Raw genomic sequence first — 70489 nt, forward strand, 5'->3', positions numbered from 1 at the left:
CTTCCCTGGTATGCACCTGGATGACAACTACGATCCTCAGAGGAGGCCCTGCCAGCCATTCCAAAACAAACAGGATGCCGCCATGAAGAACCTCGGTGGCAGCAAAGCCTTCTCAGTGGCGGCACCCACCCTCCGGAAAACCCTCCCTCATGCGGTTTGGGTGGCGGAAAACGTAACATCTTTTAAACGCCTCCTGAAAACTTAGCTGGTTTTATATTGCCTTTTTAACTTTTAACATTTTAAATTTATTTGTGCACTGCCCAGAGAGCTTCAGCTGATGGGCAGTATAAACATGTAATAAATATATTAAATAAATAAATAAATAAATAAATAAACTACACGCATTCCTGTATAGGGCTAGCCTAGCCACGGTCATCCATCCACTGGTAACCTCACAATTAGACTACTGCAATGTGCTCTCTGAGGGGCTACCCTGGTCTGCGGTCCAGCAGCTGCAGCTAGTGCAGAAGGCCTCAGCTAGGGTGCTCACTGGGACACCCAGCTATGCTCACATGACGCCTGCGTTAAAAGAACCGCACTGGATGCCAGTTAGTAGGCATGTCCTCCGCTCCGATTAGAAGCGCAGAAGCAGGAGAGAAGTGGTGTCCGGGAAAGCTGCCAAATGGCTTGACAAAGACAAAACGAGCACAGTTGGTATCTTAGCAACAAGGAATTTATTGTAGTTACAGACTTGAAAGGAAGTGCAGGGAAAATGGGCTTGCAAAGGGAAAAGACAGACGTCGTCAGACGAGGTGCAGGCTTACAGAGAGGTCGATGTCCGGTCCGAGGTCCAAGGAGCGTGGCAAGGCAGAGGTACCGTGATTCAGTCCGAAGTCAAGCACAGCCAACAGTCAGCAAAGTCCAGAGATGCAGTCCAAAGGTCACAGGAGTAGGCACGGGCAAAACGTCGTCAAAGGCAGTCCAAGGTCACAATAGGATTCCAGAAGTCATCAGGCGTGGTCACGGGGTCCGGGAGTCAAGGCTGGGTTCAGGAACTCGGTATCTGGAGCAAGGTGCGTAGTCAAGAGGTCTGAGAGCCAAAGCTTCCGCTGAAGAGCTCAGATAATCTCTGACAATTTGGCAGGGCTCCCGGCTGCTCTTTTATCCCCAGTCAGAGTGCTGAGTCAGCGTTCCGCAGCTGATCTCTGATTGCTTGGCGTTTCTGTTGGAGACGGCTAGACCGGCATTGTAGTATCCCTCAGGCATAGGGACCATACGGGTGAGCTTACCTGCTCAGCCTGCCACTTGCCTTTAGACTACCAGGCAATAACATCAGAGTCTTTTCATTGCTGGATTCTTTTATTACTAAAACTTCTTAGAACAGTGACACCAAACTCCCTCAGCAAGGCCCACAACACCAACTGACAGAAAACAGAGGCTCCGCCCAGGCCTTCGATGAGGACCTGGAGACTAGCAGCTACAGGCCTCTTAAAGGTATATACATCCACATATCACATCCCCCCTTCTCCATAAAAACAATAACTTTTGTTCAATTAAATCTTAACTTGTCAATCTCAGCTCTTCACCACTATCCCATAACATAGTCCTTAAACTTTGCTGGTAGTCTCACTTCTCGCCCACTCCGTGTCCGTTTGATTCCATCTGCTGTTACATCTGACGATAGCTCCAGTGGACTCTCCCCTTCAGAAATCCACTTGAAGAGGGGTTTTAGTGCCCGCCGCCATATTGGAATAACCTATTCATAAACATGAATATAATTAATCAGTTTCAGATGTATCATAACACATGTATACAGTGCTCTAATAAAGAATAACATATGCCACCAAGTGGGGTTGGTGGGTGGGTTGTGTGAATGCATAGATGACCACTCGAAGAACTACAGTTACAGGTAAGCAACTTTATCGACGCTGCTGAGAGCTATTCCAAGGTAAAATGGAACACTGAATGGGGCTGGATGAAGGTTTAAAATAGTGATGGGAGCCTGTAGCCCTCAGCTCCCATCAGCCCCAGCCAGCATGGGAATAGATGCTGGGAGTGGTAGTCCAACAGGTTTCAATTTAAAGGGGAGCTGTGAAGTGTTTGCTCCATGTGTTCTGTGGTGTGATTGTTCTTGCATCAGGTACGTGAAAAGGGCTGTGTTCTGAAGGCACTCCTCTGGAAAGGAGAGAGCAGGGTGATTGTATGACCACGGTGGGCAGCGATGCCGCCTGCTCTGTGTCAGGGGACCTACTCTGTGTCAGGGGACACACGCTCCCCCACCCCCACCCACACCCCCTCAAACCCACCCCCACGGCACCTCCTCCTCCTCCACCTGAGATCGAACACCTCAGACATCCCACCGTTTCCAGGTCCGGGTGGCTCCCGCCCGGGGCTCCCCGGGACGAGCGGCAATTTACCCCAAGGCTGGGATTCAATGAGCTTCAGCTGGACATTGGCTGCCGCCTCGTGGTTCTCCGCAATCTCCCGGCACATGCTGAAGCAGAGGGCGATCATGTTGTGCTTCTCGCTGTCTCCTGGGCGGCAGCGCTTGATGTAGTCCAGCAGCGCTGTCTTGAGGGTCCCGCTCTGCCAAAGAGGGAGGGGCGGAGAGTGAAGGCAGCGCGTGGCTTGGGACCTGGCCAGCGCCAATCCTCAGGGCAAGTGAGCTCTGGCGCTGAGCAGAGCCCTCCAACAGCAACGCCAGGCCTCACAGTCGCTTGTGAAGGAGCGTAAAGGTGGCAAGAAAAACCTGCCCTTAAGACGGGGGTGGGGCAACTTGTGGTCCTCCAGCAGATATCCAGGTCTCCAAGTCCTGCCGTCCCTCATCACTGGCTCTGCTGGCTAAGGCGGAGGGAGGGGAACTGTAGGCCAAATACACCTGGAGGGCCAGAGGTTGCCCACCCCTGCCTTCAAGGGTGAGGGCATGGGCAAGTGATGGAGAGTTCGGTAGCACGGGGCAACATGTCGTGGGAATGCAGGGACTGGGGCGGTTATTTTGGAAGAGGGAAACAAGCAGAACAAAGGCACTGGAGGTTCTACAATTTGGAACTCTTGGACTGGGAAGGGTGGATTCTGTTGTTTGTACCCACCGGGTCCAACTTCTTTCTCATTAGCACCTCAAAGTGGTGCTTCTCTTGCAGCAAGTCAAAGATGTAGGTCATCTCGTTGTACCTGCCGATGCCAGTGAGAAGTCGAACCTTTGGGGAGAGAAAAGAGCTTGAGCTTCAGAACCCACAAAACGTCACCCCACACGTTGCCGTTGGAGCAGTGCTGTGTCATGACAGCCCCACTCTTCCACTTGGGACAGAGTCCCTGCCTGTGGAATGCCACTGACCAGCCACTTCCCCCATTTCAGTGGGGTTCCAGACACTATGGACACCTCCCAGCTGCAGGCAAGAACTCCCCAGCTGAGAGACTGAGCAACGGAAGAAACGAACGCAAGGCCAGGAGGAAGCAATGGCTGCTCTCTCACCAGACCAGTGGAGAGCCACTCGCTTCCACACACAAGGCCCGACTCCTGGCACTGCTTCTCACGAGAGACACTGCAGGACGCTTGCTGGCGTAAGTCAACGTGCAGCACAACAGAACAAGACCTGTGTCGGAGCACAGGCCACCCTGCACAGGCGCGGGCAGGCGAGCGTCTGCCTTGCCACGGCCTTCCCTGCTCAGTGAGGGAGACAGCGGAGCTCCGGGAATCAGTGGGAGCCACAACAGCCTGCCGCTCTAAAACCCCAAAGACCAGGGGGAGGAAGGGGCACCGCAGCCGCTCAACATCCTCCACGGGGTGCTTTTGGGGCTGCCGCCACCGCCGCCGTGTCTACATCCCACAAGGCCGTATTCTTCACTGGGTGCTAAGTGTTCGTCTGTGAGCGTTCGGGCAGCTTGGAGAACGCGAATAATCCCTTCCATATGACACGTGAGGCTGAAGCAATTATGGGCGAGGATCAGGAGCTCTGAAGCTAAGGGAGGGAGGAATGGGGGCTCCCATCAGTAAGCATTTTGCTTAAAACAGAGTTCTTGTGGCCCAAAAGCCAAAGAGCGGGATTTAAGTCCCTGCCTTGTTACTGTCTGCTGAATGGGACCCCCAGCAGCCAACCTCTCAGCTGTGGGAGACCCAGAGACCCAGTTCCCAGGCTTGAGTCATGAAGGTCAGAGATGGAGACCACCGCTTTCCCCTTCTGGGAATGTTCGCACATTCTCAAAGGGCTCAAGCGGTAAACCTGCACTGCTCCCTAGACACACGTGCAGCCTGGGGAACTGCAGCAGCATGTGAACCGAGGCCTCCACGAATGCAGCTCCTGGCATCGCATTTCCCAGATGTCCACCATGCCAAGAGAGCAAAAGGACAGGACACGAGGTCGCCCCTACAGCACAGTCGTATCTATGTGTACTCGGACATGACGTCCCAGGGACTGCGACGAGATCTGTGACCAAGTGCGCATGTTTGGGGTAGCCGTCTTAGTCACAAGACCCAAGTCCTCGTAAGCGTGACATTACTGGAAGTCCAGAGATAAACACTTACTGCAGGCAAGCTCCCCGTGAGGGACAGATGAAATTTTATCCAATAGCTTCACGCCAACCAGGGTGGGGTCCTGGCACAGTTTGGCCAACTGCAGGAACGCCTCGCTCTCCTCTGCTGGATTTAAGACTTGCTTTTCCCCTGTACAGACAGCAGGCCCAGAATGACATAGCGGCCACAGCACATTCCTCCGCTGAGCACCTGGGCCACGAAGGCAGCCTCTCCTCTCGCAAGTTTCGGAGTTCTTCCCCCATAAGTTGCACGAGCTCTGCCCTTGGCCCAAGAAAGCCATTTAAATGCCACGGCCATGGCAGAAGCAGTGACTTATTATTTTAATTTTTAAAAGTATTTTCATTCTTGTTGTAAGATGCTTTGGGTCTGAGAAAGATGTCCAGTAATAAATAATTGGATGATGGTGGTGGTGATTATGATGTAAAGAGGGTGGGATGGGGTGCAGGCAGTCACAGATCCCTCCTCCTCCTCCCTCCCAATCCCCTTTCCTTTTGTGTCATGTCTTTTAGATTGTAAGCCTGTGGGCAGGGACTGTCAGGAAATACTTTTGTAAGCCGCCATGAGAGCCTTTTTTGGCTGAATGGCGGCATAAAAATGCTTAAATAAATAAATAAATAAATAAACGTGAGCTGACAACGTAACGCAGCATCGAGAAAGGGCCACTACAATGTTTTGGTTGGTATCAAGAGGCACAATGTCAGCCAAACTCCCAGAGTTTGGAGATCAACTGTGTGGAACGGAGCAAACAGACCAACAGCAGTGAGAACCCTCTGCCAGAGATGCTTTAAGGTGGGCTCCTGCATTGAGCAGGGGGTTGGACTTGATGACCTTACAGGCCCCTTCCAACTCGACTATTCTATGGGCCTATGAACTGGAGCCCCCACTCGCCCGTACACACCTTTTCCTTGCAAAGGCGCCAGCACTTCTCGGGTGACTTCCTCAGCCACGAGCTCCGCCACCATCTCTGGCTCCAGCCCCTGGGTGGTGAGGAAGGCCTGGGCCTTCTTGCCCCTGTCTGGCTGCTGGGAGGACAGGATCACCCGAAGCAGCTTCTCAGAATCATGGGCGGAGATCTCACCGAAGGAACAGCCCAGCTCCTGCAGAGCACCACGGAGAAGGACGGGGGAGGCCAATCCTGAAGCACCTGCCGCCTGGGAGAACCCCCACCCCACCCTGACCCCATGCCAAACGGACAGGCAAGATGCTCGGGGAAATTCCTATGCTTTCTGGAGCGCCCGCCCCAGGCGGCTCCAAACATGTGTCCAGACATTCCTTGGACCCACACGGACTACAGCACACCTCTTGGATAACAACGTTGTCCACAGGCAACTCTGCAAGTTCTGCCACTCCCCGTGCCACGGAAAAAGCGCGTCTCTCCTGCAGCTGTTCCAGAATTCTTCTGCGCTCATTCTGGAAATTCTCAACAGTGTAACTGCTTAAAATGGCACCATCAATTAAGACAGAAGAATCCTTCAAGGCAGAGCTGAGGGCACTTAGCTTCTTCAAATCTGGCCCAATGTACAAAAGGAGCACAAAAAACAGTAACGAAAAAAGACAGGGCCGTTGCTGAAGACGTGGCGCCATCAGCCCTTCAGAGGCGAGAGCCTTGGGGAAGGAGCAAACGGGGACTCAGAGGTCAGCCGCATCGACCTGCCACCCAGGCCCCTCCTCCTCCTCCTCCTCCTCCTCCTCCTGCTCCTCCTCTGAGCGCCACCCTGGCCAGAAGCACATTGGGCAGCGAGGACAGAGACGGCCACTTCAGTGGCTGTGCCCAAGCAGTGTGGCAACGAGGGACAGGGCCTTTTCGGTGGTGGCCCCCAGACTGTGGAATGATCTCCCTGATGAGGCTCGCCTGGCACCAACGCTGCTCTCTTTAAAGCGCCAGGTTAAGACTTTCCTCTTTGCCCAGGCATATGGCGGCACATCCTAATGACCCACATGTTTAGTTTTAATCGGTTTTTAATGCTTTATGTGTGTATGTACTGTGCTTTAGAGTTTTAAATTTTGTATACTTGTTTTTACCTCAATTTTAGAATTTCTATAAACCGCCCAGAGAGCCCTGGCTATGGGAGCGGTATATAAGTGTAATAAATAAATAAATAAATAAATAAAATGTACCACTGGCATCCATGCTGCTTTCCTTTCAGATGCCAGGTGTAAACCTCTTCATGTACCCAAGAGCTAACTTGCCCAAGTGTGCTCCTTTTCATGTGCCAGTTTATTTAAGCACTTCACTGTTTTAATGCATTCCTAATTTCTAAAAATTTGTAAACCATCTTGGAATCAGTCTAGAGCAAATGTTTTAAACAAATAAACCACGTCAGGCTGATCAGCAACTGGTGGCCCCAGTCCCTTCCCTTCCCCAAGTGATGAACACAGAGGACAGGGACTGCAGAGGTAGAAGGCTTGGCCTTCTATCGAAAGGCACGGGCCTTTCAATGCACTTGCAAACTACTTACTGCTCTGCCAAATTTCTGTTGGTTTCCTATCCCATTTCTGTGCCACAGTCTGTTATGATGATGATGGTGATGATGATGTTCTATTACACTTAAAAGGAGCCCAAATTTGGCAGCTAAAGACTTCTTTAACCCTAGCTTGCCTTTAAGGGCCGCCTGAGGCCAGGCACTGAAAACGACACCCTGGCTGAAGTTAAGCTCCAGTTAAAATCCACAAATGTCAATCCAGCGACTAGGCTACGTGGGCAACACCCACCCACAGGAAACACACACACAAAATGGTCCTTGCCGTGAGGAAGAGCAATGTTGGGAGCTGCAAAAAGCTGAAGGCGTTTTCCTAACTCCTCCTGGGTCCTGCATTGCGGCAGCATCACTTCCAGGAGACATGAAGCCTGTGACTCCACCCAGGGCCTGGGGAGGATGGGAGGCGGCACATCACGTGTGGCTGGAAGCTGTGGAAAGACCACCTGGAGTAAGCGAGGCGGGCTGCAGAACACGCCTGCCCACCACCCGGACTTTAGGCCAGGGACATATTGAGGCAACTTGCACGAACAGCCACCCTCCGCAACAGAGGTTTAGGAAATGAGGAGTTGTACACACCAGGAAAGGTGTGGTGTGTGGGTGTTAACTGTTCTTCATCTGGTGAAATTAAACTCACGATCAAAAGAACACAACTAAGGAAACAGGCTCAGTAGACTTCGGGCCTGTTCAGAGGACATGCGAAGCCACGGTTAGGCCGTCGACCCTCTTGCAGCAAGTGGTGAGTGCGTGTTTAAACCGTGGTTACATAGCCACCATGGTTAGGAATGGTTCACACAACATGCTAAGCCATGATGTTTACCTCAAAATGCTTAACCACCGTGGTTTAGCATGCCGGCGAAACAGGGTCAATGCCTCTCCCTTTAGGAATCCCTCCACTGGATCCCAAAGAATAGGATCGTGGCCCATGTTTTACCCCATGTAATGTATGCAGGACCTCCTCCTGGTGGATGTATCTGTCGGGAACAAAGATTGCGCCAATGCACGCCTCTTGTCCTGCCTACCTCATTCCTCTCCCTAAGCGCAGGACAAACATGCGACTCAGCAGCAGCAGCAGCAGCTTCGCCTAACTGGTTGATTCTCCCCCCCCCCCCCATCCCAGACAGGGCTGGAATTGGAGTAACGAAAGGCCTAAGAGGCTAAGAAGAGGAATGGGCCTGTTGCAAAAAATAAATATGATAAAATCAAACCAATTATCGAACATTAACAAATGTATCTGAATCAAACACAAAAATCTTCACCATAACTCATTTACTACACATTTCTTCAAACAAACTTCTATATATGCTTTCTTCTTTCTCCCACTTCCTCATCTTAAACCTTAATAAACCTTTTATAAATTGGACTCATAGTTTGATCACTCAAGGAATATTCTGCCATGTGCCAGATCGCTTGGTTTCTCCTACAGGCTTTCATTCATTGAAGAAGAAAGGGGAAACGGGTGAGGTTCACTCTGGGGTGTCTCTTCTCCCACTGAGAGGCAGCATAGTGTAGTGGTTACAGTGTTAGACTGGGACTAGGGAGAATCAGGTTCAAGTCCGCATTTGGCCATGAAGCTTACAGGGTGGCGCTGGGCCTGGCGCGGACTCTCAGCCTAACCTGCCTCATGGGTGGGATCGGGAGGGGCACCGACAGCGGGGTATCAATGCGACCAATCATTATTTAAAAAGCAACCATCTGTAGTTTCGAGGATCCTCTCACCACAGAAGCCAAATTGTCTTAGAGCGCTGGTAGAATTTAAGAGAGAAGCAGCATGGCACTCAGCCCATCGAACACCTGCAGCTTTCACAACAATATACAAAGCAGAGGCACCAGAATCTGCCTCAGCTGTTAAAGACTTGGGTATTTTTGAAAGCTTCATCAAGTGAATTAAGCTTCTGCTTACTTCTGAAATGCTGGCTTGGAATGCAAGGAGCCTGGCTTGGGCTTCGTGGTAGATTTTGTAGTCCATGCACAATTTGTACACCTCCAGCAGCAGCAGCAGAGGGGAATCCTTCATACAGTAAACATACATACCTTCAAGGAAGTTGCTGGTCTGGAGGTCAATTATGACAAATCTGATTTGCTCTGTGTTTAATATCCCTTTGGCTGAACAGAAAAATATTCATAACTTTATTGCTTGTTAGCCAATCAGGCCATTCGCAATATTCAACGAATTTCCAAAGTCACTTTAAGATTTGGCAGTTTAAAATACTTAGGCATTCAGATCACTAAGGAAATCAAACAACTGCGTATACGCAATTTTGATCCTTTATGGAAGGCTCTAAGAAAAGATATGACACTGTGGAAGAAACTTAAATTATCTTGGGTAGGGAGGAATTCAGCCCTGAAAATGACTTTGTTGCCTAAACTGTCTTTTTTATTTCATACCCTGCCAGTAGAGATTCCTGGAAATGAATTCAAACGTTGGCAACAAGCTCTATCCACAGTCAGTGGAGGGGGCAAACGCATCCGGGTCAATCAAGCGACACTATTCCGACCAACTAAACTAGGGGGGGTTGGTGTCCCAAATCTTAGGCTGTACCATGATGCTTTTCAATTGAGGCAACTACTCAAAATAATTAGAAATGAGACAGCAATCCCGTGGGTGTCAATTGAAAGCGCCCCCTGCATCCCTACGATCAGGGCGATCCCATTCCTTCCAATATTGAAAAAACATATTCAAATAATTAATAACCCCTTTTTGAAAGCAAATTTAAAGGTATGGGCAAAGTGGGCAAAATGGTTTGCACCATCCCCTTCTCCCCTAACCCCGATTTTAGACCACCCCCGATTCAGAGATCAATTTAAGTACAGACAATTTGCAGGTTGGGAAGAAAAAGTTTTTTTCCATATTCCTGATCTCTTTATACAAGGAAAAATCATATCAATGCAACAATTAGAGGCAAAACTGAGCCCACTCCCTTGTCCCTGGCTCCAAAAACTACAAATAGTCTCTTTTGCAAATGCTCTATATCAATTCCATAACATTCCACGCTCGCTTACTATATTTGAGAAAGCTTGCCTGACTTATTCTAGAAAGGTTAAAGGGGGAGCTTCTGATATATATCACATGATATTGAATTGTTAATTCCCAGATAAGGGAGGGTTAAAAATGTTTTGGGAACATGACCTGTGCACCAGTTTCACTGAAGGTGAATGGAAAAGCTTGTGGCAATCAGCACCCTATAAAACAATATCAGCAAAAGTTAAAGAGCTCACTCTGAAAATCACTCACAGGTGGTATATCACCCCTGTTAGACTGCACCATATTAGTGCTAATATATCCCCGCACTGTTGGCGGGGTTGCTCCGTTCCCATTCATCTTTGGTGGGAATGTCAACAGGTCAAAACTTTTTGGTCAAGGGTTTTCCAAACCATTACAAACATTATTCATGTTGAAGTAGAAACTGACCCAGCACTGGCTCTACTTTCTATTTTTAGGAATGCCAATAGAAAAATTATTCCCAAAGCCTTGGTCACCCATTTGCTGGTTGCAGCCAGGTGGGAAATTGCCCAATTCTGGAAAAGCGACAGACCTTTTGACCATCAACGCTGGTTTGATAAGATTTGGAAGCTAGCTTTAAATGATAAATTGACACAACATAGCAGGTTAGCAAGAGGAGAAATAACAGCAGACACATTTGTGGAAAACTGGCTGGACTTTTTCACATTTATTAATATGAATCCTGGCGAACCTAGACCCCCAATGACTCAGGAATCCTTTTGGACAGAGGTTCTAACTTAACCTGCATCTTTTTCTGTACCAAGTGCTTATTGAAGGAATGAACACCCGTGCTTTTTTATAGTGGTGCTGTGGGAACATCTATATTGTTGTTGAGTGTTTTCTTTTACTCTGTGTGTTTATTGTATTTGCCCTTACTTGAAAATCAATAAAAATAGTATTAAAAAAAAGGGAATATAAAATCAATACAATATTAAAATAACCATCGCTGCATCTTAAAATACTCAGCCAGCCACCATTTTCAGTTAACCAGTTATCCAGGCCCCTCCTAGATATGATAAAGCCAGTGACACATGTAGAAAAATGTTCCATGTCCTCTCTTTTCAGGGGAATATCTTGTGTTTGTAGACTCTCGATCAGCATTTTTACCGAAAAAAAAATAGAAGAGATTCTGCCAAAATATATAATCCCATCGGAAAATTCTTCATTCATAACTATTGTAAAAGTTTGGATAGCCTCAGTCAAAGAACGGATTTGTAATGCGTTGATTAGTGGTGTAATTTTATTTTTCATAGGTTCTTGAATTTTAGAGGTTGCTTTCTGTGTAATCGCGAGGGTCTGAACCAATCAGATGCACCTTTGGGTATGACTCAGCCAATTAGGGCCCAGGGATGATATAACAAACACTCTGTACCCTCATTGGCCAAGTCTGCCCTAAAGGCAGTGTCTGATTGGTTCAGATCAGTGCTATTCAAAATGTCTTACAATCCTTTGAAATGTGGTACCGTGGGGCCTGCAGGTTGAGCCACATGGGACTCCCTAGGGCTGCCCAGGTGGGTGCAGAGGAGGAGAAGGAAGATGGCAGCAGCTGCAACAGCAGGCTTAGGGTCAAGGACTGGCCCCTCTGAGCCTCTGGACACTCAGCAGCAGCTGCCTGCCTAGACCAGGCCTGCTTAAGGCATATGGTAAAATGATTTTAAGTTTTCTACCCAATAATAATAATGATAATTTCAGACACACACACACACACACACACACACACACACACACACACACACACCCCTATTTAATAAACATGAGCATAGCCGGGGGAATCTGTGCCATCTCAGGAAGCAGGGGAACTGCATTTTCCCACGCCTCTCCTTCCTCTCTCGCCCATTGGGGCTGAAAGGGCCTCTTCTTAACCTCAGGCTTTGCCCTCAAACTCCTTATTGGGGCTGTCCTCACAGGGTTTTATCTGCAGCTTGGCTAATAAATATGAACTCACTTAAATCGAAGGTTGTGTCTGCTGCCCGGAGGGCTTTGGCCACAAGTTCCAGGCCGAGCTGCACGGCTCCCAACACGTCAGTCCCGGTTCACACCTCAACTTCCTCCTTGGGACCAGATATGCCCCTTATGTGCCCAGGGATGCACTGGTCTGACGGGTCATGTCATTTCAATGGGCAGAGGGCACTGAGATCAATTTGAGAGAGGAAGGAGCCGTAGTGTGTGGGTTGAGAGCGGGACTAATAAAGAGGGAGTGAGAGCAGCAAGAAGAGCAGAGGAGGGGCATTAAAGAGGGGCTGTGGCTCAGTGGTGGAGCACCTGCTTCCCGTGCAGAAGGATCCAGGTTGAATTCCTGTCATTTCCAGGAAGGGCAGGAGAAATCCATGCCTTAAACCCTGGAGAGATGCTGCCAGCCAGTGTCAACAATGCTGGGCCAGATGGTCGGATTCAGTATAAGGCAAGTTCCTATGTTCTTATGAAAAACAGGGGGAGGCTCTGGAGACAAGATGAGGGAAGGGAAGCCTTCCGACCAGTGGCTCACCCCTATTTGCCCTCTTGTTGCTGTACCCCTCTGGTTACTTGAAGGAGAAGCACTTTTCACATGCTCTGATGGCCTATCTATCCACCCATCCATCCCTCCCTCCCTCCCTCCCTCCCTCCCAATAGAAGGGACAGCAGCATGCCAGGGAATCCTGGCTGTTATCTCTGATCTCAGACTGGAGATAACAGGGGGAACCCTCCAGGGGGCTCAATGGGCCAGGGGTTCTGCACTCCTGTGGCTGGAGTGACACCGTGTGTCAAATCTTTTTGCATGTGGAATGAAAAGCAGGAAATAACACTATGAAAGCGGTCTATGGAATGTGGATTTTGCCCCAACAGTTATCAGTCCACTTCAATACTCCTATAAAGCAGTAGTGTAGATCTAGGGTTTTAGAGCCATTACTTATTACTGCTTCTCAGTTACTGTTTGTTCCATTATATAAACCAACACCTGTTCATTCTTTTAAACACCAATGTTCTGGTCCAGCTGGATTAGAAGGTTGGCAACTCTGGCCTGCTTCTAAAATGCAAATGTTGAATCATGGCAATTTCAAATTTGGGGAGGCTGAAAGAGGCATCACTGTGTACTGGATTGCTACCAGTCTGTAAGCCTCCATGGTTCCTATCTTTTAAAACTGTAAGCTGAAAAACTAATGTTGCTAAATATGTCTTTACGGAGGTTTCACATCAAGAAATATTTGCATATGTATAAATTCTCTATGCATAAATATGTATAAATTCCAGGCAGGTGGCTACTAGGAAGAGGGCTTTCTCTGCTGTGGCCCCCCGGTTGTGGAATGAACTCCCCAGAGAGGTTCGCTTGGCACCTACATTGTTTTCCTTCCGTCGCCAACTGAAGACCTTTTTATTTTCTCTGCATTTTAACACCTAATTTAACTTAAATTTAAGCTGTTTTCATCTGATATTTTAACCTATATTAATTTTGCTGTGTGGTTTTATTCTGGTTGTGCTTTTTATACTGTATTTTGTATTTGTGTTTTAAATTTGTTGATTGTTTTTATGCTCTTCATGGTTTTAATTTTTGTGAACCTCCCAGAGAGCTTAGGCTTTTGGGCAGTATAAAAATGAAATAAATCAATAAATCAATCAATCAATAAATCCTAAACTCCAAACAGAGAGGTGCCAAGGCTCAAGGTTATCTGAAAGTCATTATTATTTCTTCTGCAAGCCCTAATGACTCTTTCCAGACATTTAGAGTTGCTTGATGGTGGTGGAAATGCAGAGGCTTAAAGGAATTCTTCACATGCTCCATTGCATGGGCCTGGAAGCTGAGCCACGACTCAGATGTGTTCTATCCCATCAGGAGCTTTGTGTAAAATATTTAACTTCAGGCTACCACCTCCATATTGCACAGCTGGCGGTTATGTTCACGAATGCTTTCAGAGCACCCAAGAGATATGGTCCTACAGAACATGGATGGAATAGCTAAGTCCTACTGAAGTCAATGGAACCAACTGACAACTAAACTTGCACAGGTTTGCATGTTTATGGAGAAAGATCATACAGCTTGAGATATTCATAATTTAACCCAATGCTGAATATTTTGGTCTTATCTGGTGCTACGTTCCTGAATTATCTGGAGTTCAGCTGAAGTTACAAGTAGGGTTTAGGAAGGCTACAACTGTGAAGAGCAAGATCTCCCCAGCCCCTCTGGTTTTCTAGCCTGGATTGAGAAATTCATACATGCATCATTCTGGTTTCTTGCCACAATCTTGCCTCTACGGTTTCCTAAACCCAAACTGATGCATGCCCCACAGTCATAGATGTTGCACAACAGTGAAACTGGAGACGACTCTGGAGACTTGCCAAAGCCAAACTATTTACTCTGGAACCCTCAAAGGTGGCTCGATGACTCTAGTAAACGCCCTTGACAATGCACAGCTACGGAGAATTTAGGTATTGCTCTTTGACATCTCTCAGTTCAGAGAGGGTGCTGACCTATGTGGACAATGTAACCTAGAATATGTCCCTGAAATCTCTACAACATTCAGGGATTCTGTGACAGCCACAGAGAGGTTCTTTTGCAGATGCCAAAACAGAGAATATGCTCAGAGGGCTTCCAGGAACTGTACTGACCATTTTTTTGCTTGTGGTGAACCACATAACTGCAGCATCCTGGTGGTGAAGAACCTTCTGGCTCTGGATTGACCGAGCCTTCTTAGGTTTGCTATTGGCTCCTCCTTGGCAGGAAGGAGTATAAGAGGGCTTTGGTCTTGGTGGAGCTTTACTCGGTCTACTTGAGCTCTGATGGTCTTCGTATGTTTGGATGGGAGAGGGATGATTCCCCCCCCCCCGGTGGACCCGTTCTTTACATAAGTTCCCCAGCAGAAAAGAATTTCTGATAGACTGCCACCAGTCAGGATGAACCTCCTGACCCACCAGAGTCTGTCCAGCTGCTAGGGGAGTTTCTGAGCCCTGTTGCCAAGGGCCCCTTCCTTCAGCTCTGACCTTGGGAAAAGTAACAAGGAAGGCACTTTGGCTTTTCTTTCTCAAAGCCAAAAAACCACAGACCTTAACAAAACACCTTGTAAAATAAAATAGGAATTAAAAACCCACCCCAAAAGCGGTAGTGAAGGGCTTAGTGAGTTCCGGAGCATATCCAGGGAAGTGTTGTACTAACTAGATTATACTAGCCAACAGTAAAGGGATGTTTTGTACATTAGTGCCCAGAAGGGGAGGTCTCCCCCCCCCCACACACAAAAAGGTTTCCTTGTGATCGGATTCCATGCAGAGGAGCATAACATTGCCAATGCGCTGAGCACATGAGTCAGTTTCAGTCTCTTGGATGTCTCTATCCCAGTGATGGTGAAGGGCAATTGGGAGTGTAAAATTCTACACAGCAATGAAAGGCATGGGAACCCTGCCCCCTTTCTTTCTAGATAGCCTCCAGACATGGTAACCCTGCCCCCCTTTCTTTCTAGATAGCCTCCAGACATGGTAACCCTGCCCCCTTTCTTTCTAGATAGCCTCCAGACATGGTAACCCTGCCCCCTTTCTTTCTAGATAGCCTCCAGACATGGGAACCCTGCCCCCTTTCTTTCTAGATAGCCTCCAGACATGGTAACCCTGCCCCCCTTTCTTTCTAGATAGCCTCCAGACATGGTAACCCTGCCCCCCTTTCTTTCTAGATAGCCTCCAGACATGGTAACCCTGCCCCCTTTCTTTCTAGATAGCCTCCAGACATGGTAACCCTGCCCCCTTTCTTTCTAGATAGCCTCCAGACATGGTAACCCTGCCCCCTTTCTTTCTAGATACCCTCCAGACATGGTAACCCTGCCCCCTTTCTTTCTAGATAGCCTCCAGACATGGGAACCCTGCCCCCCTTTCTTTCTAGATAGCCTCCAGACACCAGATTTTTTAAAAAAAATATTTTATTTTATTTAAAGTGTTACAGAAAAGAAAATGAATACAAACAATCCCCTAACACTAAATATCAAACCGACAATTATATGGATATGTATAATATACCCCCCCAAAAAAAAGGAAAAAGGAAAAAAAGGTTGATTGATTACTAGGGAATCGAAGCTTAATCGAATTAGGAAAAAACCCACAGTCAACTGATAACATGTGATGGAGCATTTGTCAGTTGTTTTATTGGGTCTGGTATCTTATTGTAACTGTTTTCTAGCTCTCTTAGAGCCATTAATGATTGTGTAGTATATTTTTATTTATGCTTTACTTGTGGCTTGCAATTTTTGTGAAGCACCCAGAAAACTTTGGCTATTGAGCTGTGTAGAAATGAAATAAATAAATAGGTTCTATGAGAAAGTTCATTTTTTGGTGTGTTAACTACGAGCCCCCGCTTGAAGTATCAAAACAGAGCTGTCGGTGGTGGCACAAAACTCGGGGTTTGGAGCACAAACCGGCACAAAACTTTGGCACTGGTTTGGAAAAGGTTCTAGGTTGGGGGGTTCCAAGTTAACAGAGCCGATCCAGTCGCAAGTCCATGGAAACAAATACATGGTATATATCAGGCCAATAAAAACACAATATTGTAGTATTGAAAACCTCGCTTTACCTACAAACACTTTACTAATACCAAACGCGTTTTGACCTATGGTCTTCTTCAGTGGTAAAATGAACATTCACAATTATACAAACATATATCAACCATACAGACAACACAAGTATCACTAGGCCCTACTGCAGCGTTAAGACCTGTAAATACAAAGGCAGTATTCTATTTAAAAATATTATTTATTAAAAATTCCTACTTAAAATCCAAGTAAAAGGTATCCAAAAATAGGTTTTTCTAAAATAAAATAAATTTCAACTTCCCAATTCAAGGCTCTTGCCAATCCTTCCTGTAATACATGAAGCCTACAGAACGATACATTTTATAAAACGTATATAAATGGCTCCACCAAGGAGGATTGTTTTCCGTTTGGCAAAGGACTGCAGTGGTCCCAGAAGGGAATAAATAAACAGATCTATAGATAAAACAGGTAATGTACCAATTGTAAAAAGTAAAATATGCTAAGAATGTAGATATATGAAACGACACACTCACATACAAATGTCAAATAATAGTAAAATAACTCAGGATGCTGCCCGAACAGAAACTTTCCAGCTCCTGGCACAACTTATAACTGCTTAAGGCTCCCATTAAATTCTTAAAACAATTAGAACACTCCTAATTAAGGAGCTGAATACAACTTGAAGGACATTCATCCTAGGCTAGCTGATAACACTAAAATACTTCAAAACATCAGCAGTGAAACTACAAATCAAACACATAATGGCCTAACGCACCCACACACCCACATATATTTGCTCTTCCTAGTGCAGGACCATCCAGTTCATCTCCTCAACCAAGGCAGCTGGGGACTTAGTCTTTCGAGTGGAAGTCCAGACACCCACCTCATTGCTCTCACGGGTGGGCAAATGAGAAGGACCTCTCTTCCTGATCTTAAAATTAAGGCAGGCCCTGCCCTCAGGCATACACTCTAACAAGCCATGAGATGCAACGAAAGGGCTTAGGAGGGAGATGGAGAAAAACCTGATGGTGATGCTAGACTCTGTTGCCCAGAAGAAGAGGAATGTGGCTATTCTGGAACCAGTTCTGGGTGCAGTTCCACCATATATGGAGAAGCTTCTAACTTGGTGAGAAGAATGAAGAGTCTCTGACCCTCTGTCTTCCTTCTCGACCAGAACTCTGTTTAAATCCCCTCCAAGGAGCCCTGCACCCTGCCTAGGTTTATCCCGCTTGTTCAGGGTGTTGCTCAGGAAGTCCTACTGGCCCTTGTCTGGGCTGGAGAGAGAGCAAAGAAGAACTATATCCTTCCCACGTGCCCCAGTGAGCAGAGAAATTTGCCTTTTGAGGACCTGTGGGCTTTGGAGAGGGGGGAAGGGGCCCCTCTTGCCCAGAATGAGAGAAACCCCTCTTGTTTTCTTGGAGCCAGATGCTGCTACACGGTAGAGGGGGGGCACATCCATTGTCTGCTTCTTATGTGACACACTGGGGGCCTCTCGTGTGTGTCTTGGGAGGAATAGAAAGGTTTGGGGTTTTCTCAGGGCAGCAGTGATCCTATTCTGACTTGCTTAGTTCAATGAGCCTAATCCTTTCTCATTTCGGGAAATCACTTGCAGGTTTTCAGAAGGATGCAAAGTGTACCTCTTCTATTAATGATATACTTCCTTTAGTTCTTAGCTTGTGCAACGTCTGGGATGACTCCGGGTTATTCTCCCTCTGATCTCTGAGAGACTTGCACCTCGGTGTCGTGATAGCACAGCCCTCGAGAGTTTCTCAGCACCTGGAAAACGTTCTCTTTAAATTGGGAACAGTCAAAGCAGGGGAGGATGTCACATGGTCTTCCACCATCCCAAGGTTTCTGCCCAAAGGATCAGTGCACGGATTCAAAATAGTTTGCAAGAGTCCTCCTTGGTTCAACTTGCTCTGCAGCTTGTTCAGTGCAATGGGTTGTTAGTCAAGTCAGTAGAATTTACATGCTTTGCACCTCTTTTCGCCATAGCAGCAGCCTCAGTTTTTGCTCCGTCAGAGGCGTGAGACCGATGTTTACCATGCAAGAAAGGTTGGGAGAATTTGGTTGGCTCCGTTTGTATTCTTGGTTCATCCCTTTGATGGCTGAAATCCTCTCTCCTCACCATAGAGGACTTTGTTGTTTTCGATGGCTCAACAGCTTCAGCTATTGTGCTGTTCGGAAAAGTAGTAATGGAAAGGACAGGGCAGGACAGGGAGAGAGACAGGGAGAGCAAGAACAAGGCTGAGGCCTCAGCTGCTGTGAATGACGCTGCTGCCTGAGATGTGGAGCGGATGAAGGAGAAGCTGCAACTTCCCTTCTGGACCTCACATTAACCTGCGCTCTCCTTCTGCTGGCCCTTGGAAAGGGACTTGGTGGGATTCGGATCAACACTCCGCTGTCCTTTGGAAATGACACTCTTCAATTAAACAGTGTCATCAATAAAGCAACAGAAGAGACTGGGAGCGGAAAGAAAAGAAAAGAAAATGTGGTTGCTGTTTGTAGCCTAGAAGTCACAACTAAGAAGGTACAACCCCAATTAATCTATGGGGACTTGGGAATAAACTTGCAAGGACATGAGTACTGACTAGAAGTGTCGTTCATCTGTAATTGCTGGCGTTGGAAGAGACTTTACGGAATGGTGCTCTCCAGAAGGGGATATAGGACCCTGGGAATTACACCTTCTCCAGAGACTATCCCCCCCCCCAATGGATGGGCAAATCAAAGCAAAATCACACTATTTTCTTTGCAGCAAGAAAGAATGTGGGAAAGGAGGGAGTAGCTGAGCCATCTCAGTTCCTGAATTCTATCCAAAGATTGATCTTTGCACCTTAAAGGAAACTGTAATATATGTTATGTGTTGGCACCTAGGGGCAATGTAGCAAAAGTGTTTGTCTTAGAGTAGTTGGAACTGAGCTTCCTCCAAGCCTGATTTCCTGGGCGTGGTTTCGAGATGGACTCCAAATGGCAATGTACGAAGAAGTAAGCCAGTTATTCTTTCTTTTTACCGGTGTAAGCTACCTCTATTACACTGGTGACAAGGATAAACAGGATACATCACTCCTTTGATTCTTCATACATTGTGAGGAGGAGCAGTGTGGCTGAAGATGGCTGTTTATGGATTTATGAAGGAGTTTGATCCTGACCAGGAGGCCTGGGTACACTATGCAGAGAGACATTCCCAGTATTTCATTGCTCATGGCCTTGATGATGATAGCCAGAAGCGTGCCTTTTGACTGACTCTTTGTGGAGCAAAGACATATGGACTCAAAAGAAGTTTAGTAGCTCCTGATCAGCCCAGTGACAAATCATTTGAGGAATTGATTGGGATTGTCTCAAATCATCGCAACCCCAGGCCATCAGAGATTGTGGAGATGCAGAAATGGCAACTCAAAGGAGTAGACCTATTTTTCAGAAAGGCACAAGTCCTTCTCAAGAATAGATATGACCTTGAAAACTAAGGAATTTTTCACAAAAGTGGGCAAAATAGAAATCTTACCTAAATCTTTCTCAGATCACAATCTTATATCTATGGTCTAGAGGAGAAAAGGTAAAACATTTAGATGGAGATTAAATGAAACTTTGCTGCAAGATAAAGATATGGTGGACATCAGTAAAAGAAAATTGAAAGAGTATTTTGAAATGAATCTGAACAAAGGAACAGATCTCCAAATGGTCTGGGACGCAAGTAAGGCCTATACGAGAGGACATTTTGATCAACAAAATAGTCAACTTAAGGAAAAAAGGGAAGAGAAAAGACAAAATATTCTGAATGAGATCAAAAAAAGAGAAGAAGAATTAAGGAAAACGTCTGGAAAGACAAGTGCACTTCAACAAATTAAAATGCTTCCACAACAATTATCAATGTTAACAATATGGGATATGGGAAAAAAGTTAAGTTATATGAAACAAGGAAGTTTTGAATCCGCAAACAAGCCAGGAAAATGCCTGGCTTATAAATTGAAGAAAGAAAGAGAACAGAGAACAATATTTAAAATAAAGGAAAATGGAGCGGAATTCAGAGATGATACGGTCGGCCATACAAAGCGTCTTCCATCAATATTATTCAAATTTATCTAAGAGACAGGATATATCAACAGATTTAATGGATAAATACATTGAAAAACAAAAATTACCCAAAATTTAAAAGGAAGAACTATTAATGATGAATGGTCCCATAACAACAGCTGAGATGGTGGCAGCGAAAAGAATGATTAGTTGGGGAAATCCCTAGGACTGGATGGACTGTCAGGTTGATACTACAAGATACTTGAGGATGATCTCCTACAACCACTACAGTCTACAATGAACTCTATTTTGAATAGTGGGGAGATACCTGGTACTTGGAAGATGGCTTATAGAACACTTATACAGAAAGAAGGACAGGACTTGACCTTGACCAAGAATTATAGGCCGATATCATTACTAAATAATGATTATAAGCTATTTATGGCAATTTTGGCAGAAAGAGTTAAGGAAGTCCTACAAGAATTCATACATGAGGATCAAAGTGGCTTCTTACCTAAGAGGCAGTTGAGAGACAATGTAAGAACGGTCATAGATGCTGTGGAATATTTGGAAAAACACCCAGAGAAACAGGCTGCTTTGATTTTTCTCGATGCAGAGAAAGCGCTTAATAATCTTAATTGGCCCTTTTTATTTAGAACTCTAGAGGACCTGGATTTTGGAGTAAACTTCATAAAATGGGTGAAATCTATTGATACCTCTCAGAAAGCGCAAGGAATTATCAATGGAAATGTGACCAAATCCTGTGAAATACAAAGGGGGACGGGACAGGGTTGTCCCCTGTCCCCGTTATTGTTTATTTTGGAGTTAGAACTGCTGAACCATGATATTCAGACAAGATGAGCGAATCAGAGGAATAAAGAGAAAAAAAGAGTCATACAAGCTGAGGGCATTTGCGGATGATTTGGTTTTTGCCTTGGAAGGTCCTTGAAAGGGCATTGAAATCTTGGTGAGAAAATTGAAAGCGTTTGGGGCAGTAGCAGGTTTCAAAGTTAACAAGCAAAAGGCAAAGTTGTTAACAAAGAATATGAGCTCCCAAGAACAATCAGAATTGATAGAAAAGATAGGCTTCCAAATTGAAAAGAAGGTAAAATATTTGGGAATTGTACTAACAAATATGAATCGTATGTTATTTCATCATAACTATGTTAAGGTGTGGAATGAAGTTTAAAAGATGGAAAAAGCTCCAACTGTCTTTTCTGGGGAGAATTGCAACAATTTAAATGAATTTGCCGAGAATGTTATTTTTGTTTCAAACAATACCCATTGTAACCTCGGACGTATCATTTAAGCAGTGGCAGAGATATGTATCTAAATTTATCTGGCAAGCAAAAAACCAAGAGTTAAAATTAAAATATTGCAGGATGCCAAAGAAAGAGGAGGACTAGGTTTACCAGACCTCCAGGCATATTTCTCTGCCTGCTGCTTAGTGTGGATGGAAGATTGGATGTGGTTGAAAAATAGGAGCCTGTTGGAACTGGAAGGACATGAATTGAGATATGGATGGCATGGCTATTTGTGGTATGACAAAGCTAAAGTTAACATAGAATTTAATAATCATTATGTGAGACGTGCTATCCTAAGAGGATGGAATAAATATAAACCTAGGTTCGGACAGAAAATACCACTTTGGGTATCTGCCCAGGAGGCTATTCATAGGAGGGAATGGTCATCTATGCATACATAGTTAACATACAATGATGTATTAGAAATGTTAAAAGATGAATGTAAATTCAAATCAAGGGAGGAGTTGTTGAAAGAAGGTCATATATGTCAATGGTTTTTGTATGTACAAATTATGGAAAGGTTTAAAATAGATAAAAAGAATTGTGGGTTTGAGCAATCGAAATCTGAGTTTGAAATGGCACTGTGTACAAAAGATGAGCATGTGATTTCAAAGATGTATATAATCTTTGATTAAGGTATGAAACAGAGGATGAGCAGGTAAAAGATGGTATGATAAAATGGGCTTAACATTTTGGATATAACATTTCAGTGGAACAGTGGGAGAATATGTGGGGAAAGGGTTTGAAATTTACATTACGTTCAAGAGTTAAAGAGAATCTTTATAAGAAGATGTATTGATGGCATACAGTACGTTACCTAAGAAGTTGGCCAAAATGTATAAGGGTAAATGTTGGAAATGTGAGGAAGAAGGAACCTTCCATCACCTTTGGTGGACCTGCAAAAAAGCTAAGGCATTGTGGATGCAAATACACCTTTTAATTCAGAAAATATTAAAGACTAATATACAAATGAAACCAGAAGCCTTTCTATTGGGGCTAATGGACAATCATCTGAAAGAGAAGGGGGGAACTTTGCTTTTGTATATGACAACGGCAGGGAGATTATTATATGCACAGAAGTGGGAAGATGAAACAACGTCAACAATGCAAGAACGCATATTGAGGATGTTCGAGTTGGCAGAAACGGCAAAACTAACAGCGATAATGAAGGATCAATCAACCGCCACATTTATATCAGAATTTATTTATTTATTTTTATACCGCCCAATAGCCGAAGCTCTCTGGGCGGTTCACAAATGGAATGGAATGGAAACCACTGATAGGATTTCTGCAAGAGACATAGAAAAACAACGTATTTGTCTGTGGATTCAATGTATGAGATTTAGTTAACTTAGAAGAAAGAAAAGAATTTGATTATTATGTTAAATGTATTGAACAAAGAGAGCATATAATTCACATTTTTGATGTGTAGAGAGCCGAAAACATACCTTAACCTTGATGTGTGTTTTCCTTTCCTTTCTCTCTCCCCCTTTTCTTCTCCCTTTTTTATAGCTTTATGTAATACTTTTAGGCTACATGTGTTTATGAAATAATAATAAAAAATGATTACAAAAAGAGAGATTGTGCAGCGATTTCAGTTTAACAGTCCCTCACGCTCCCCTGGGATGTCTGTGGCAGACTATGTGGCAGACCTGTGTCGCCTGTCAGAGCATTATGAGTTTGGAGATACCTTGAATGCCCTGCGGAGGGAGCGGCTAGTCTGTGGCATCAATGAGGACAGGATGCAGAGGCCTTTATTGGCAGAATCCAATTTAGACTTCAAGAAAGCCCTGGAGATTGTGCAAGCCGTGGAGGTGGCAACTCAGAAGGCTTTCGATTTGCAGAGGGTCTCTACAACCCCAGAGATGCTCAGATAGTCTCTGCTACTGTGCCTAAGTTGGCTGAAAAGGGCTCTCCGGGGAAGACAGAATCCACAAAGGTAGCCGAAGTCCCTGTTTTCGATGTGGAGGGAAACCTGATGGTCACCCATGCCCCCACAGGAATAGTGAGTGCTGGTTGTGCTTAAATCGAGGCCATTTCGCTAAAATGTTTCGTACAAGAAGGACACAGAAAAAGGACCAGGAAGCTCACAACAGCAAGCAGATACACCACATTACAGGTGCAGGAGAGAATGCTGAGAGCACAGATGTGGTGTACACCACGTATGACATGGCTAGAGAAAATGTTGATACACACATGTACTGGTGAATATGCCCCAGTGAGAGGCAGTATCCATGTTGAATAGATACTGTTGTTTTTATACTGCTGTTTTTATGTTTCTGATGATTTTCAAATTTTGTATCCTTTTTAAGTGTTTACTGTTTATAACTTTTGTGAACCGCCCAGACAGCTTCGGGTGTGGGGCAGTATACAAATGTAATAAATAAATAAATAAATTGAGGTGATATATGCGAATGAGACCTTACAATTGCCCTTAGTTGCAGGGAAAGGGAAAGGACCTAGTCTAATGGGCCAGGACTGGATAAGGCTGCTGAACCTTAACTGGGCAAACATGAATAATGCCAGTTATTCCGGAGAGACTGAAAGGACCACAATCCCTGCTTCAGATCATGCCACTGCTTTCGGCGTCTCTCCTGATGAAGTAACTTCAGAGCTAGAACATCCAGTGACACCCATTGGGTGAGCCGGGAGAACGGGCAGTTACCCTGCGCCATTGAAGGTGACATCCCAAGGCCAGGGAGAGGCTGAACTTGTCAATACAAAGGACCTTGTGGGTTAAGACCAATGTATCTGGAAACTAGTTCAGTATACTCAAGATATCAATTGATTTTCTGTATCTTCATTTTCGGTTTGTCTATATGCTGATAGTAGAAACTAAAGGGAGAGGAGTGTACTTTGGTTCAGTTTAATTTCTGCCTTGACAAATGTGAGGCAAAACCTCCGAATTTTAAAAGAGACACTGTCCTAGTTACAACTAGGTCTGTGCAAGCCTCGGGCCTCAGAATTTGAAATCCAAATTACGATGGTCATTTCGTAAGGGATCTGCCATTTTATGATGGAAAACCACCTTTTTAATGCACAGCTCTAGGCTGTAAAGAAGAAACAGCCTACGACTTTTGTATATCTGTACAGATATTTTGTACTCTGTACAGCACCATGTACATTGATGGTGCTATATAAATAAATAAATAAATAAATAAATAAATAAATAATAATATATCGCCCAGAGAGCTTCGGCTATGGGGCAGGATATAAATGTAATAAATGAAATAAATAAATAAAATAAATAAATAAAACTCCCAGCATGCATTGCCTGGGAGAGCTGAGCCTATCAGAGCCCAGGATCAGTGGGCACTCACGTCCTCCCTGCTGCCACTGCAACCGCCCACTCACAAGCGTGATCGCCCACTCCCTGACGTGGTCCAGAACACTCCAGTTCCTGGAGGAGTTCTCGTGTGTTCTGCAGGCGCCCCACAGCCGACTGCATCTCCCAAAAGCCGAAGCAGGCATCTGCGTGGTGCCCGTGGAACACATGAGGACCCCTCCAGGGACCAGAGTATCCTGGACCACATCAGGGAGTGGACGATCACGCTTGCGCGTGGGTGATCGCCGCGGCAGCAGGGAGGACACGAGTGCCCACTGACCCCGGGCTCTGGTAGGTTCAGCCCTCCCAGGCGATGCATGCTGTATAGGTTGTAAATGTTTTTCATTAAAAAAGGGAAAAAAAGGAAAAAGGGAATAAGAAAGAGAGAGATGAAAAAGAAGGAAAGAAAAATGAGAGAGAGAGAGAGAGAGAGAGAGAGAGAGAGAGAGAGAGAGAGAAAGAGAGAGAGGGGAAAAGGGAGGAAGGAAGGAAAAGGGGGCAGGAGCACTACCAGAACCAGTATCTTTCCATTCTCATCCTGCAAAAACAGAGACGTTAGAGGAATGAGTCCAAGTGGTTTCTATGGGGTGTGGCAGCGGTGCCGCCGCCAGGTGAGCCCCCCTCCCCCTTACTTACCTGCGTTTGGAGCTCCAGATGGAGGTGAACCGTTTCACCTCCATCCACAGCTCCCCCTGACCCGATTCGAATCCGCCTTTGGTGAAGACGGATCGGGTCGCTATGCCCCGGATTCACGATCCGAATCGGAGTGGAGCACAGCCCTAGTTCCTACTCATCTCTATGCATGACCAGGGCATGGTGCCACACCACAAAACCCCATCCCCAATGTCACATTTCCCACCAGCATTTCTGAAACATCGAAGCAAAAGAAAATTCCAAACCTTTTCCTTTCGGGCCCTTCATTTTTTGGCTTCCTAATCTGAAAGTGAGTGAGAGAGAGAGAGAGACGTTTGTAATGGCTGATGAGGGCCTCCGTGGTTTTCTGACTCTTAGGGACCCCCGTGGGAGAGGAGGCTGAGGGGCCAACAATCCCCCTTCCCAAGGGACAACACAATTTCAGCCTCCATGTGTTTTTCAATTTTGTGGGAGAAGCTGGGTGGCTGCTGAAAAGGGCAGCAGCATTGCATCTTGTCCCTTCAAAACCCCTTGACGCACTTTGTCGCAGTGGCTCTACAGGCAGTGACCAACACAAGCTCTCGCAGAAGGACACCACACTGTGAGTTTCCCTCCCCCATCCCCTGAAATGGCAGCCAGTTCTACTGGGGTCCCAGGGTCATCCTCAGGGGCTTCCACCAACTCATGTGGTGAGTTTTTAAAGAGCCAAATAGCTCTGTGAGCAGAGAGTGCAGTGTAATGGATTGCCTTACCTCTTCCTCTGACGGCTCCAATGGAGCTCCACTCCTCTTCCTCCATGCCCGCTTTCTGCTTGGGGGGAGGTTCCCTTCGGCCTAAATAGAAGGAAAGAATGCCATCAGGCGGGTGGTCTGCATTCTTTTGGACTATCCCTACATGCTATTTCCCATCTTTGTACCTCCCTTTCTACTGTGCAGGGAAGGACCGGTCTTTCAGCAGGGCTGGTGGAATGGCCCTGCTTCCCAGTAAAAATGGAGTCAATGGGTTGACTGCAGAACCACTGTTGCCTCTCATTTCAAGATGCTGTGGATGATGGAGGAGGAAAAGGAGAGGGCGGAGAAGGTGATCTTACCTGTGTAGATGGTTGCCCTGTTGTTGTTGTAGGAGGTGTAGCAGATGCTGATGTTGCAGGAGGTGGAGGAGAAGGTGAAGCTGCGGATGATGTTTCTGACTCCTGTGAAAATACCAGTACATAAACTCTATTTTGGGCTATAGCGTAATTGATAACTTCCCCCTTTCACCACTCAAGCTCCCCTACGTTTACGTTCCTTTGGCCTGAGGGCTGCCCTGAGGGGCTGCCCTTGGGAAAGTCAGGGAATTCTGATTGGCCAACACATTCATCAAGCTATTTTTATGAATCTATTATTTACCCAAGGATTACCTCAGCTTCTTTCTGAACCATTTTGACCAGGGAGAGGGGAGGAAACACCCAGATATCAGGCAGCTTACGCCGGAGTACATATTCCCCTCATCCCACATTGTCAGACAGTGATCCTGGTTGCACCCCCAGAAGTAGAACATCCTATGCTACCATGCCCCATTCATGGCCTTGCTCCTTCGCTGACTCCCGCCCTCCACCATCCACCAGCCATGTTCGCTCTGGAGAAGACTTACTTCCAAAGTTAGGAGGGCTGCATTCACTGCCTGGGCCCAGGCATTCCACGGTACAGATGTTTCCTGGAACAATTCAGTGAATTATTATTATTATCGAATGGAATTTTAAGATATTTCTAAAACGTTTGCACGATGTTTTTTAGGATGTTTTTAAGAATGTAAATTATGTTTTAATGGAGTATTATGTATTTTATCGTTTATTGTTGTTCCCTGCCTCGATCAAAATGGAGGGGTGGGTAAGAAATAAATATATTATTAAATTATTATTAATATGATTATTATTATTATTTAACCCCCTCTCTTAAATAACCCATGTTGGGTTCTGGTGATGTCCGAATCCATGCCCCAGCCGCCTGGCGAAGGCTGCATCACATGATGCTTCCCTGATGTCCAGGAGAGGGCCAACTCTGTCACCTTGCTGGGTTCACCTTGCCTGAGAGAGGGGGAGAGAGGCTGCCTGGCTCCCTGCCCAGGCTAGCTGGTTGAAATCAAGCAGGGCTGGACTGGGAAAGGTGGAGAGCATGAGATGAGCAGAAGGGGCAGCCTTGGCCTCCAAAATAGCGGAGAACGTGGAGGAGCGGGCAGAGAAGGGCGGAGGAAGATTGTGAAGAGGAGCACTGAAAGAAACCCTTGGAAAGTTGCAGGATGGGAATCCAGCTTCCTAGTCCGTCTCCCCGAGGAGAGATGCCCAGCAGGCCCATTGAACATCCTGCATGCTGACAAAGCCACGCAAGTGAAATCACAAAAAGGGGGGCGGCTATAACTCCAGGGACGCTTGCAGGAGCGGGACAAAACTTCAGGCGCAGCATCCACTGGCAGGGATGCACACCGGGCGAATCGCAGCCCCAGGCAGCTGCTGCCTCCCCACCAAGATGGTGTTTGACACCTGGGGGGGTTGCACAGGGCCAACGTCGGGGGAGGGGACAGGGTCCTGGAAACAGAGATCTGCCGGCTGGAGGAGAGTGGTGGGAGCGGTTTTGGCCGCTCTTCCCAGACAACCCGGAGTGCGACCCAAGGTAGCCCACTGTGACCACCCCATGACACGATAACTGATGTTGTATTATTTGGGCCAAATAAGCCATCGTGGGCTAAAATAGCTCCTGACAGATGACACGATAACCCACGAAGGGTTAATCAATCCACTCTCTTAAATAACCCATGGTGGGTTATTGTGACGTCAGAATGCAGTCAAAGTCTAAACCATGGTTTAATTTGTTTTTAACTGTGCATATTTATTGTTTTTATACTGTATGTTTTTAGCTGTACGCTGCTCTGAGATATTAATGATATAGGGCGGGATAGAATTGTTTTAAATAAATAAATAAATAACCACAGGCAGTAATAGGTTGATTGTTCAGTTATGATTTTGGAACGGAAACTGCCTTGGTCGCCCTGTGGGATGACCTTTGCCGGGAGAGGGACAGGGGGAGTGCGACCCTGTTGATTCTCTTGGACCTTTCAGTGGCCTTAGATACCATCGACCTTGGTATCCTTCTGGAAAGGTTGCCTGGGTTGGGAGTTGGAGGCACTGTGTTGCAGTGGCTCTGCTCCTACTTGGAGGGCCAATTCCAGAAGGTGGTGGAAGTGGCTGTTCTGAATCAGTGCCTGACAACAGTAATGGACTGGAGGAGGGCCAAGAAACTGAGACTCAATCCAGACAAGACAGAGGTACTGTTAGCAGGTGGTTCACCTGTTCGGCTAGGTGGTGTTCACTCTGTTCTGGAGGGGGTTGCACTCCCCCCTAATGGATTGGGTTCGTAGTTTGGGGGTGCTCTTGGATCCAAAACTATCACTTGAGGCACAGGTGAACTCAGTGGCAAGGAGCATCTTTTATCAGCTTAGGCTGATATACCAACTGCGTCCTCATCTCGACAGAGATAGTCTTGCTACAGTTATCCATGCTCTGATAACCTCTGATCTGTGTTATACATGGGGCTGCCTTTGAAAAGTGTCCAGAAACTTCAGCTGGTTTAAAACGGGGCAGCAGCTTTGCTAACAGGGACTGGCCAACGAGACCACATCACGCCAGTCCTTTTCCAGCTGCTAGGTCCAGGCCTAGTTCAAAGTGCTGGTATTAACGTTCATAGCCCTTAACAGCTTGGGTCCAAGCTGTCTGAAGGAACGCCTCCTCCCATATGTACCTGCCACAACACTAAGATCATCCTCAGGGGTCCTTCTCCGTGAGCCCCTGCCAAAGGAAGTGAGGCAGGTGGCTACCAGGAGGAGCAGGGCCTTCTGTGCTGTGGCACCCCGGCTGAGGAAGGAGCTCCCTAAAGAGGTTCGCCTGGCACCTACACTGTACTCTTTTAGACACCAGGTGAAGACCTTTTTATTCTTTCAGCATTTTAACAGCCTATTAACTTAATTTTAACTTTGCTGTTATGAATTTATATTTTAGATCTGTATTAATTTCTGCATTGCTGCTCAGTTTTCTCTGGTTGTGTTTTTATATTTTATTTTATACTATGCTTTTATATTGTTTGTTTTATATTTTGAATGCTTTTCATGGTTTTAATTTTTCTAAACCATCCAGAGAGCTTCAAATATTGGGCATTATAAAATGCAATAAATAAATAAGTAAATATTTTATTATAGTTTACTCTAAATCTATTATTATGTTAAGTACTTTGATCGTTTTATTGGAAAGCGGTATAAAACTCTGCATAATGAATAAGAAATTAATATATTGTCTCCTGTCTTTAGCAAAACACAATGATCTCCCCGATGAGGCTCGCCTGGCGCCAACATTGTTATCTTTTCGGCGCCAGGTCAAGACTTTTCTCTTCTCCCAGGCATTTTTAACAGCATTTTAACAGCATTTAACAACGTTAAGTTTGTTTTTAATGGACCCCACAATTGTTGTTTTTAAATGGATACTGTTGTTTTTATACTGTTTGTGTGTGTGTGTGTGTGTGTGTGTGTTTTTAAATTGTATACTTTTAATGTTTACTATTTTTAAATGTTGTAAACCGCCCAGAGAGCTTCGGCTGTGGGGCGGTATATAAATGTAATTAAATAAAATAAATAAATAAATAAAACAGACAGAAGAGAAGAGCCACTGACCTCCCTAGTCACCTCCATGGCCCAAGCCTCTCCTAAGGAAGCCCAGCGAGTCTGTGAAGCAAAAAAGAGAAATAATTAAATCCAAAGGGATTTCGGACATCCACCGTGAATTCACCACCCATTTTGATGTAGATCTTCAGGAAAAGTCCCTCGTGGGGGGGGGGGAGGATCTCTTGGATGCTGCTGGCGCTAGAATATGACTGGAGAGACTTGCCCGCCTCTGCCTTAGTCAGCTGCCACGCCACCACCAATCCCGCCCCTGCTCATGCCACTGCGTGAGCTTCTTAGTGACCTTGTTGCACCCAAAGACGCTGGGCCCAGTGGGTGGAGAGGCAGTGGAGAGCCCTCTGGACTCCTGGACCCAGTCAGGCACCCGTAACAACCTACACTAGAATGTCCCCAACCATGGTCTTGCTCCTTCGCTGACTCCCTCCCTCCGCCGTCCACCAGCAATGTCAGATCTGTAGGAGACTTACGTCCAGGGCTTTCAACGCCTCTGCGACTGCCTCTTCCCAGGCACTGCTCGGTACAGATGTTTCCTGGAAAAATTCAGTCAACAGATCACTCAGTCAACAGATCAATGGGAAGGATGAGACAACAGTCAACAGCACCTCCATCTCCCCTGGGTTCAACCTCAGCTTGTTCACCCTCATCCAGCCACTTACCGTATTAATCTCACCAATACGCCACAAAAATGAAAGAAGAGCGCAAGGCGTAACACGCTGCGAATTTCCAACAATATCCTTTCAGGGGCCCAGGGACATCTAAATCCCAGCTCACCATCTCCTCCCAATAACACCACCGGGCAGCAAAACAGACAACACAGAACGGCCACTGACCTCACTTCCCACAGCCGCGAGCAGACTTTGCCACCTCGAAACCACATGTTTCTGTGAAACAAAAAGAGCCATAAAAGGGTGTCTGAAGGGGAGGCAGAAGATCAAACTTTTATGAAATCTACGCTGAATTCACTTTGCATTCAGGTGCACATGTTGGGAAATGCCCCCGAGAAAAAGGAAGCATCTCTTGGATGCTCTTGGCACAACAGAGGCCACATTCACGGCCTCGTTCCTTGTTCCTTCCCTGGCTCCTCGCTCCACCCTCCATCAGGAACGTTAGACCTGAAGAAGACTTACTTCTAAGGCTTCCAGGGCTGCAGCTATTTGGTGGGACAGTTCTTTGGATGGTATCATTGGTTCCTGAGCAGGCGACAAAAAGGTTCAGTCAGTGGGAGGCTCTGCTTTGCTCGAATTTCTTCCGGTAGTGTCTTCTTCTCAACCCACCCTTTGTTTGTACGTCAAGGTTAGGGAACAACAGCCCTGAGGGCCACCAGCGCTGCCAAACCTCAGGGTGAACCTACTGAGATTGAGCGCAAGTTGCACCTACCACACATTCTTGATGTCGTTCTGCTTTTCTGGTGTATACACACACACAGACATATATATACACACACATATATAATGACATTGATATTCTGCCTTTCCTCCCCATTACCCCCACATCAATCCTGTGAGGAAGGTTAGGCTGAGAGGTAGTGACTGACCCAGATCTTCCAAAGAGATCAGCAGTGGAACGGAGCCCCCAAATGAGAAAGAGGAAGGAGGCAACGTTTATGGTTCCAGTGAAACCTGATATCAATGGGGAGCATGAGACAAAGCTCATTGAACCATACCCTTCTGTTAAATTTAGAATTTGTAAAGCCGTAACTATATACATGTATAAACTGGGTGCATCATGCTGTCTTCCCACTCTCCCCACAGGGCAGCAAGACATGGAACAGGGAGACGCCACACTTACTTTGACTACCACAGGGGTTGGCTGGCCTTTGGCCAGGCATGCGTTCTGTGAAGCAAAAATAAACAAACAATGGCAAGGTCTGATGATAACTGTGACAAATGTGTCAGGTGGTATTTATTTATTATAGGCAAAGTTTTCTTGACGGAGTTTAATAGAGCTTCCACAGTTTTCTTTCTTCTCCTCAGCCCATTTTACCTTTAGATTGTGTGAGTAAGTTACAACTGTGGGGTAGGGTCTGCTCATTGAGCCTAAACATGTGAAGTAGTTTCGTCTCGCCCATGATCCCCCAGTTACATTCTCCCCTGAGTGAGGAGTTGAACTTTGGGGTCACTTAATAATAGGGGGGCCATATTTTGGAAACCAAAGAGGAGGACAAATGGCCGGCCCAAGAGGGTGTGACCACCAACATGTCCAGTCCCCAAAGGGCTTGACCACCAACTGAGTAACCAATCGAGAGCGCACAAGAAAAGCCTCATGTTGCAATGCTCTCAATCCCACAAAGAAACCTGATCACCCCCACAAAAGGCTTTGGAAGAAGAGCCCTGGAGTTCTCTCTTTCCATTCTTACTGGTCCCCAAGGAAGTTTAAACTGCAACCCATGCCGTCCTCCCATTAACAGCCTTTGGCAGCAAAACACGGAAGACGGAAGAGGCACTAACCTTGCCTGCTGCTGTGGTGAGGCGATTCTGATGGGGATTCTGTGAAGGAAAAACACACAAACCATGTCAGTGTCTGAGGGAAAGGGAGAAGAGTACCTGGCAAAGAAATCCACAATGAATTTAACCTGCATACTGCTTCAGAAAGAATGACAAAACCGCAGACATTTATTTACCGATATCCCACATTTTCTTGAAGAGGATCAATAGGGCTTCCATGGTTCTGTTCCCCGCCACAATTCATCCTTAAAAGTGTGAATATCTTACAACTGTGTGATGTAGGTCATGCTGAGAGAGCCTAACCAAGTCAGCTAGCTTAGCCTGGCCTGTGGTCGCCCAGTTCGGTTCTCCCCTGAGTGAGGAGGTTAACTTGGCCCTCCCTTGATATTCACTGATTCACCCATTCTCTCATTCCATTTCTGTACTGCCCCAATAGCCTAGGCTCTGTGGGTGGTTTACAAAGACCAAAGACCAAAGACCCTTAAAACACAATATTATACACAGAGTAATATAAAGAAAATCATTTACATACAAACACATCAATAGATAGCACACAAGTAGTAATAGGAGGGGTACCTCCAATCAAACAAAAAGTGACAGGTCAGTGGGGTTGTGACTGTGGGGTTGTGGAAAACTGATGACGAACAACTTAGAGCCACCTACCTCTTTTTTTGTTTAGAGCAGCCCTTCCCCAACCTGGTGCCCTCCAAAGGTGTTGGACTACGACGATCCATCATTGCAAGTCAGTATGTCCTATGGTCAGGAATGCTGGGACAGCAGGATGGGGAACGTAGGGCGGCGGCTCCAGGCAAGCCCCCCCCCTACCCCACCCCACTTACCTGCTCTGTTGTCGCTGGGCCCGGGCTTGAACCGAGCGCCCTGGTGCACCCGGAAGCAAGGCCACACCTGCAGCCTTGCTTCTGGGTGGACCCAGGGGCTCTCTTCAAGCCTGGGCCAGGCGACGACGGAGCAGATAAGAACCCCCCTTCCCCACCTGGCCCCTTACCTGGACCTGCCGCCACCACTGCACAAAGTGTGGCAGCTCCAGGCAACCCCCCTCCTGCCTGGCCCCTTACCTGGAGCCGCCACTGCACGAACTGTTGGGGTGGCAGCTCCAGGCAAGCCCCCCCCGCACCCCACCACTTTCCTTCTCCGTCAAGGCCTGGCCTGTGCTTGAATCGAGCCCCCGAGTCCACCCAGAAGCAAGGCTGCAGGTGCGGACTTGCTGCCGGGCGGACCAGGGCGCTCGATCCAAGCCCGGGCCCAGCGACGATGGAGCAGGTAAGTGGGGTGGGCTGGGGTGGGGGCTTGCCGAGAGCTAGCGCCGCAGTTCGCACAGCAGCGGCAGCGGGTCCAGGTGAGGGCCCAGGCGGGAGGGGGGTTCTTACCTGCTCCGTCCTTGCAGTCCAACACCTTTGGAGGGCACCTGGTTGGGGAAGAGCTGCTCTAAACAAAAAAAGAAGTAGGCGGCTCTAAGCTGTTCGTCATCCGTTTTCCACAACGCCACAGTCACCTCTGCATATCCTAATCTCCATCCTGTCCTCATGGTTTATCTGCTTTGGCAGAATGAGAATTTCACTGGGACTTTCTGCCTCCTTATGGAGGATGTGGCGTTAAGGTTGGTGAGCCTTAACTCCCAATTTCCCCGCGTTTTGGTGCTTGATGGAAAAGTGTACGTACTTAACGTTGTTTCATAAACCGTAGGTTTTTGTTTTTTGAATTTCATGACTTTTTGTAAAGGATGACCAGAGCCCTGCCCTCTTTTAAATGTGGTCACTGTAGTATAGCTCCTGCAGCTTTAACTGTTGTGATGAAGAGGGAATTTCACCAGGTTCTACATATAAACAAATGACACCTGCTGAAATTCCCTTTTCTATGCAACTGTTAAAGATACAGGAGCGCTGTCCTCCGTTCCATATGGCTAGGGTGACTATATAAAAGGAGGACAGGGCTCCTGTACCTTTAACAGTTCCATAGAAAAGGGAATTTCAGCACATGCCCTGTGTATGCATGCAGCCACTGGTGGAATTCCCTCTTCATCACAACAGTTAAAGCTGCAGGCGCTATACTAGAGTGACCAGACACAAAGGAGGACAGCGCTCCTGCAGCTGTAACTGTTGTGATGAAGAGGGAATTCCACCAGTGGCTGCATGCATACAAACGACATGTGCTGAAATTTCCTTTTCAATACAACTATTGAAGATGCAGGAGCCTTGTCCTCCTTTCCATATGGTCACCCTAGCTGTGTTCACCATGCCTGGATCAACCCCCGCAAAGATACTTTGTAACTAAACAAAACGACAATTCTCCTGCTGCAGCTTTTGCCTGTGTTTTCTCAAAAGTGTGTGCTTTTGTGTGTGTGTGTGTGTGTGTAGTGCTTAAGGAGGCGCACACTCTGTCTCCCAAGCTGTTGAACTTTGAAACTGATGTTTTTTGTCAATGAATACTCAGTTGCTCTTTGCAGATGTTGGGGGTGGGGAAACGTAGGCCTTTCCTAAATTCTGTGTTAGGCTTTCCTCCTCATCCCTCATTTATCCTTCATCTGTTGCGCTGGGGGTAATACATGTTTGCTACCATACATTGGTGAAATTCCCTTCTCGGCGCATTTACAAACTTATCCCACAACTATGGGATGCACCTATTAAAGATACAGAAACATTAGATTATACCTGTCCACATTTGGAATTTTCAGTCGTGGGATAAGTTTGTAAATGCACTGAAAAGGGAATCTCACCTATGGACATGGGTTCAGTTAATGGGCTGGAGCTGCTCCCCTGGCTCCTCCAGGCATCGAAGGTCCCATTCCTGAGGGGGGCTGCTGAGATTCATTTTGAATATGTACCTACTGACTAGTTGTTTTTATGGCCTGTTGCATGTAAGGTAAGGGCATCTTCCTAGGTCTGGGAATTGGGACTTCCTACCTGACTTTTCCTCCCACCTCTACAGGAAAGTTCAGAGCTTTGGGAGACTTACACGCAACTGATGTTCTTGCGCCACCATGAAATCCCACAGCAGCCGCCTTGCTGGGTAGCTGGTCACACCCAGGTCCTGCAAGAGAAAGATGGACAACAGGTCAACAACTGGCGGATCCAATCCAGGATGACTGAGAACGTGTCGACGTTTTAGGGGAGATCCAGGGCGGGCAGAAGGGAGACAACACACTCAGCATCGCCTAACAGATTAGGGTAGCGCTTCAGAGATCAGGCAGATGCCTTCAGCTTTATCTGTGTAAAACACACTTCTGTGAAAGTGGAATTCCATTTTTAAAAAAGAAAAGAGCGTGGATCACGCAAGTCAGCCCACTTGTGGCATTGAGAAAAGACAGGGGGGGAGGCAGAGCGTGGTCTACCTGGGGGAGACTGGCCTGTTTCCAGTGGACCACAGAGGGCTTGGCAGCGCTTCTGACTCCTGTAATTCAGGCTGCACTTGCTGGGCCCAGGGTGTACGCATTTCGTTCAGTCTTTCTGCCTGTGTTTTGCATGTTGTCAGGTGTCTTTCGTTCCATCATCCACTCATTGAAAAAATCAATACTTTTTTTAAGGAAGTCCAAGAATTCCATCCCATTTACACTAATGCCCGTTAGCATAGATCTAATAAAGTGCATTAGTGATGCCTATTTGTGCAAGTGTGATTTGGTGCAAATCCCCACAAAAAGAAAAAGTGGTTTGAAAAAGGCAGTCCAGAATTATGCACACTGGAATTCTAACTTGACAAGACTTCAGTCGAGCACAAAAGGGGGCCAAACCGTAATGAATTGAGGCCACCCCTGTTTGGGACATCTCCATCTGCAGGTGCCAGAATGAAAGATAAGGCAGGCCTTGCTCGATTTACTCTTTTGAATTGAAGAATCGTTCATTATGACCTAGCTACATGTGTGGAGTCTTCTTCTATTTATTCTGTAGCCCAGATTAATTTCATTAGTGGGCATCCCATAACTCCTGTCTAGTGAAACACCTCTGAAATAAAGGCGGTGGAGTCCCTAGTACAGCTGTGGGGGAAAGGAAATATCCCAACTCAATGGTGTCATCTTTAATAAGTTGACAGCCCACCTTTTAGTACATTTCTTCGTTCTCTCCTGCAGAAAACGAAGATAAGTTTGGTGATTTTATATGAGCGATGGCAAAAGAGCTGCAGCCAGGTGCATGCGATTAACTTCTGGCATGAAAGAGGTGTCATCGAAATAGGGCTCTTCCCTCCTGCCCCAGGACGTGCCCTGCCTTCCCCCCTGCAAAGCTGCCCCAATTTTGTCTTCGCTTGTGTCAGAACCCCCTAACCCATGAAATCTCCTCCAGTGCCTGTGGGAGAAGCAAAGCCCCCGATTCCCCGCTGGCCCTCTCTCTCCAGAGCCACCAGCTGACACTTCCCAAGATGGGACCCTAAATTGTTGTTAAGATGTGAGACAGAAGATGAACAAGTAAAAGACTGTATGACAAAACGGGCACAAAATATTGGGCATAATATCTTAATGGAAGAATGGGAAAATATGTGGGGAAAGGGTTTAAAATTTACACAATGTGCAAATCTTCAAGAGAATTTGTATAAGATGATGTACAGATCGTATATGTCACCTGTAAAATTAGCTAAAATGTTTAAAGGGGCTTCAAGTAAATGTTGGAAATGTAAAAAAGAAGAAGGAACCTTTTATCGTCTTTGGTGGACTTGTAAAAAAGCCAAGACCTTTTGGACTCAAATCCCTCCTTAATCCAAAAAAACATTAAAGAAATGAAACCAGAAGCTTTCTTACTTGCAGTAATGGACAAACAAATAAAAGAGAAGGGGGGAATGTTGTTTTCGTATAGGGTGACGGCAGCAAGATTGCTATTCGCACAGAACTGGAAAAATGAAATAACACCAAAAATGAATGCATTGATGTTGAAGATGTTGGAACTTGCAGAGATGGAAAAACTTACAGCGATGTGGGGAAAGGGAGGAAAGAAGCATAACTCTGTGAATCCAATGTAGGAGATTTTAATAAATTATAAGATCATAAGAAAAATTGAATTGGATATATAAAGGGTGATGAAGAAATTAATCAGCATTTTTGGCATGAAGAGGGCAAAAGAAAAATATACTTTAACCTCACCCTTAAGTGTTTTGAGTGTAATTGTAGTGGTTATATGTATACCCTTGTTTGTATGTACCATGTGGGATGTTTGCTTAGCTGCTGTTGGGAAAAAATAAAAAATTTAAACCACCAAGATGGGACCCTTCTTACCTTGCGCCACGTTGGGTTGATGATGCTCATCGTGAGCAGCGGTGGGTGGAAGATGGTGTGGGGAGGGGGAAGGGGGTCGGCTCTCTGGGATGGGGGGAAGGGAGGGGAGGGAAGGGAAGGCTAAACTATTAAACAATTAAGTTCGCAACTAATAACCTATCCAAATATTAAACTTTAACTTTAAAATTACAAAGAAAAATGAACAATAAATGCTGGTAGCACTAAAAACACTATAAACAGCCACACTCCCACACCAGTCCACCACACTCCCACACGAATCCTCCACACTCTCTCAAGACACCAACGGTCTCTCGGGGTTGGAATCCTGCGTCACCACGGCTGCTAGAACTCCGGCATTGTGGAGAATCCGGCTCTGGACTGGATGGGATTTTGATATAGGCAGTGACCACCATGGGCAACCACAGGGGGGTGAAGGGGGCCTTCTACCCCACCCCACCCTCACCCCCCACTGACCCATGAGCCATAATCCTAGCCATGGATCCTTTGAGTTGCAAAAGAAAGGAAGGTTTAAAGCACTTGTTGTGAGAGATCAATGGGTTTTCTGCCTAAATGTATTGTTTTGATTATTCCTCGTCTCTATTATACGATATATCTGACATGATTAATTGGAATGTTTGGTCTAATGGCTTAATACTGCAATTTTCATCCTTCTGTTAGAAGCCCTGATGTTGCCAAAATAATTGGCTAATTTTTCTGTAATTCACATTCCAACACTTCTATAAGAATTTCAGGGAACTCTACGTTGAAGGAAATGTAACCAAAAGAACTGACCTTGGTGCGATAGATGATAGATGAATATAAGGGAGAGGGGGAAAAGTCTAAATCAATAGGTGCCCTAGAAGGAAACTAGGGGGCTGTCTAGATGTCTTCTTTGCCCCGTGGTGCCTGTGCAGTGGTGCTGCATTGATTATTCAACGCAGTCCCCAACATCACAAGCACAGCAACCCTTTGCGACAGCAGTAATTGGTGATCATTTCTTCAGCACTGCTAAGGTGATGGTGTTAATATCTGCAGGAGTCCCTATGCAGACCTGAATGAATGGAATTCAGCTGCCTGATGAGCGAGTCCAGGAACTGCTATCTGAGGGTGACACTTCATTCAGCGGATGAAGTGCATCTGGAAGCCCACGTTTCTTATGCTATACAACACTTGTTTCTCTTTCAGGGGGCCCAAGACTCCTTGCAACAGGAATCTGGTTGAATGTCAACCTGTATCTTCCTTTTCATACAATTCTACTACTTTTTACTTATTTACATATTTATCATTAAACACCTGTCATTTGCATTTCATCATAAGACCTCTTATATTGTCTTAAGACAGATGGATTAGTCTTGTCAGAATCAGCTGTTTCCAACAAATCCATTGAATAGGATAAAGAATAGAATAAATCCAGGAGACGAGGTCTATAGCCAGTTGGATTTTCTCGTTTCCCCCCTTTTTATCTATGGGGACCAATATTGCCCCCTCCACTCTGCTGGGACTTTTCAGGAACACTTCAGTGCAAATAAAGCGTGATGCCAGTACTGGTGCCCACCATTCAACAACGACCTTTAATTAATGGGGTGGGGGGATACGCTGGGCTGCGTTGCTTTTCACTGGCACAATGAGTGACTTAATTCCATCCGCTATCACAGACGGCCATTGGCCAGCAATGGAGGGAGCAAGTCAGTCCGTTCAAAATCCTTGGACTGTTGCTCCCCAAAGTCCTCCCACGTTGTTCGTGTAACACGGCAGTCCAGTTCTTGCGAGGAATGACCCTCCCTATCGGTCACCGCCTTCCAGAGGGTTGTGAGTTCACGAGCAATGCTCCTGCTGACTCCTTCCAGCCTTCCTTAATAAAAGCCGCCTCCTCCTTTTTTATCATTTTATAAATCATTATTACTTATGTCTAAAAGAGGGCAGGGATATTTACTTGATTGGCATTCTGAACCAGCTTAAACCACTTCCGAAGGCATTGAGGCAGTGTGGTGTAGCGGCTAGAGTGTTGGGCTGGGACTCAGGAGATCTGGTTTCCCCACTCAGGCATGAAACTCACAGGCTAAGTTTGGGCCAGTCCCTGACTCTCAACCTGACCTACCTCACAGGGTTGTTGTGAGGATAAAATGGAGAGGAGGAGGAGGACTATGTGAGCTGCCTTGGGTTCTTTGCAAGAGGAAGAAAGGTGGAATAATAATAATAATAATAAATAATAATTTTTTTGCCCGGTTTGAATGGATTCAATCCTATGCCTTTTTTTAAGCAGTTCAAAGTCATGTTAAGACACCATCCTATCCGTTCCAGCCTCGATGGTCGGAAGCCTCTGAATGTGGAACCTCACAAGTATCCCATGGAGAGCCAGAGACATGGCGGGAGTAATTTCCGCCTCCCTCTCCTCCCTCTCTGCCCTTTCATGAGATCGGCTTGTTTGCCCGTCTAGCTGGGACGCTTTGGAGGGGGTGGGAAGGAGGCTGGAAAAGCCTCAGGTAACCTCCATCCTGACCTCCCCAATCCCCTCCCCTCTGCCCCGCCCACTGGGGGAGTTCCTGACCTCGGAGAGGCATCAATCATGGTTCTTTCTGTGTTGGCTGCAAGGAGGAGGGAGGGGGGGCAGAGGATTGATTCCAGATCTGAGGTCAGAGCGCTGCCTTCCATGATCCTGGAATCCTCAGTCTCCTGTGGCCCCCCAGACACTGTCTAGGGAGCATAGAATTGTTCCCTTACACTACTGCTTTGTAACCATTTAAAATGGTATTGACAACTGATGGGGCCCAGGACATGCTCCATATACCATTTTCAAACCGCCTTCAAAGTGTCATTCCCTGCTCGGTGTAGATCTGGCCTGAGGCTGAAATGGTGATTTACAACAACCCTGCAATGCAGTCCAGGGTTCTAAAGAGTATTCAGAGTCATTAATGGCCAGCAGGCAGTACAGCTGCCACTAATAGCACATGCAGTAGGAGCCTGCACAAGTTCAGGAGAGGCCCGAGGCCCAGTGATGGCATCCCAGAATCAGGCCTACATTCCTATGTTAGCCCTCCTCCAGTCGTACCATGATGGGCATAACTCAGGGGAATTGCACACCCACCGCCCCTCTTTTGTGGGGGTTGTAGCTGCATGCTGGTCGCAAAATGATGAGACATCTGACTTTCCCACAAGGCAAAGCCGCAGTTCTAGATGCCATCACAAACTGCCTGAATGTGACTCAACTGGTGTAGCCTGAACAATTCAGGGGATGAACCCATGTGCTTCAAATTTGGTATACCTAAATCCCTACTTAGGACCTACCATGGTGCTAATTTTTATGTTTGTTTAAGTAATTTCCTTCCCTTTTGGGAAAACTTCTCAAGCCTCTAGTCCTCAACGAGGTAAGAGAATTTTAAAAAAACCTCCTAAAAATCTGGGGATGAACCCATATGCTTCAAACATGGCATACCTACAGCCCTGCTTAGGACCTACAATGGTGCTAATTATTATGCCTGTACCTGTAATTTCATTTCTTTTTTGGTAAATTTTCAAGCTTCTAGTTCTCAACGAGGGTTGAGAATTTTAAAGAACTCCTAAAAATCAAGCAATGAACCCATCTGCTTCAAACGTAGCATACCTAAATCTCTACTTAGGACCTACCATAGTGCCAAGTTACATGTCTGTACCTTTAAAAATGGCAGTGTATTTTTAAAAAAATAATTTTAAAAACTCAAACTTTTAAAAATTCCTAAAAATCAGAGGATGAACAAATAGGCTTCAAACTCTACCATGGTGCTAATTTTTTTGTTTGTTTCTGTAATTTCATTTCTTTTTTAGGAAACTTCCTTCTCAAGCTTCTAGTCCTCAACGAGGTTTGAGAATTTTAAAGAACTCCTAAAAATCAAGCAATGAACCCATCTGCTTCAAACGTAGCATACCTAAATCTCTACTTAGGACCTACCATAGTGCCAAGTTACATGTCTGTACTTTTAAAAATGGCAGTGTATTTTTAAAAAAATAATTTTAAAAACTCAAACTTTTAAAAATCCCTAAAAATCAGAGGATGAACAAATAGGCTTCAAACCTGGCATGCCTAAACCCCTACTGAAGCTCTACCATGGTGCTAATTTTTGTGTTTGTTTCTGTAATTTCATTTCTTTTTTAGGAAACTTCCTTCTCAAGCTTCTAGTCCTCAACGAGGTTTGAGAATTTTAAAGAACTCCTAAAAATCTGGGGATAAACCGATATGCTTCAAACTTGGCATACCTAAATCCCTACTAAAGACCTACAATGTTGCCAAGTTACATGTCTTTACCTCTAAAAATAACAGCGTATTTAAACATTTTTTTAAAAAAAACTCAATTTTTTAAAAAATCCTGAAAATCAGGGGATGACTCCATATGCTTCAAACTTGGCATGCCTAATGCCCTACATAGGACCTACCATGGTGCTAATTTTTATGTTTGTTTCAGTAATTTCCTTCCCTTTTGGGGGAAACTTCTTAAGCCTCTAGTCCTCAACGAGGTTGGAGAATTAAAAAAAACTCCTAAAAAACTGGGGATGAACCCATATGCGTCTAACCTGGCATACCTAAAGCCCTGCTAAAGATCTAGCATGTTGCCAAGTTACATGTCTTCACCTTTAAAAATGACAGAGCATTTAATTTTTTTATAAAAACCAAAACTTTCACTCAAAAAAAATTCCTAAAAATCAGAGGCTGAACCCATAGGCTTCAAACCTGGCATGCCTAAACCCCTACTGAAGCACTACCATGGTGCTAATTTTTGTGTCTGTATCTGTAATTCCATTTCTTTTTTGGGAAACTTCCTTCCCAAGCTTCTAGTCCTCAACGAGGTTTGAGATTTTTAAAAAACTCCAAAAAATCAGGCGATGAAGCCATATGCTTCTAACTTGGCATGCCTAAAGCCCTACTAAGGCCTACCATGGTGCAAAGCTACATGTCTTTACCTTTTAAAATGACAGCATATTTTCATTTTTTTAAAAAAACCTCAAACTTTTTTAAAAACTCCCAAAAATCAGGCGATGAACCCATATGCTTCAAACTTGGCATTATGGAACATGGTTAGCAGCACTAACCATGGCTAAAAGTGTCATCTGACACATGTCTGTGGTTAACATGCTGAAATAATAGAGCCTCAAGTATAGAGTGGCCAAAATTGCCATGGCTGCTCTATACTGCGGGCAATTTCACTGCTCCAGACGGCTGCTTTGCCTAAGCGTCTGCAGAGGCCACCATTTTGCATAGTCGGCAAAGATTTTGATGCAGTTACGTCTGATTGAACAGGCGCGTGTTAAACTCACATTTACTTCCTCATTGCCCGGCACTTCTTCCCTTTGTTGTGTCATGATATCGATGTCGCTTGTTGATGATGCGTCCCGTTCGCTTGCTTTGGCCCGCTCATTCCCATGGCCGACACACTCAAAATGGCCGCTGGAGCTGTACTATAAAGAGGAGTCACCAACATGGCGGATGGCATTAGCCGGCACAGCAGACACACTCAAAATGGCCGCGAGCATGACAGGCCATGAGCCACTAGAGGAACGGAGGATTTCCCCGTAAAAACGTACATTTACGTGCTAGTCCACGCAAAAATGGCTGGCGCTACTGCATGGGCTCCTAATGCACAGACTTCCGGGATATGGGGCGGAGCAGTTGGAGGACTCAGGTGCTCCACGCACCTAGTGTGACCGTATGGAAAGGAGGACAGGGCTCCTGTATCTTTAACAGTTGCCTAGAAAAGGGAATGTCAGCAGGTGTCATTTGTATATATGGAGAACCTGGTGAAATTCCCTCTTCATCACCACAGTTAAACATGCAGGAGCTATACTAGACTGAGCAGATTTAAAAGAGGGCAGGGCTCCTGCAGCTTTAACTGTTGTGATCAAGAGGTTCTCCATATATACGAATGACACCTGCTGACATTCCCTTTTCTAGGCACCTGTTAAAGATACAGGAGCCCTGTCCTCCTTTTCATAGGGTCACCCTATCCAATGGACACTTACCCAGTACTGGAAAATCCCAGTAGGGGATTTCATAGAATCATAGAATAGCAGAGTTGCAAGGGGCCCACAAGGCCATCGAGTCCAACCCCCTGCTCAATGCAGGAATCCACCCTAAAGCATCCCTGGCAGGTGGTTGTCCTTTACTCAAAAGTAAATCCCATTGATTTCAACTACTAATTTGAACTGCTGCCCCTTGGTCTGTGCTTGGAGGGGAGAGAAACAGAGGGAAGGGGGCTGGAAAGATTTCCCCTTTTTCTGCGCCCTTTTCCTAAGCATAGTTCAAGGGGCAGCGTGTAGCAATTGAAATCAATGGGATTTGCAGCAGCAACCCTCACCCACATATATACAAATTAAGTACACTGGACCTCCAGGGAAGAATGGAAGGTGAGGGGGGAGAGACTCTTTTGATCTGTGTGTGTGTTTAACTGCAAAGGAACACGTTCCTCCGTAGGTCCCGAACAGTCTCTTCAAAGGCTGGTCAGTTTCAGGCGCGGATTGAGAGACTAGCTCTGGTGCCAATAAAAGTGATTAAAATCTTTATAAATTCTCATCTGTGTCCAGAATGTTCGATGTTTCGGATTAATAATACTCCTTCCTCAGGAGCTGACACTGGAAACCTTATTCTTATATGTTAAATATTTTCTGGAGCCTTTTTCCTTTTTGAGCGTTCGCCTGAACTGCCTCTAATCAAAGAATTCCGGCTCGTAGCACTTTTATCTGCACCAGAGCTAGTCTCTCAATCCGCCCCTGGTCAGTTTCACCCAAAATGTCTTGTCAGTTTCAAGCGAAGTTCTTTGGCTGCTTCTGAATCAGTGTCCCTGTTGTATAGAGATAAAAGATTTCCTCACCTCTCAGTCCATAGGAGTGGATTATGCCATTGCCTGCCCTTGTTCAAAACTCTACCTAGGGAAAACAACAAGGCAATTGAAGACTAGAATAGGGGAATATCTTTATAATTTGAGACATAACAAAATTGAAGCCCCGCTAGTATAGGGTGACCATATGGAAAGGAGGACAGGGCTCCTGTATTTTTAACAGTTGCATTGAAAAGGGAATTTCAGCAGGTGTCATTTGTATATATGGGGAACCTGGTGAAATTTCTTCTTCATCACAACAGTTAAAGTTGCAGGTGCCCTGCCTGCTTTTAAATCTGGTCACTCTAGCATAGCTCCTGCACCTTTAATTGCTGTGATGAAAAGGAAATTTCACCAGGTTCTCCATATACACAAATGAGACCTGCTGAAATTCCCTTTTCTATGCAACTGTTAAAGATACAGGAGCCCTGTCCTCCTTTTCATATGGTCACCCTACGCTAGTAACATTCACCAGAATCTATCCTGTTGTGGGCCATTGAAAAAACTAGAGGAAGTGAAGCCACTCTTAGCAGGAGAGAACTCTATTGGATTCTATCTCTGAAGTCCCTCACTCCAGGAGGGCTCAATGATACTTTAGAATTAATTGCACACAATTAATCACTGTTAACTTACCATTGACCCTTTGATCACCATTCAGGGTTAAATCACACCATCACGACTCAGCTGAACACTATAAAATCAACCCGCACCTTCCCTAATGCATCAGGGCTTGTTCACACACACACACACACCCCCCAAAAAATTTCGTTCTGATAGCAGGACTCACAACAAACGCTGAGGCTTTTTAATCAAGCGAATTGTGTTTGCAGTATTGCAGCTTGCCCGTCTGTTTTCTTATAACAGGTCGCTCAAAATATGTATATGTAATGGGTATTGTTAATCTTGTTGCTAGATTTTGCTGTATAACTAATTAGATTCTTTGAGTTGACTGTATGTTATGGTCTTAACAGCTATCGATGCAGTTTGAAAAAAGGACTAGAATGTATTACATGTTTGAAAAAGAGCATTTTATGACTTTTAATTTGTTGTGTATTACCTTTTAAAAATACACTACATGTATAGTATGGAAGCGTTCTCCATGGGGGTGGGGATCCTGCATCTCCCCACCTTTTTCTTTTCTTTTTTAACAATGGGGGGTCCAGTTTTTATTGGGAGCCCCCACATGGGAAAGGAGGACTTAATCCTCTCAGTAACTGTGATTTGCCTCTCAATTCCTCTGCCATTGGAGGTCCTGGTGCTGCATTTGAAGTCTCCTCCTCCCTACACTGGGAGTTGAGATGGTCACTTGCTACCTCGCTTTGCTCCCCCACCCCAGACACCCACCCCGTTTCCCCCCCCTTTTTAAAATTGCAAAAATTAAGACTGAAATCCTCAGCATAGAATGGTGCACCCTTGAAAGATCAGGACAGCAGCTTGGGGATACTCCTGGACCATACCTGCTCAGGTGATGGTTGGCCAGGTGTGCTTTTCCTCAGCATGGAGTACTGCACCCATAGAACGGTGCACTCAGCATAGAATGGTGCACCCTTGAAAGATCAGGACAGCAGCTTGGGGATACTCCTGGACCATACCTGCTCAGGTGATGGTTGGCCAGGTGTGCTTTTCCTCAGCATGGAGTACTGCACCCATAGAATGGTGCACTCAGCATAGAATGGTGCACCCTTGAAAGATCAGGACAGCAGCTTGGGGATACTCCTGGACCATACCTGCTCAGGTAATAGTTGTGGCCAGGTGTGCTTTTCCCTGGAATGGAATGGTGCACCCATCCCTGGTTCAGTTGGACCTCACCGTAATGCTTCGTGCATGGTGAACATCATGACTGGACTACTCTAACATGTCTGTAATCACTGGCGTTGTAAAAGACTTTACGAAATGGTGCTCTCCGGAAGGGGATATAGGACCCTGGGAATGGCACCTTCTCCAGAGACTATCCCCCCAATGGATGGGGAAATCAAACCAAAATCACACTGTTTTCTTTACAGCAAGGGAGGAGGTGGGAAAGGAGGGAGTAGCTGAGCCATCTCAGTTCCTGAATTCTATCTTCGATTGGTCTTTGGACCTTAAAGGAAACTGTAATATATGTTATGTGTTGGCACCTAGGGGCAACGTAGCAACAGTGTTTGTCTTAGAGTAGTTGGAACTGAGCTTGCTCCAGGCCTGATTTCCTATCTACATGCTGATAGGAGAAACTAAAGGGAGAGGAGTGTACTTTGGTTCAGTTTAATTTCTGCCTTGGCAAATGTGAGCCGGTCTTGAGGCAAAACCTCCAAATTTTAATAAGAGACATTATTGTAGTTACAACTAGGTCTGTGCAAGCCTTGGGCCTCAGAATTTGAAATCCAAATTACGATGGTCATTTCGTAAGGGATCTGTTATTTTATCACGGAACCACCATTTCAATGCATAGTCCTAGGCCTCCTTAAAGAAGAAACCGCCTACGACTTTTGTATATCGCCCAGAGAGCTTCGGCTATGGGGCAGGATATAAATGTAATAAAGGAAATAAATAAATGAAATAAATAAATAAATAAATAAATAAACAAATAAATGAAAAACTCCCAGCATGCATTGCCTGGGAGAGCTGAGCCTATCAGAGCCCAGGGTCAGTGGGCACTCACGTCCTCCCTGCTGCCGCTGCAATCGACCACTCACAAGTGTGATCGCCCACTCCCTGACGTGGTCCAGAACACTCCAGTTCCTGGAGGAGTTCTCGTGTGTTCTGCAGGCACCCCACAGCAGACTGCTTCTCCCAAAAGCCGAAGCAGGCGTCTGCGTGGTGCCCGTGGAACACATGAGGTCCCCTCCAGGAACTGGAGTATCCTGGGGCGGATCCGCACGTCGTTCCGAAATCGCCTGCTTGTGTCTGGAGTGCGCCCCGAAGCTCATCGGTGCACACAGGCGTACTTTCAAAGCGCCTTTTCACGGCTTTTGGGCGCTGTTATTTAGTCCGTCTTAGGTCAGTTTAAGGCGTCCCTTCTTCCAAGGTGTGAATCAATTAGTCGCTCTTTCCTCCCTGCCCCGCCCCGCCCACCAGACTTACTTTGTTGCCTTTTGACTTCCTCTCCTCTTCCGATAATACTTCCTGTCCGAACAACACCATCCATCTTTAATCTGTAATCATCAACTTTTCCACGTGCGAGGACAGGTGAGGTCGGTTCCATTTACCTCAGTCGTTTCCGCTTTTGGCTTTCTCATTTCTATTTTTTTTTAATTTGTTCTGATCTATGCGCATCAATGCATATTCGTTTAAAAGGCTCTTTACAGAGCGCTGGTTAGTATAGGCAAAGGCCCAAATCCGGCGCGAAAAGCAGCCTCCATTTTTCCTCTGCACCTTTCGCGTGAGGGAGGGGGCAGGTATCCATTCTCCTAAGCCTTCCCTCTTTCGCCATTCCCAGTTTTAATTTTTTTCTAGGGTTCTGAGTTATGCGCATAAGTGCATATATGTTTAATATTCTCCATACAGAGCGCAGCGGACTCTGTGTATCGTGTATAGGCGCACAGCACACGCAAGTGTGCTTTGAACTCTATGGGCAAGGGTCAATTCTGGCGCGAAAAGCAGCCATTTTTCCTATTCACCTTTCGCGCGAGGGAGGGGGAGGCAGCAGGTATCCATTACCCTCAGTCGCCATTCCCAGTTGTAATTCTTTTTTAATTTATTTATATTCCCCCTTTTCCCCCCTTTACAGAGCGCTGGCTAGTATAGGCAAGCCCCAAATCTGGCGCGAGAAGCAGCCTCCATTTTTCCTCTTCGCATTTTTCCAGCGAGGGAGGGGGGAGGGTGCAGGTATACATTATCCTCAGTCGTTCACTCTTTTGGCTTTCTCATTTGTAATGTTACTAGTTTCTTTAGAAGAAAATGATGCTGTTTAAATGTCTAGATCTTGAAATGTAATTAATATTAAGTTTCTCCCCTCCACACACAAACCCACCCCGCCCCTACATAGATTATTGCAAGCTTTTGCATGCCTTTTTCATAAAATAACAGTGTTCCTTTTCTGCTGCTGAAGTTTACATGTATCTCTTAGAACTGATATTTCAGTTCAGGAACTTTACCTACTTTTGTATAGTTCTTCATATTTCAGGTAATGGTTTTATGAGGAGAGTTATTCCAAGTGCAATACTTTTAAAAGTTGCTTTATGTTTGGTCACATATTAAAAACCTACATTCTGTTAGCAATTCTGCTAAGTGATCATTGACCTAACATTAAAACCAAATCAAGGAGTTAACGAGTTTAAGCAAGAGTTATCTTTCTTAATTCATAATATTATAAATATTTTTATTCTTCATAATCCTTAGATCTGAGAATGGCAAGTGGCAGTAAGGGCCGAGGCACCTCATGGCGTCACCCAGAAATTCTCGATTTGCTTGTCGTATGGGGGGAAGAAAAACTTCAGGCGCAACTGAGGGCAACCCATCGGAACATTGATTCATTTGAAGTCATAGCACAGGAACTACAAAAGAGGGGGCACAACCGAACAGCTGTAGAGTGCAGGAGGAAAAGCAAAGCTATGAGACTTGAGTACCGCAGAGTCATCATGCACAATGCAAAGTCAGGGAACAATGCAACCACATGTCCCTACTTCTCACAGCTACACAGCATTCTCAGGGGTGAGGCTACAATGAGACCTAAGCGTGTAGTATGAAGTTTAGAAATTAGAAGGACCATGCCGTCATCAGGCAGCAGCAGCAGCTCATCCGGAAGTTCATCGAACATCAGTTATGGGTCCTCACAGGAAGAAGAAAATGTGCCTCTGGAAACGGTGAATACTGAAGACCTTTACAATGGTGAGTATTTTTTCCGTTAATATTATATTTCTCCCTTACCTACAGGAGAAGTGTGTATTAAGTATTGCTTTTTTAAACTTCTCACAGATTAACAGGTCAGCATGGATTCGGATCCAAATATGAGCTGCACAGTGACAGATCAAGAGCAAGCGCCGATTACTGTGGAGCAAGGTTTGGATCTGTTAAAGATGGGCTGACAATGTTTTGGGGTTTGAACCTGTTTTCCCCGGGGTAGCATTGGCTACGAGTAATCATATGTTTTCCAATGCGATAATCACATTTAATAATGCTGTTACTTTTTATTCCTGTGTTTTTAAAAAGCATTCTAATGTAGAATATTAACATTGTAACTATTGATATTCCTCAATTTTATAACAAGAACCAGTGTGAACATGTCAACGATGGAAAGAGAAACTGAGTTCATCTTTTTCAACTGATATTCACAGAAACAGCCTCAACCAGCAGCACTGCAGCTGATGCACAACAGCAAGCATCCCAGCACCCTGGAACTGGTAAATCTTACATGAGACCATCCATCATATTTTATGTTCTAGAAATTAATATTCTAAGTCATGATAATGCCAACAACCACTACCTCTAACTTCAATTCCTTTTTTTTCTTATCAGACACAGGGATTCCAAATACACAGGCCACTTTGTCGCCTGCCACAAGGCTTGCGATGATTAGACGTACAGCAAATGATATTGCTGACCGGTTAATGCAGCACTCTTCGTCAGAAAGTGCTAAAACAAGAGCAATGATGCAGGAAGATTCAATTTTTTTTAATGATTTCTTACGCAAGTCCTTGGAATCAGATGAGGAATACAAACGCGACAGGAAGATCCTGATAAACTCTATTGCACATCACTCATCTATTTTGGAACGCCTGGTTGATAAAATTCCAGATGCCAACAGCATGGTGCGACACAGGAATATCCAGGCTGCAGAAATAGCAGAGATTCAAAGTACCGCTCAGCAAGTAAATGCTGAGATTCTTGAAAATGAGGAAATTATGTCTAATAATTCCTCATCTGCTACATCTACTCCCAAAAGAGGTGTAGAAAATCCTGAGCGTCCAAGACGGCTGATTAAACGTCCCTTAGTGTTTTCTCCATAACTGTCAAAGTAGTGTGGAAGTAACCTAAAACTTGTTAAATGTTAATGTATCTGGTTTATAATGTTGTTAAAGGGTTGCTGTACTTGTAATGTTTTTTTTTTTTTTTGTATTTAGCACGTTTACCTTTAGTAGTTTAATGGTACTTTAGCAGATGCTGTAAGTCCCAGAGGGCTTATAAAACCTCCTATTGTGTTTTCACCATCACTATAATATTACTCAGGTAACCACTTTTAACGTGTTAAATGTTTTTGGAGTTGGTAAATGCTTCGTTTAAACTGTGGTTCTACTGTAATAGTTCTAATTTTGTTTAAAAGAAATTATGTTAGGGCTTTAAGGCGTACAAGACAAAAGTGTTAGTGTTACTCTTTAAAACTTCGGCTTTACTGCATTGTAAGTATTATAACTACAATAAAGGAGATAAGACTTTTATGTTTTCTTTGCAACAACTTTTTTTGTAAGTGCATGGTAATATACTTTTTTATAATGTACAGTTCTTTCATTTCTTTAATACAACATAATAAAGTTATGTTTTAAAATAAAAAAAATATATTTACAAAATAGTTTTTGATCACTGATCATTTTGGAGGGGCTTGTGCTGGTGGACCCTCTTGGAGCACCTGGACGGTGCGTTTCAGCTGCCGATTGTCCTCCTCTAATAAGGAGACTCTCCTTTGCAAGCGACGCACTATGAATAGAGTAAGTATAACCGTTAATATTCCATGCAGGAAAGAGGTTATTCACAATTCACACTTTAATTTTTTTTAAAAAAAAAAAACACCATATTTACTTGTTCTTTTAAATGAACCCTCCAGCCGGAGGACAGCTTGCAGCACTGGGTCACTGCTGGATGTTGGCCCTGACTGCTCAGCTCCAGGAGGATCGAGGGTGGATGTCCCTGAAAGGGGAAGCATGTACTTTTAGTTATGAAAAAAAGGGATCATCACTCATTACCTTCATGTCTTAAATTATTCTACCGTTTCTTGGAATCAGGGATAGACCTGGGTCCTCAGCAACTGCTGGTGATGCTGCCTCAGCAACTGCTGGTGACAGTGGTGGATCTTCACCTTGCTGCTGGCTGTGAGCTGGCTGCATGTCTGAAAAGTAGACAAAGAAGTAGTACGTAAGAGTATTTAACAATTGCTAATGTTTAAGTTTGGCAATAGAAAGTCATAGCTATTTTATTCGATTAAAATATTATTTTAAATAAAGTTAAAGATAATGATATACTCTCAAATTCCCAAAACTTAAGTACCATAAATACAGAGAGCACTACAGACTCTAAGAGTCCCTAACAAGTCTCCCTGGAAAGAACTCTCAATCCCCTCAGTCCTTCCCTTATATATCACTCCTCCCCCTCCCAAGACATTCTAACTCTGCCCACTCAGGCCAACATTCTACAAACCACAGACTTACAAACAGCAGACATACCTTTGGGAATTGACTTGTGGGGTGTAACGCCACAGTAACCTCCCTTGTGGACCGTGGGAACGCTGTGGACGTCATATATCTTGACTTCAGCAAAGCTTTTGACAAAGTACCACATGACATTCTGATTAACAAACTAGCTAAAAGTGGGCTAGATGGAACAACTATTAGGTGGATTCACAGTTGGCTACAGAATCGGACTCAAAGAGTACTTATCAATGGAACCTTCTCAAACTGGGGAGAGGCAACGAGTGGGGTACCGCAGGGCTCAGTCCTGGGCCCAGTGCTTTTCAACATTTTTATTAATGATTTGGACGAGGAGGTGCAGGGAACGCTGATCAAATTTGCAGATGACACAAAATTGGGTGGTATAGCTAATACCCTGGAAGACAGAAACAAACTTCAAAGTGATCTTGATAGGCTGGAGTGCTGGGCTGAAAACAATAGGATGAAATTTAATAGGGATAAATGCCAAGTTCTACATTTAGGAAATAGAAACCAAAGGCACAGTTACAAGATGGGGGATACTTGGCTCAGCAATACTACAAACGAGGAGGATCTTGGAATTGTTGTAGATCGCAAGCTGAATATGAGCCAACAGTGTGATATGGCTGCAAGAAAGGCCAATGCTATTTTGGGCTGCATTAATAGAAGTATAGCTTCCAAGTCACGTGAGGTACTGATTCCTCTCTATTCGGCCCTGGTTAGGCCTCATCTAGAGTACTGTGTCCAGTTCTGGGCTCCACAATTCAAGAAGGACGCAGACAAGCTGGAGCATGTTCAGAGGAGGGCAACCAGGATGATCAGAGGTCTGGATACAAAGCCCTATGAAGAGAAACTGAAAGAACTGGGCATGTTTAGCCTGGAGAAGAGAAGATGGAGGGGAGACATGATAGCACTCTTCAAATACTTAAAAGGTTGTCACACAGAGGAGGGCCAGGATCTCTTCTCGATCCTCCCAGAGTGCAGGACACAGAATAACGGGCTCAAGTTAAAGGAAGCCAGATTCCAGCTGGACACCAGGAAAAACTTCCTTACTGTTAGAGCAGTGCAACAATGGAATCAGTTACCTAGGGAAGTTGTGGGCTCTCCCACACTAGAGGCCTTCAAGAGGCAGCTGAACAAGCATCTGTCGGGGATGCTTTAGGGTGGATTCCTGCATTGAGCAGGGGGTTGGACTCGATGGCCTTGTAGGCCCCTTCCAACTCTGCTATTCTATGATTCTATGATTCTATGATTCATCGCCCATGATATGGAACTCTGAGAAAAAGGCCTCTGGCCCATTCTGTTTTGCCCTCTGGGCTGCTTTGACTGACCTCTCCTTTCCTCCATTTTGATCTGTGGCTGCCTCACCTCTGCTGAGCTCCAGGTGCCCAACTGCCCACCAAACCTGCAACAGGAAAGGTGCCCTCCTAACCCAGCACTTCTTAGCTAAAAACTGGAGATCCCTTTGATGCCAAGGGCTGAACATGCTCAAGGTGAAAGACCCCAAAGAGGAGGCTTGATAACCTGAGTTTGAAGGGTATGGCTCCAGTGCTTTTGGGAAATAATAATTTTAAAACCTCAATATTAAAAAAAATCCTAAAAATCAACAGATGCTTTGAACTTGGCATGGCTAAAGCCCTACTTAAGAGCTATTGTGGTACAAAGTTAATGTCCAGCCATGACACACTGTGTTTGCTTCTTTTAAAATCTGTTTTAAGTGTTTTATTCTGTTTTTATTTTCATTTTATCTTGTACACCGCTCCAAAATTTTCAATAGGGAGCGGTAAATAAATATTGTAAATAAATAATAATAAATAAATAATGGTGATAGCTCTTAAGTGGGGATTTAGACATGTCAAGTTTGCAGTAGATCCATTCATGTCTTGATTTTTTAGGATTTTTTGTTTCCCCCCCCCCAACAAAACATTATTCCCCTTACACACAAATACACACACACATTAATCCAGCCCTGCAAATTATGGAGGGAACTTCTACCCTTTACTTTGCTGACTCAGAGTTCCACTGCTGGTGGTGCAAGTTTCTACTCCAGCCTTCTCCAACTTGGTGCCCTCCAGATCTATTGGACGGAGGCCCCCTCCTCTGCATTGGAAGCCCATCCAGGCAACAGGAATAATAGTTTAATTGAAACAGAGAGCCAGCCTGTGCCTGACTCAGGTGTAGGAGCATTCTAACTCTCGATGCCAGCCAGCCCAACAGCACTTTTACACTGTGGAATGTGGATGATTGACTTCTATTAGCCTGAGCAGAAGCGCCCTCCCTCTCCCTCACCCCATTGGTAGAATCAGCAGCCAGTTAGTGTTTCCCACTCCCCCAAACACTGCAATTGGAGGAGGAGACGGTCACAGACAGCGCTGTGGCAATTCCTAATTGGTTAGCTGCAGATGTCAATATCAAAGCTAGCCCTCACCCCACACATCACCTTCCAAATATGGAGTTATTCAATTCACACACACACACACACACACACACACACACACACACAGCATTGACACCTGAAAAACAGTCGGAGAATTTCAGAGACATTAAAAAAGTGTGCCAGAATCCACACTCCCATGCAACCTATGACCTTTGCCTCCTGTTTTCGCAACAAGCTTGTCCCCGACAGGTTTTAATGATCCTTCTGCAGGCAAAGGTTCTTTTTTGTGGGTCACTGTTGGTCATGAGTGTTTTCATCTAAGGATGACCCTTCATCGCCCATGATGTGGAACTCTGAGAAAAAGGCCTCTGGCCCATTCTGTTTTGCCTGACCTCTGGGCTGCTTTGACTGACCTCTCCTTTCCTACATTTTGATCTGTGGTTGCCTCACCTCTGCTGAGCTCCAGGTGCCCGACTGCCCACCAAACCTGCAACAGGAAAGCTGCCCTCCTAACCCAGCACTTCTTAGCTAAAAACTGGAGATCCCCTTGATGCCAAGGGCTGAACATGCTCAAGGTGAAAGACCCCAAAGAGGAGGCTTGATAACCTGAGTTTGAAGGGTATAGCTCCCGTGGCTTTTAGAAATAATAATTTTAAAACCTCAATATTTAAAAAAATTCCTAAGAATCAACAGATGTACAGATCTGTTTTGAACTTGGCATGGCTAAAGCCCTACTTAAGAGCTATTGTGGTACAAAGTTTCATTTCTTTACCTTTAAAAATGATGGTGTGTTGTTGTTTTTTAAAAATTAAAGCCTCAAAATTTGAAAATTCCTAAAAATCAACAAATGAATGGATATGCTTCAAATTTGGCATGGATAAAGCTCTACCTAGGAGCTACCACTGTGCCAAGTTTCAACTCTTTATCCTTAAAAATGGCAGTGCTGTAAGCATTTCTGTTAATTCTAATTAAAGTAGAGCGACCCTTGGGGTGGGGAGGATGGGGAAAAATGGATTTTTCTTCAAATTTCATAATCCCCCTTTCCAGATTTGTTCCTAAAATCCTAACAAACCCCAACACCTGGAAGAAGTCCAGGATAATAGTAATACCAAAACCTGGGAAAGACAACGCAAAGGTGGGATCCTATCACCCAATCACATTACTCAATCAGGATCAAATTTTTTTTTCATAAATTTTAGTTCAACGATTAAATAGGTGGTAGGTCTTCAGGTAGACCAGACTGGACTTATTCCCCAAAGACATATATCTGGACCGATACAACCAGTCTTAAATATTATCTATGATGCAAGCAGAACAGGTCACTCATTGTCACTAATTTCACTCGACATAGTCAAGGCCTTTGACTGTCTTGAATGGCAATACTTGTGAAGAGTCCTAAACTATTATCAGCCAGGAACCTCATTTGTGACCGCAATTTCCAAATTATACGCTGCTAGTACTGCAATGGTGCGTACTAACAATATAGATTCTCCGCCTATCAGCTTGGCACGGGGAATGAAACAAGGCCTCTGCTCTTCACCCTAACATTATACACCAACCCCCAGGTATTCTCGGACACAGAGGAGGGTGTGAAGAACATGTGATGAACCTGTATGCGGATGACATGATAATTCTGCTGGGGGACCCACATCAATCAGTTTCTAACCTAAAGGAAGAACTTGAAAATTTCAGACAAGTGGCAGGTTGAGAAGTTAATTATGAAAAATCTACTATCATGTCATACAACATTCACCCCAACCATCAATACCTTATTAGCCATACCATGGGAACACTAATTTGTAGAATTTCCTTTAGATAAATTAACAAATTGTTTAAAATAAATGAAATTATTAAAACTGTGATTACAGACTTGAAGAAATGGAATAAATGGAACCTTGGCAAATTGCTACAATACAAATGATTCCCCTAACCCTAACCCTAACCCTAAAATTGTATTAACCAAGTTTTCTGTAACAGCTGATTAAACCCCAATTCTTAGGGGACTGTTTTATTCTCTGTTATATAAAGAAAGAAAAGAGAAAAACAACAATAACAATGCAGGAAGTGCATAGACGTCTCTCAACGGGAATGCTCAAGGAGGGGATGGCCGAGGGCCAGCCCACATCACAGGCAGGCCCAGCGTTGAATGAGGCGGCCTGGGGCACATTGCAGATCGAGCACCTGAAACCTCCTCAGCTGGCCGAAAGGACTGTTTTTGAGCATCCTGGCCACGACGTCATGTGCCGCAAAGGATCTCATAACACCTCCAGCCAGCAGGAACTCCCCTGTAAAGTCAGCCCACTGGATGTCTGTGTATACATTGTAACGGATGTCAGGGTCTACCTGATGTCCCTGCCAGGTAGGCTCCTGGACCAAACGTCCCAAGCTCCCAGGCAACCCATCTCCCTAGCCCTGTCCACAACCGGGAAGAGCCAGATGTTCCAAGAAGAAAGCACAAGCACACATTAGGGACCAAAGGAGGTTTATTAACACCACTAAGACTAACATGTAAGGCCTTGGTCGGTAAAAGCTAAGCGGAGGGGACAAGGGAAGGTTGGGAGAAGGGGGTGAGGGAGAAAGGAGTGAGAAAGGAAATTGAGGGAGAAAAGGCTAGCCATTACCCCAATAAAACCATCAGTCATTCCACCACCCAGCCGCAGCGGCAGCGGCTGACCTTGTCCACAATACCCCAACACATTAAAACCTAAGAAAAGCCTAACTAACTCCGAGCAGCCCCCTTTGACTGCCCGGACCTGATCTTCTGTTCGACACACGTGTCGCCCAGTCAGGAAGATGACGACTCCTTGACACTGGACTTTTTATCCCTTCTTCGACCACCTGGCCCCATGACCGACGCCAACCAACCGATGCCCTTCCCGGGCTTCTGGCGACCCCTCCCAACAGGAGCGAGACCCACATCTTAGCAACATTCTTTCCCACAGCTGAAATGGGTTAACATCTAGGCAGCCCCTGAGAACTCCCAGGTGCTAGAGCGGGAGTCGGAAGCGCCAGGCCAAGATGACCTTGGCAGGCGCTCCCAGCTCTCTCCCTCCCACCCGAGCCTGGGACAGCGAAACTTGAAACACCACGAAATGCACTTTGCTCGTTCTTGGTAGACACAAAAAGCAACATTAGATCAAAGCAGAACCATTTCAGACCCATTGTCCTTCACATATGCATTATGCAAACCATGTGGGGCACGGAAGATTCGGCTGTGAATAGCATGACAATAACCAGCCAACGGTGGTTGAACTTTGGTGTGAAGTTTTGCGGAAAGGCTCAGTGGTGGAACATATGCTTTGCATGCAGAAGACCCCACACTTGATGGGTGGCCTCTCCAGGTCGAAGGGAAAGGCTCCTGCCTGAAGCCCCAGCGAGTGGCTGCCAGTCAACGCCAACTAGACTAAGGAGCATGGACTGACTCGGTACGAAGCCGCATCCATGTTCTCAGGGTGAAACACCAGGGGTGCTGCTTCAGCGGAATCCTTGTAGCACAGAGGCCCCTTTAAAGGGAGGGTGGAATTCAGCTGCTCTTGGGAGTTCTGTGGCAGTTGGTGGTGGACTAGGGATTGTTGAGATTTGAAGAAAGAGAGAGTTGCCTTGCGCCTTTCTTCTGCCACGAGCAGCAGAGAGGTTGGGGAACTTTCCTGCGCCTGGACTAGGAGAAGGAGCAGTGGGAGGCACTGTCCAAGGCTGGGAGGGCTTCCTTCCAGGGCATTCACAGGAGCAGACAGAGGGAGCCAAGCGCCAGGATGCCGTATACTGGCAGGGAGTGGATACGTTCACATGCCCCGTATGCCATGGTAAGCAAAGCCTGGCTCTTTGTTTCTCTTGGTACCCGATCCTTCTCCCAAAAGGCAAGTAGCCGTGCTTCATGGAGTCTTGAGCAAGGTGCTCCCAGGAGTCTTGCTGCTCCACCCATACGATGACTGACTGCTGATGGGATGTCTGGCACCAGGGAAGCGGAAATCAAGCCTACGGGAGCCGAGATGGCCGAGAACATTTCTCCTGCAGGCACCGACACAATGGCCAAGTCTGCAGTCTGCACCAACCCCAACAAAGTGCGCCATGCAGCATGTTAAGTGATCCCGGCTGTGTTCTTCCGTAGTGCATGAATGAGCCCAAACTGCACAGTTCCCACCCTAAGCCCTGTGGGTAGACATCACACTGAGTGAGGCCCCCTGGCCACCGGTACTTTGGGCTCCAGGGAGAAAGTCCCTTGGTGACCTTTGCATTGGGCAAAGACTAACCCAGGAGTGTTTCTGGCTGCCTTCTCCCATTGGTGGGGTATGTGGCTGGCAGTTGGCAGCTGTTCCTTCTCCCGGCAGGGGCCTTAATCTCCAAGAAGGTCTGTTCTTCCCTGTGACCCTAGATGGTGAAGAAGACCGTCTGTCGCAGCAGTTCTCTCCCTCAACAAGGGAAGACGCCTGGCTAGGACAAGACCATCGTAACCCCCCACCATGGTCTGTCCTGTCCTGGCACTCGTGTATCCAGGAGATGCTGGGGGGTGAGTGGGAAGCACAAGACTCTTCTCTCCCCACGCCCATAGCTCAGTATTATGCCTGACACGGCCAGGGATCAGGAAGCCATCATTTGGAAAGCAGGTGGAGGGCTAACGTGCTTTATACGGGTGGCAGCAAGGCATCCGTCTCCCCAGACCTTTGTTGGCAGCTGACTGAAAATATGCACCAATGGTTGGTTGTGACGTGTGGATGTGCGCGTGCGGGTATTTAAGTGTGTGATTCTGTGGATTTTAAGGGTTTTCTTTTCAGCCCCGATTTAGGAAGAGACCTGCGGCCACCAGCGCATCCTCATCTGGCACAACTACAAGGGGACTTTCGGGTAACGATTTAGGCAGATCTTTTTTTCCTTTCTTTTCAAATTTTCAAATTTATTTTAATGTAACCAACAAATGATCAGTCCCCTAACAACTGATGCGTAAACAGCTGTTATATAGAATTAATTACGTAATACAATTTTTTTTGGGGGGGGGGAGAATAATACAAAGAAGGAAAGAAAAGCAAAAAAATGGAAGGGAAAAGGAATAACAAAATAAACAAATAAATGAATTAATAAGTGTGCTGTATGGTCTTCATTTGTTGTTATAATGTCCACAAAATGAAGACCACACTAACCATTTAGTCAAATGCTTCCCTTTGGCTTATTTATTAGTTTAAAGATATTTAAATCTGTAGGCTGTTGTATTCAATAGGGATGGGTGAATCTGTCATGCTCAATTTCACTCTGGTTCCCATTTTTCACTCCGGTTTCCTCAATATATATATATATATATATATATATATATATATATATGCTTTTTCTCCTAATTCTGCATTGGATTGCAATATGTTTTTGAGTCTGCATATGCACGCTTTCAATTTTTTTAAGCATTCCCCCAAATGAACACATTTTTGTGCACAATTTTGCCAATGTACACATTCCCCCACCCACATTGAATAAAGTCTTTTTTGTACATTTTTGCAAATATGTTAATGTTTGTCTGCATTTTTGAAAGGTGTACATTTTTGTATACCATCATTTTCATTTTGGTGGCTGAGATGGCCTGGACAGAATCAGATGTTTTCTTAATGCAGGATTTTAAAGCATAGATTACTAACTGCACTATCGCATACAATCACATGAGAAGAAATAATCCCATAAGTACATATTTCAGCACGGCCCTCACCCATCCTGTGAGACTGGGCAAGCATCCACTCAGCCAGTCCATAGAGCTGCCTCTGGGAACATATGCTATTTGGCTAGCTTTATTAGCACGGACAATAGCATCATTCATATGGGCTTCAACCCCTTGAAAAGGGCTATTTACATACACGCAGCCTTCCCATGAAAGAACTGCACAGGCTCTGCCTTCCTCTTTGAGTCTGAAATCTATGGCCATCCGATTCGGTATTCCCATTTGTCTGATCTGTTCTGCCTTGCCCAACTCTCCAACAGACTGCTTGAATTCATCTGCCATGAATTCGAACAACCGCTTGAGGTCTTATGACATCTTGTCTCAGGCAGGCTGTTCCCACCACTGGGAGAATCCCTACTGTGGAGCACCCAACCAACTTCCCTTGAGTGAGGGGATTCTTATAACCGTTCTCTAACATTGCCTTGGAATCCTCAACGGTGCATCTATTGCAATGTCTCCCATATGCCGTACCAATTGCCACGCAAGATCTTGTAAGCCTTAATACCACGTACAAAATAATGACCTTCGAGTGCAATGGCGTTTCTATCAGAGCCAAGTGTGAAGTATGCATAGTGGCCTCCAAATGGTATAACACTGCCTCTATCTTTGGCGGTGGGGGCACTTACTTTGGTACCATTTAGGTAGCATTCTCCCTTTGAGGCCCAGACACATTCCCAGACAGTAGCATTAGAGAACTCTGTACACCGCGCACCCTCTGCCACATTCGTTAGATCACGTACTGTGTAGAATGTTTTAAAAGTTTGGCAAGTTTGGCCTATTTTAACCTGCAGACTTCCTTGGCTTGTTTCACTGGAATGACTTCATGCACACCCAATCTCCTGCTTTCAACTTATGGCCCCTTTTGTGCTGGTTGGGAGCAGGTAAAGCAACTTTGACCTGTGGAAAGCGTCCTTGCATAGAGTTGGTTAGCTGGACCAATGGTCTCTAATCCGCTCATCGACCCGCTGCAGTTCACTGCATGGTGGTGGTGAAGCTGGTACACGCATTGGCCTGCCCATCACAATCTCATGTGGTGACCGACCAAGGGGACCTGGAGTGACCCCCATTGCATACAAGGCTAGAGGCAACGCCTCTGGCCATTTGAGTCCCATCCCTTCACAGATTTTGGCAATTTTGTTCTTTGGAATCCCATTATGCCTCTCCACGAGCCCTGTGGATTGCGGGTGATAAGGACCACGACGGCGTCGGTCTACGCCCAAAGCCTTTTCTAGGACTGAGATCACCTTGCTGGTAAAACGAGTCCCCCAGTCACTCTGTAAAGTAGCTGGCAATCCAACTCTCAGGATGAGTTCCCAGAGCAGTTTCTTGGCATGGCATCCGCCCTCAAGGTCAGATAGGCCTCAATCCGTTTGGAGAACATGTCGATTATTACTAACTCATATTGAAATCTTTGACATTTGGCCATTTGGATGAAATCAATCTGCAATTTCACCTGCGGGACCTTGGTTGCGTTCCCCACATTATGCTTTTGACATGACATACGTTGTTTGGTTTGGTTTGTTACCATGGTTTGGTTTGTTATTGGCTTGTGGGTGGGGGGTTCACGTACGATCCCATCAGGATCCGGCTTGCAGCCCCATTTGAGCCATTCTTGTTGCTCACCAAGGCCGGCTGCACGTTGTGTTGCTGCCAAATGTCCAAGGGCACTGGGCAAAGTGTGGGTGGCATCCTGGACTATCCCTACGAAGGCTCTTGTGGCCTTTCCTGCGGCCTGATCTGCCCAGTCGTTTCCCCATTTTATTGGATCTGCTCCTGTCTGGTGTCCTGCCCGTTTAACCACTGCACCTGCAAGGGGTTTCTGCAAGGCATTCAATTGTCCCTCTACACTCTTTGCGTTCTTTATCGGTGTCCCTGTTGCTGTTGGGAACCCTCTATTTCCCCACAGAATTCTGAACTTGTGGACTGTCCCAAATGCATATCTAGCGTCTGTATGTACTGTGACCTTCCGGCCTTCATGCATCAAACAAGTTCGAGGGAGCGCAAACCATTCCGCTCCCTGAGCTGACAAACTCCCTGGCAGGGCTGCAGCTTCGAATTCCACTCCTGCGCTTCCTGCCACAGCATATCCTGCCAATGGCCATCCTTCTGCCCCCCCTTTTGGCAGAGACACCCACAAAAACAACTTTGTCCCAAGTACACTACTTTCCGCTGCACCCACTGCACAGTCAATCTTACACAACAAGTCTATACCTAGTACATTGACTGGAGTGCTCCAAAATCTCATGTTCCAAAATCTCTTGCCTCCCTGGCACTTCCACTGACACGTCCTCTGACATTGGCCGGGTTTCAGACACCCACTGAATCCAATCGCGTTCACATTCTTTTGCCCTAGAGACAAGGCGCACTTTTGTGGGTTGAGAGTGGAATCTGTAGCCCCTGTATCCACCAAAAGTTCTACTTCGCACCCAGGTACTTTCAAAGAGACTTGAGTACCCACTCCCGGGTGGGGAGTGACTTGAACACAGGCAAAATGCATAGCATCTTCCAAATCCCAATCATAGTCTGCTCCAATCCAGACCCAATTTCTATCACTTCCAGACCCCAACCTTTCTCTACACATTTGTGTAAACCCATCATTTTCTGAGTCTGAGTCACTTCCCCCCTTCTTCCGCATGCCTCTGTAGCTGCGCTTTCCTATGGCACTTTCTTTTCAACGTAAGGACATTCTCTTTTCCAGTGCCCTGTCTGACCACAATGAAAACACTCTCCTGAGCCTGGGCTGAAAGGCAGCATCTCAGCTCTCAGTCCTCCAACTGGGGTTCCCTGCAGCTGTCCCCCTTGCCGTCCTTGACCTCTTCCTCACTTTCCTCTGCCACTAAAACCTCCCCGACCCCCTCTTCCGCTATTCCCTCCACCCCTGCCTGCCTGTGTTTTCAAGGGAGTCGCCTGCATAACCATGATGGAACCATTTAGGTCTTCTCTCTTCCTTTCTTGAGCACCCAGACATTGTTATACTGCATTCACTGGCTCCTTCACAGTCTTCTCCCCCACCCTAAAATTACATGTGTATATTTCTGCTGCACAGGTCCTGGCAGCCCCTTTACAGAGAGATCCACCATTGCTGAAGTTGCAGTCTCTTTGGCATTTGCAATTTCCACTTAACCAAATAAATCTTTGACCAGTCTGCCTTAGCCGGAAAATCCTTGTCCAAACCTTCCATCAATTTGTCTCTTTTGTAAAACCAAGTCATCATATTCAGGTGCATTCATTGGCCATTGTGAGCTTTCTTTGAGAGCCTGTACAGCTAACGTTCAGCTAACGGGGAAGGGGCCCAGCGCTTGGGCAAGGGAAGCTGTTGCCCCCTGGGCTTACCTGCAGGACAACAGACCCCAGTTCTTCTTTCAGCAGCTTCTTGAATCGTTCTGTGCAGGGGTGGACACCGTGTAGACCTCCAGAAACTTGGGCCAACAACTCCCATCAGCCCAAGCCAGCATAGCCGATGGTGAGGATCATGGGAGTTGTAGGCCAAAATATCTGGAGGGCCACAAGTTGGCCGCCTCTGGATTTTCTTGTGGGATATCGGAGTGACTTTTGTCCTTCATTTCCATCCAGATGCTTCAGGATACCAGCAAACAGTTCATCAGCTGCTCCACGACTCGCCCCTTGGGGATCATCCGCTCTTCAGAAACCCATTGCCTGACCAAAAGAAGCGTGAGGTAGGTGGGGTCACCCAATGAAGTGGATTGCCAAGAGGTCCGGAACAGAGGCAGGGAAGTGTTTCTTCACACAAGGCATAACTCACGGATGGAGTTGGGTGCCAAAGAATGGGGTGAGAAGCACAAGCCTAGATGGCTTCAACAGGAGATTAGACCCATGATAGGATGGAGGGGGTCTATCAGTGGTTCTTAATCCTGGAAGCTGAATATGGAACCTCCACATTCAGAGGCAGTATACTGCTAAATTCCAGCTGCTGGGTAGCAAGACTAGGGGGAGGGTATTGCTCTTGCCACCAGGCCCTGCTTGTAGGCATCATTGAAGCATCTGGTGCGATCATAGCAGAAGGTAGGATGCTGGGTGGATGGACCTTTACTCTGATCCAGCGGAGCTGCTCTTAAGCTCTTATCACAAAACACGGTAACGTAAAACAGTGCAAAATGATTGCTTGTCACAAGCAAAATATTGTTAATGACAATATTTTAGGGCCCCACCCACACGACTGATTTAGTGCAGAGGGGCAGCACACCAGGTTTGTTTGTGACTGATGACACTGTCGCCAATCCGCAGTGACCCCACAGTTTTGGAAAGTCCTTTTAGTGCATCTTTTCCCCCTTAAAGGCTGCTACCCTGCAGTTCCACTACAGTGTGCCCCAGCCCCCGGCATTAAATCCTGGGCATGCCTATTTCTCTGACCTGGCTGTGAACTGGTCAAGCGGTGGGGCCACCCCTTCCTCCCCCATTTCCCTCTTTATCCCCAATTGAAATAGGACTGCTTTTCCATTCACAATACCTAGCCTCATTTTTCCATTCACAGTATCACAGTGGTGCCGTTTCAAGCATTCACAGTAGTGCAGTAGTGCTGTTTCAGGCATTCACAATAGCATTGTACCTCTTTTCCTGTCTTTCAGGCATTCACAATAGTGTAATAGCTCCTTTCCCCATTTACTAGCATTTACTGTTTCAAGCATTCACAATAGCGCAGTAGCTCCTTTCCCCTTTCACAGGCTGTAGCCTGTTTTTTCCATTCGTGAAGTAAAGATGACATGGCAGCCCTGCATGTCTGTCATTTAGAAAGACAAACCTATTTGCCATGGAGCAGCGCGAAGGCTGGGGTGAGAATAATCCATGAGAACTGGATAGTAGCCTCGTCTGTTCCCGGACAGCAACCAGTTAGCACACTTTGTTCGCTCACATGGCCCAGATGGCTTCCTGCGCTATAAGATTACCAGCTAAAAGGGATCACCTTGAAAGCGCTCAGCCGGCACTGAACACGCTTATCTCGAACATGGGGCGAGAATTAATGGCTAGTCCTGAATCTGCCAGGGCAGTCGCCTCAAGTTTGCATCGCATGTGTCTTTTTTCAGAGAGGGAATTTATTGCACCTGCTGGTATTGTTGCCGCCCACTCCCCACAAGCTTACTCTTCGCCGTGCAAGCAGGCTTCGTCCGACAGCTTTGCAGAGAATGCGCCCTTCTAAATCCCACGTCAAAGACGACCCAGAGGACGAAGAGCTGCGCCAGCCGAAATATGATTTTGTGCTCAAGTTAGTGCTTTATCTCTTTCTTGTGTGTGCGATGAGTATTGGGAGAATATGCAAACCTGGTGAGAGTCCTGGTGGTCTTAAACTGTGTCCCGTTCTGGTTTTAATCTAGAGCATTAGCTTAAAACCAGATGAAAACTCTTATTGGATGTGATTAGTGCTCACTACTCCGTTCAAGATCATGTTTGGTGCCCGCATACTTGAGTCAGCTTTGTGACTCCTTGTTCTAAAGGGTTCCCTCAAACTTCGTAAAGACTGTTTCCTTCTTCATGTATCTAACCAAAGATAATGATGTAGTGTACAGATGTTGAACAGTACCATAGACTGGAGCTCCAGTTCTCCAGCGCATCATACCTGAGACATGCCTTTGAACTCCCTCTTCTCACAGAACTACAATTCCTGGGGTTCCTTGCGGAGAATCAGTTCAAACCTGTGTTCTAGAAAAAGCCCTTTCACAATCTTTCTTCTTTTATCCTTCTCTCGAAATACTTAAATAAAGAGGGGGAGAAACATTTTCTTTGATGTTTTCATTTCCTGCCAAGCAAGGCTCCCTTCGATAGGAAAGCAGCTTTAAAATACGAATGAATGAATTAACGAATAAATAAATAAATTTATTATTAATTCGTTAATTCATTCCTTCATATTTCAACTCTGCTTTTCTGCCAAAGAGGGCCTTTTTGGCAGAAAATGAAAACCTCAAAGTAAATGTTCTCTTTTTTATGTTTTCATTTCGGCAGCAAAGTCGATACTACCCCAGAAAATCACCCCACTTTTCTAAATTTAGAAATTCAAGCGCAGAAAGAGACAGAACCTGCCAGAATGCAAGAACATTGGAAAATATCTCCTAAGAGAAAAGTGTTTTCTTTTCAACACCGAGGAGAAAGCCTTGTTACGTTCTTTTTGTGCTTTGCCAGTAGAGGCACAGAATGCAATTGCAATGAGATTAGAGTGCCTGAAAGAAAAGATGAGAAATCTCCAGGCAGGAAATGGGAGATGCACAGACTCTGAAGAAGGGGCATACTGGCTAATGGAGGGCTATTGTTCAGCCCAGCCAGACCATAGTCATAAAGGAAGGGATGGAGATGAACAGGAACCTCTTAGGCCTGGGAAGGGCGCATCATCTTGCCTCAAGGCAGTAGAGACTAACCCACTAAGTAAGATAGAACAGAGATGCCATACGAGGGAAGTAGTATGCCCACTGTAAAATTTACGGACTTAAGAAGACCTTCTGCCTGGGCAGGTATGAGATACCTGGAAGATGAGGCATTTGGCTCCCCGCAGAGACTAGCCAAACAAAAGGCAACATCCAATATCCCTTATCCAAGAAAAGACATGTGTCCAGCACTTTCAAACGTTAGTTGGTTGAGTCCCATAATGTTGCCCACTGACACATACCCTTTTCTTCTCATCCATGTGGGAACAAATGGTATTGCCAAGCGGAGCTACAAAGAAATCCCATCAGATTTTGAAGCTCTGGGAAGGAAACTCAAGCACTTTGGGGCCCAGATAGTTTTCCCATCCATCCTCCCGGTTCTTGGAAGAGGATAAGAAAGGGAAAGAAGAATACTCTGGGTGAATGACTGGCTACGAAGGTGTGTTGTACAAGTTCTTTGCCCTTAGGGACGAGATCCAATCAGCCCCTAAGCACGACTCCACACTTCCAGCGACAGAGGGTTCAAAAGCACTTTATTGTTTAGTAATCAAGGTCTGGTCTCTGAAGGCGAGCAGTCAGACAACCGAAACAGGGGATTCAGCACAGCTTTTGAAGCTTGAAAGGGGCAGTGCCCAGTAGCGGCATTAACCAATCAGAACGTAACACTGGAGCATAGCTAATCTTTGCTAAACAATCCCTTTGCTCACAGTAAGTTACAGTAAGCTAACTTTTGCCTGGAGCCGAGGCTACTGTTTTCATTAGATAAGACAGATACAAGGAGACACCCTTGGAGACGTGGCGTTTTGCTTACTACATAATGGCTGCTTCACAGTTTTCTTAAGAAAATGGAGGCACCTATGCTAACAGGTGGTGCCGACGTGAGAGATCTGTATTCTGGGACCACGGGCTACGCTACTTGGAAGATGGACTGCTGGCAAGGGATGGGTTGCACCTCCTAAGGGCTGGGAAGAATGTGTTTGGTCACAGCATGAAGAACTTGATCAGGAGGGCTTTAAACTAAATCCTACCACAAGCGAGAAGGATCTTGGAATTGTTATAGAACACAAGCTGAATATGAACCAACGGTGTGATGTGGCTGTAAAAAAAGCAAATGCTATTTTGGGCTGCATTAATAGAAGTATAGCTTCCAAATCGCGTGAGGTACTGGTTCCTGCCTATTCGGCCCTGGTTAGGCCTCATCTAGAGTATTGCATCCAGTTCTAGGCTCCACAATTCAAGAAGGATGTAGACAAGCTGCAGCGTGTTCAGAGGAGGGCAACCAGGATGATCAGGGGTCTGGAAACAAAGCCCTATGAAGAGAGACTGAAAGAACTGGGTATGTTTAGCCTGGAGAAGAGAAGATTGAGGGGGGACATGATAGCACTCTTCAAATACTTGAAAGGTTGTCACACAGAGGAGGGCCAGGATCTCTTCTCAATCCTCCCAGAGTGCAGGACACGGAATAACGGGCTCAAGTTAAAGGAAGCCAGATTCCAGCTGGACATCAGGAAAAATGTCCTGACTGTTAGAGCAGTAGGACAATGGAACCAATGACCTAGGGAGGTCGTGGGCTCTCCCACACTAGGCATTCAAGCAGCAGCTGGACAACCGTCTGTCAGGGATGCTTTAAGGTGGATTCCTGCATTGAGCAGGGGGTTGGACTTGATGGCCTTATAGGCCCCATCCAACTCTACTATTCTATGTTTCTATGGAATCAAGGAGGAGGAAGAGCTATCTGAGGTGCAGATGACAAACCTGGGCTATATAAATTGACAACGCAAACAGCAGGATCATAATCTGAAAGACCCCCAGGCCAGAAACATCAGCAGGAGGAAATCAAAGGAGGGTTCGCTTGAGGCCAAAAAAGGATGTCTTCTGCTCTTATGTCATGGAATACAGCTGGGGGGGGGGGGGGAGAGAGGAAGGCCAGAGCTCAGGATTGTGAGTTGATGACATATTTATCTATAGACACACTGATATCACTGCAAGAAACATGGCTCACTGCAACAGATGAGTTACTGATTCCACATTTTACAGTGTAGTTAAACCGACAAAAGAAATCACAGGGCCAGACCTGTAAGGGGTTTAGCCATCCTGGTTAAAGAAGAGCACTTGGAGCGAGTACTGACGGAGCTGAATATGGAGTTCCCAAAGGCTTTGCTTATCCTATGAGATGATGTTAATGACAGACTGGACTCATCACTACCATTAGTTGCAGAACACGGTGGTATATCGCAAGATGTCCCTGTAGAACTAAATTACTGGAAATTCAGAGTTGTGAAGATAAATTGTGCTGCTTTAAATTTATTTAGGCTAACATAGATGTTTGGATTGCATGTTGTAGGCGGCAATGGTCCCAGCACTACATATCCTTTTACTCATTTCTTGGCTTATTCCAGCACTGTTCTCGATTACATTTGTGTTTCCAAAGAAAAAGCACATCTATTCTCCAGTGTAACGGTTCCCCCTAGGGAAGACAGGGATCCCCAACTCGTAGTGGTAATGCTGGTTGCTGAATCCGACTTAAGACTTGAAACTTTTTCAGACCACTGGTTTTCCTAGAACCAGGAAATTTATCAGGAAAAGAGATGAAAATAGCAAAAAAATAAATACGATTAAGCTGGAAGCATTTCAGAATTTGAATATGGCTAGATCTTTGCTCAATATCACTGTGTCTTGTGATTCTGATCCTGACTGAGTTCTACATGCGCATCAGGCCGTGTGTGATACTCTGAAACCTTTCTTAACGACTGCTATACTGTCAGTTCAAATGATACAAAGCCTATGAAGACTTTATGGTTTGATAAAGAATGCAGAACACTGAGAAGGCATTTGAGAAGACACATATGACGAGCACAAGTGTCACATCACCCTGAGGATCACTGACATCAGTTGCCCATGCGCAATCCCTAATCCGTTTGCTGAGTCTCAGATACCCTGGGTCAATGCATGCGATTTTGGATATTTTTAAAGCAAAGGTGATCCCAATGCTAACATTCAGTGCAGAAACGTGGGGATATGCAAATCTCACCAAAAGTGAACAAGTTCAAAATGGCCCCAGGGGTTTCAAAACTGAAATGGGGATGAGAATGATTACAGGTCTAGAGAAACAGAGAATAAGCAATCTAGGTACTTCATGGCTGCAGAAATTCTCAAATTACTAAATTTTGGTTGCTCCTTGCAGGCTTTAAACCCATGGGGAAATGTTACTAGAAATTGCTTTAAACAATAAGTCTTGGATGTTGACACCCAGTCTGATATAGCTTTCCTTACATCCTCTAGAATAGCTAGGTGGTGGCAGGTACCAGACATCAGCATCAACGCAAAGGTACCTCTTAATCTCCATGACGGTGGAATACTGAAGGGCTTTCAATGGATTGCGCTTCGAACAAATGGACTGTATGATGAATTCCACTAGGTTTCATGGTGTATCTGTCCAAGAGAGATTGTGTGTTTGTGAGGAAGCGGCGTTGGAGGATTTGGCAGGTTATACTCTCAAATGTCAATTATACATTGACAGGAAAGCCCATTAGTTACATTGCCCCCGCCTTTTTTTAATGAAATTTGGGGTGTAAAGAGGAAACTGGGATTTTTGCTACAAGGAACTAAGCAATATCTGGTTTGGAGGGTTGCACCTTTTGCAGTAAAGGCTGCTCAATACAGGGAGAAGTATGTAGTTTCCATTGCTATGAATTGCCTGGGAGATGCTGAATAATGAGAAATGCGTTCTGATGCGGGTTTATAGTGTCATGTATTGTATAAGTAAAGCTAGTTATTTTAGGAATACTTTTTAACCTTAA

General features: G+C 45.6%; 1 protein-coding gene across 1 annotated transcript; it reads right to left on the reverse strand.

Moving 5' to 3' along the window:
- Positions 1 to 1843: 1843 nt before the first annotated feature.
- On the reverse strand, positions 1844 to 38100 carry LOC134409710 (spatacsin-like). The gene is made up of 8 exons (XM_063142600.1): positions 38071 to 38100; positions 35829 to 35903; positions 5370 to 5568; positions 4463 to 4600; positions 3769 to 3899; positions 3030 to 3137; positions 2358 to 2526; positions 1844 to 1878 (listed from the first exon to the last, which is right to left on the reverse strand). The coding sequence occupies exons 1-8, from the start codon at positions 38098 to 38100 to the stop codon at positions 1844 to 1846; spliced, it is 885 nt and encodes a 294-aa protein (XP_062998670.1).
- Positions 38101 to 70489: the final 32389 nt, after the last annotated feature.

Source organism: Elgaria multicarinata, chromosome 16, assembly GCF_023053635.1.
Source record: "Elgaria multicarinata webbii isolate HBS135686 ecotype San Diego chromosome 16, rElgMul1.1.pri, whole genome shotgun sequence".
Taxonomy (NCBI): Eukaryota; Metazoa; Chordata; class Lepidosauria; order Squamata; family Anguidae; genus Elgaria; species Elgaria multicarinata.

Coding starts and splice junctions, on each gene's coding strand:
- LOC134409710 (XM_063142600.1), bottom strand. CDS start 38,100: ATGAGCATCATCAACCCAACGTGGCGCAAG. Junction 3,900..4,462: donor TCACGGGGAGCTTGCCTGCA/GTAAGTGTTTAT, acceptor TCCCTCCCTTAG/CTTCAGAGCTCCTGATCCTC. Junction 2,527..3,029: donor TGAGAAAGAAGTTGGACCCG/GTGGGTACAAAC, acceptor CCTCTTTGGCAG/AGCGGGACCCTCAAGACAGC.